General features: G+C 40.1%; 1 protein-coding gene and 1 non-coding gene across 2 annotated transcripts; one reads left to right on the top strand and one right to left on the bottom strand.

The window, feature by feature from the left end:
* Positions 1-9126: 9126 nt before the first annotated feature.
* On the top strand, positions 9127-9205 carry Trnaa-ugc (transfer RNA alanine (anticodon UGC)). Its single transcript has one exon. It is a non-coding gene; the product is annotated as a tRNA-Ala (tRNA).
* Positions 9206-17673: 8468 nt separating this feature from the next.
* Positions 17674-18309, bottom strand: Plac1 (placenta enriched 1). Its single transcript, XM_077107739.1, has one exon. The coding sequence runs from the start codon at positions 18307-18309 to the stop codon at positions 17674-17676; it is 636 nt and encodes a 211-aa protein (XP_076963854.1).
* Between the last annotated feature and the right edge of the window lie 53780 nt (positions 18310-72089).

Genomic DNA, 72089 nt, shown 5'->3' on the forward strand with positions numbered 1-72089 from the left:
TCCTTCCACATTGCTTTGTGAACTCACTGGAATCGAACACATTAATACTTTCCTCTTAACCTTCTCTCTCAGTGACTGTACAACGACTTACATCCAAAAAAAGCCACCTCGATCCCCTAGTTTATGAATTTCCCCTGAGACTGAAATTTACTTACGAAAAGAGAGTACAAAGAGGAGTCTCATCACATCAGGAGAGGGTCATTCGCTGATACAATAGACAAAGAATCGATACTTTCGAGTTGCCATAGCCCCACCCCCTTCTGAACTGCAACGTGTTTGACCAAATGATTTCAGAGCCAAAGAATACGCCTCTTCCTCTGTTCATATTTTACAACGTTCTGTCTTTTAAATTTGCAAATATCTTGTCCCCCACACCCCAAACACATGGTGCGCTTTTTCTGTGCGCATTCGGGCCAAACTTTCCCAATGTCAAGTTTCCTACAGGGAAAACTAAACAATCTTGAAAGCTGTAATTCGGGAAGGGCAATGCAAAATTATTCTCACATTTCTTCCCAAGACATATTTTACTGCTTACAAATACGAGTCACCAAAAACCCATTTACATTCCGTCAAAACAGGTCGTTTCCAACCCGGGCGAGGTTGACAGTCGGTCACTGCCCCTTACTCAGTTTTCTCTCCCAGCCCCTCCCAATGTTAACTTTTCTCAGCCCGTTTCCTGAGAATTTTCCCAGCCACGCTCACTTGATGAACACTTTAAAGGTCCATTTCACCCCCCAAGCCCAACCCTCAAACGTGTTTTCCCACCCCAAAGCGACACAAAACTTTTTTCAGAATTATCACTAGACTTGTTTCAGACTCCCATAACCAACGTTACAATTGGGGAAAAACGCCAGCCAACAAGTCCCTTTTTAAAAAATCGCATGTCACCTCTCGTTCCACTCGAAAATGGCGCCGAAATCGAAGAACTTCTTAAATTTCATTGTAAGCTTTTTGCAAAGGTTTCTGGGATTTTCCTGCGAAGCTGCTTCGCTGCGTCTGAGAGCTAGCGAAGGAACAAGCAAGCGAGAGAGGGAGGAAGGAAAAGGTGGGTGGGGAGGCGGAAAGACAGCTAAACCGACAGACAAACAGCGAGAGAGGGCGAGGGCCGGGGCACAGAACAGGGCCAGGACTTGGGAGACGGTGGGATCGCACGGCGCGAGGTGCCTGGCAAGGAGCAACAGGCACCCAGAGCCGGGGGCTGGGGTGGCGGCACCGCGGGCGCGCTCCGCTGGCTGTGGCAGAAGCTCGGAGAGAGGCGTGGTGGAGGCGGAATGGAGCGGAGCCGAGCAGAGCTGAGCAGAGCGCAGGGCAGGAGAGGTGCGCACCCAGGGAGCGAGCAGGAGCAGCCAGCAGAGAGGCTCCGGGAGCGGTCCTAGAAAAAGCCGGCTTGGGGGGCGTGGCCACGCGGTGCTCAAGCTCCCCGCCCCCCAGTTCTCCCGCTCCTCTCTGGGGCCCGGGGGCGGAAGGGGGGAGGGGAAAAGAGGGAGCGGTAGGGAAGGGGGGGGCGGTATGCAGGCGCTCAGCGCCACAGCCTTGGTTCAAAGCCGGTGAGGGCCAAGAAGGACACAGGGCGCCCACAATAACCGAATGCAGAGCAGAATAGCAGGGGTCCAGGGAGAAAAAAAAGGGAAAATAGAGAATGGCTAAGCCAAGGGCACACCCAGAGACCCACCCGACAGAAGCCACCCTACGCTCACTGGTCCTATCACAGTGTCCTTTGAGTTGCCAGCAAGGCGCTGCTGGGTGGTTGAGCGAAGCCTCTTGAGTTGTGCATCTTGGGTATGTCTGAAATGATTTGGGAGATGAAACAAGGGACTTCAGACTGCGTGAGCGTAATGCTCTCGCCACGCATTTGAGTCCCGATCTGTTGGGACTCCCCTGACCTGATCACGCTACAAAGCTCTCTTTAGAAAAGTCCCTGGAACCGGACAAGCCCCCTTAGGTCCTGATGGTCCATTTTGAGGGCACGGCCCGGAGAGAGGGAGCAATATTTTATACATGTGTGCAGTCCAAGAAGGGAAACTGAAGGGAATTGAAATTAGAAACAAGAGAGAAAGCGAGCCCTTATTCTGGGATGCTAGATACTGTTAGGGACCTACGTTATTTAATGGGTGGGAGAATGGCATTGAAGGTAGGATGATGTCCTTATCCGCAAAAGATACATACCGAAGTGTAGAGAAATGAAACGTCACGATGTCTGAAATTTTCAAATGATGCAGCTAACATCCGCTCACATTCACACACACACACACACACACACACACACGCATGGAGGAGCGGGGAGAAAAAGTTGCAGTATACTAACATTATTTGCTACCTCGTGTGTGTACGTGTGTGTGTGGGGGGTAAACAGACATTCGTTGTACTGTTCTTTCAATTTTCTTGTATATTTGCAAAATGTCACAATAAAATTTTTGAGAGAAACCCCTTATAAAATAGTGCCTGTACGCTGTCGTGGAAAATGAACGCGGCTTCTTTTTCACCCCCTGTCCCGGGTGGGACAAATCTTTAAGCCAGCAGCGCTCAAACTCAGCGGGATCTGGATGGGAAGAGCAATGGGTAGCGCTGGCCTGAAGCTGACAAGGCCCAGAGCAAGGGACGAAGGCCTGGAGTGGCCGTGGGGACCCCAGACAGGTGGGTAGCCGGGCACAATGCGCTGCGGGGGAGCAGCGGAGGAGCTGCGGGGCTTGCTTGCCTGGAGACCCAGGCTGGGGATTGCTTCTCTGGAGTCTTTCTGCTGCCCGGGGGCCCGACTCTGACCGGATAGGCTCTGTTGCGCCCGCGGACTAATAAGGGAACTCGCCGACCGCAGGAAACTGAGTGGCGCGCTTATAGCTGCGGCGGTGGCCAGGAACCCCTACGCTTCCCCAGGGAAGCCGAAGTTGTCGCAGCCGGTAGACTGTTCACCAGATAATCGAGAACCGCGTGCGGGCTGTGGGAAGAAAAATCAGGTGCCGAAAGAAAACGGCAACAGTGAAACGCGCGCGCACACGCACGCACACCAAATCAGTATTCAAAAATAAACATAAAACCACAGATTCCGCGGTGCTCGGTTCTTGTTTCTTGGGCTACTTAACTCTCGCATGCATTTTACTGCTATTTCTGTAGAACTGATGTAAAAACTTCTATTTACTTCCTTTGCAAGGGCGATCTTGAAGACTCAAGGCGAGCAATCCGCCCGCGGCCTTTTGCCGGCGTCTGTGGGTTTTTTTTTTTTTTTTTTTTTTTTGGATGCGAAGGGGCTAGAGGGCAGAAGAGTGGAATCTTCTAGGGTCTGCAAAGTTAATTTGAGAAGTTAACCAAAAAGATTTTGTAGACCAAGATTTTCTTTTCAGGAAAGGGTTTAAAACGGCTGATAACGTGTACGATTTCGGCGGGCGCTAAAAACTGATACTAAGAGCTAAAATTCCCCTATTAACATCTTCAAAATCTTTTCGTGGACATGGCTGAAAGTTTGCAGGGCTGCCAGACGTGACAGAACAAGTTTCTAAATCCTCAGATAGATCATTTATAAAGCCCCTGTGTCCTTGGGGTGAAAGGCTTTCTCTGGGCTTTTTAAGGCTCAGCTTGGTGTGAAAATTTACTTGGGTTGCTGCATGTAAGCATTCATTTCCTTACCTAAATTCAGAAGATTCTCCCGCTGTAAGATGAAAGTTGAGTTTGTGGCATGTCCTCTAAAGAAAAATGGCAACAGCTTTCTTTATTAAACTCCTTTTGCTACATCAGCAAATTAGCAAGCCAGTTGAATATTGATGAATTCTTTGAGGGTGAGTAATATGGCTACAGGCCCGAGAAAGTGAGGGAGGGCAGGCTTAAGTATTTACTCAAGTGAACAATCTTCAAATATTTTCAAATATGGTGTCTCGAGGATTTTCTTAGGACCTCCGAAGCAAACCCTGATTTTGCAAATGGCTTCTCATTTATTAGGCCCTTCTGAACTTCAGAAAATTCACAGGACATAAATTGCCCTAAAAAGTGTCCAGAAACTCATCCTGGAATTAGAAGGGGGGACACAGCTCACCAACCTGGGTGTTAAGGAGGCCTCCAACTGCTGAGGCAGGAGACTTTTTATAGAGCGCTAAGAGCTCCAAACCAACTGCACACATCATCTACTGTTTTGTTTTTGTTTTTGTTTTTGTCACTTCTGAAATACTGTTTAGAACTGAGTATTTTTCAAGAAAATAGCACATTTTTTCCATTTTCTTCCATGTAAGATTCAGAAATTACCTTGATAAGAAAAAATTATAGTAAGCCAGGGAAGGAGTTTAGCAATAGCTTTGAAGAGTCTGAAGGCACAGATGAGAAAAAATAAATTAGTTCTAGACTGGAGATATTCAATAAGGAGGTTATGAATAACAAGTAATTTGGAATAATTTTGGGAATTTTTTTTTTTGCAAAACAATTATGAATGAGTCTTTGGAAATAAATATTAAAGAATCAAGTTGAACTGAAACTTCTTGAAATTACAAAGTAAATTTCTAGAACTTAGCAGTTTTTAGTTTAAATAGAAATGCCTTTTATGATTATGTTTTCACCAAGGCCTTGAGTTAGGGAAACAAGATTTTCCTTATGTTGTAAATATCCAGAAGTCTTCAGAGAGATAAAAATCAGAATAGAGTTACAGATTTAACAGAAAAAAAAAACAACTGGAATCGTGTTATGAAGCTTCTACTGTGTTATTTATAAAGTTTTTTTTTCAGAGTTCAAGCAAAGGCTAGTAGTGACTAGTGACTATATAATAATGCCTGCCCTACTACAAGATTAAACCAAAAGATAGTGCCCTTTGGTGATTTTTATTTTATTTTATTAAATTAATCATGATAAAAAAAATAGTTATTTGCAAACCTTCAAACTTTAAGGAAATTTTTCGTATCTTCTCCCACCACCATGATCTCACCAGAAAAATGTAGAATGAATTAGTAATTTTTTCCTTTCTGCCAAAAAGGAGCTTAGTAAGTCAATGATGGCTTTTGCTTTTGATCTCAAGATCTCTTTTCCCTCCACAGAAATGCAGAATCACAGCCTTCAACTGCTGGGATTTCTACTCTAAATATGGCATGTTTTTCTTGTTGGGTGTGTACTATTACTGTCTTAATTACTTCTGGATTTTTGCCATTAAATCAAAGACTGTCTCAAATGACTGAAATGATCAGACCTTTGCACAAAAGAGGGCCACAACATAGGGGTATATATAGGATAACCTTCCTCTCTCTTAACACAGTACTGGCCCTACAGTGTGACTGTCCTAAGTGGGCATGGCTTGCTGTCCTTTGCACAGAATGTGAACTGACAGAGCAAAATGTAATGACAGGGACTTGGAGATGGAAAATCCATCTCTTGTGTACATGGTGTCTAGAACAGGACTTCAGGTGTACTTGTGGGCTAGATTTGGTTGCTTGTTTTCTCCATAAAATTATAGTGATCAGTTTCTAATTTTATACTTCTAGCACTTTCCTGGAGTCTTACCTAATTATGAAAAAGAGAAAAGAAAAGAAATTCTAGTATGTATTAATGTCAATATATCAAATGTACTCATGTTCACGGAGGCTGAAGAATATTTGGACAGTTGGTTTCTCCATTTAAATTTTAAAAATTGAAAAAAAAATACCAAGCAAACAAACAAACCCACAAGTGACCAGCCCAAGGAGGTCCTGTAAAAAGCACAGTGCTCTGCCAAGGCTGAATGACTTCACTTTCAGGATCTTGCTATGTAAAGGGAAAATGTTCCTGGGGGCAAATAATATCTTACTGGATAGAAAGAAGAAGATGGAACAGGAAATTAAGGCTGATGAGGGATGCTATGTTTGTTTAAAACCAAGGTGCAATTGTGTATATTCCAAAGCATAAACTACTTTATGGAAACATAGGAGAGAAAGTTAATGTAGATAACTGAAACATTTCCATGAAAGTTGTTAACACTGAACTACCCAGAACTTACTTCTTGTTCTTGTTCTTGTCGCCATCACAGACTGCTTGTATTAGAAGGAGTGGGGGGCTTAATTAGCAGAGTTTACAGGACTGGTGGAAAATGTCATTTCTTTTACCTCCTGTCTCTTAAAATATTCTTTTTTGCATTGCTGGGAATTGAACTCAGGGCCTAGTACATGCTAGGCAACTACTCTGAGGTACACCACCAATCCTTGTAATAAATCTTGGGTAGGATTTACAGTAGTGAACGACCGGAAAAAGCTTCATTCATTGGTATGAGAAAGGAAATGGGAATCTGGATCCACTTGTGTTTTGGGGCGGTGTGGGGGGTACTGGGGATTGAACTCAGGGGCACTCAACCACTGAGCCACATCCCCAGCCCTATTTTGTATTTTATTTAGAGACAGGGCCTCACTGAATCGCTTAGCACCTTGCTAAGTTACTGAGGCTGAACTCATGGTCCTCCTGTCTCAGTCTCTCAAACCACTGGGATTACAGGCATGTGCCACCACACCCCGGCTCTGGATCCAGTTTTTAATTTTAGCATTTGTCCTAAACCCCCAGGGCTCAACAGCTTCTTTGTTGTACAGTCCCCAGGAATGCCTAGGCCATAGGCATCATAAAAAGAGTTAGGTGGAGAGTAAGGGCCAACTCAAAAGAGAAAGAGAGAAGCTAAAAGAAAAAAAGAATACCAAATCCTTCCCCTCCATTCCAATGTTTGTCCTCAAGTTCAAACCCTCAACTTGTCACTACTAGGTCATCAGGGTGACCCTTTTATGCTGCCCCACTGATTTTTCAATGGAGTTCTGCACCTCAGTGTACTCCTGAGTTCTGCCTGGAAAACACTTTTTCTGTGGCATTTGTTGATGGAACTCAGGGCCTCACACATGCCATAGTGCTCCATCACTAAGCCTCATCCCCAGCCCCCGAAACACATTTTTGATCATATCAATCCTTTGAACAAAAATTGCACAACTGAAAAGCTTAACTCTATAATGTGGTATTCAAAGCCCTCTCCAACCTGGCTCTAATCAGCCTCCCTGGTTGCATCCCAGACATTCCAGGTGCACCTTCCTCATACTTCCTTGGCCAGGTTCAGATGGCTTCTTAGATGGCCTCACAGTTGGAGTTAACTGCCTCTGTCCTGTCTTGTCATAGAACTTCAATGAAGCTAGTTGTGTTGAGATGGTCTTACTAGTAGCCAGGAGTTCCTAGAGGTTGGGGTATGTCTATCTGAAGGTATCTTCTCAGGCCTTCAGGTGTAATAATTTTCATCAGTTGATGTTCAATACATATTTGTTAAATACATAGGAAACAGAAGGAATGAGAACAAGTTGTGGTGTTGTTGATACTAAGATAATGGCAAACATCCTCAACCATTGGCTTAGGCGAATTTCCAAACCTTTGGTACTGAACAAAGGTTGTTTAACCCCATCAAACATGTTGGCTGAAGAGAAGTCCATCTGGGACTGACATTTGGAATGTATCACTTGCAATAATATGGAATTCATGTACTTTTAAATTAGCTTCTCACTACTATATAAACCCTCTCCTAAAAAACTATCACCATCATTTTGTACTTTTAAATTTCAAGCTGTTCCTAGAAGGGAAGGTGGAATTTGGATGGAACAGGGCAAAGAACATTTTTAGGGGCCTGGTAATAAGAAAAGCTAAAGGGAGATAGACCTAGCTGGGCTGAGAATTTCTATCAGGGAATCAGTTGGGCAAATAGGGTGAGGTCAGATAATGGTGTGTGTAGGGGACTGGAAGTTGGCAGAGAATTTTTGATAAAAGACAGAGTCAGTTATGTTCCATATATTCCAATATATGTTCCATATATTCCTTCAGTTGTAGGAATATATGGAACATTTAAAGGACCTTACATAGGAGTATAGTGTAAGAAACCAGTGTTTTCAACTTTTAGCTTAAATGGTAACCCTATGAACTACAAATGATGGTATACTTCTCAATAATTGAAATGTCCCAGTGTCCATGGCACACACAAATGAATTTTGTAATTTGGGAAGAGAAATGGTGGAAAAATACTACTTACTTATGCCAACTGTGTATCAGGAATGTGCTAGACCCTCCTTCCAGCTATTCTCTCCCTCCTTCCCTCCCCTGTCCGGAGCCCTCCTCCTCTCTCTCTCACACACCTGCACATGCACAAAGGAAAAGTCTCCACTAGGATTTGATTTTAATTGACCTTTAATTTATTTCCTCTTTAGCTACTCATAAAATATGTTTTTAAATGCCAGTAAACATTAGGCAAAAAAATATTAATTTGAAAAATCCAGAAACTTACTGTCATGTGCTAATTTGATGGAACAAAGGACTGAAAGTGTATGTTTTCTGGATTGAGCCTAATTGTTTTTTTTTTTTTTTTTTTTTTTGGTGGTGGTGGCAGTGCTTCTGACTGGACAATGTTCTGTTTCATGGGCAGTTGTTTAAAAAAAATGTTATTAAATACTTTCATGAAGTTAAATCAACATTGAAAATAACTTGGGCAACTTAGATATTCCCTGAGCTTGCTGTAACCCAAATATCACCATTTATTTAGAGCTTAAGTACATTTCTCCTAACAGTGGCATTTCTCCACCTTAGTAGGATGAAAACTCAGCAGATGAAATATGAAATGAAAATGGTAATTCATTTGTAGTTTGAACCATGAAAGCACAAGATTTTTGGGGAAGATTATTTTATTTTGATTATAAACTATAAATTATTACAGGGAGTCAGTGTAGGAATGACATTGAGGCTTACTTTGGGGTCAGTTTGTTCCTAACCTGACCCACCCTTGGAAGTGGGAAGGGCCGGAATTTCTCTAACCCAAGGAAACCAGCCTCCCTATAGCTTTAAAACGTGTCTCTTTTCTCCCTGAGAGTCATTTCATGCTTTGTTGTGCAAATGTAGTTTAGAAAATAGAATAAATATTATGTGGGCATCACTTGAAAAAAACACTTTTAAGATGTCTGTGTGTGTGTGTGTTTTAAGTTGTAGACAAATCTTAAAAAATATTCTTTTATTAGAGTGTTATATTTATACACAGTAGTTGGGTTCATTTTGAGAAAATCATCCATGTCCCTGTTGCCCTCCTTCCCTACTCTTCTCCCTCCCCCTATTCTTCTTTCTCTACTGTACTGATATTTCTTAAGACAATTCTTGATAGAAATGTTGGCTGAAGAGAAGTCAACATTTGGGGCTGGGGATATAGCTCAGTTGGTAGAGTGCTTGTCTTGCATGCACAAGGCCCTGGGTTCAATCCCCAGCAGCCCCCACCCCCCCACCCCCACACACAAAGAAATATGAATTTGGCTAAAAGTCAAAATTTTTTAAATTACTTACTCAGATCAGAGAACATCTAGAAATAAATGCTGACAAAGCTCTGTAGCCCACTCAGGCTTGTCACTTCCCTTCTGGCAACTTGCTCCCTCCCCCTATCCCACCACTTGCCTATGCCAAGTTAGCCCCTCTCGGCTACTGGTGTTTAATAATTCTGTGAGTCACTCTGATTTCATGCATTATTACCCTTTAGTTAAGTCTCACTAACTTCACCAATGGCCAAACCAGATGGTTTTGAATTAGGTAAGAATAAGGCAAAATAAAAAATAAAAAAAGAAGGAGAAGTAGAGTGCAGAAGAGAGCATGGTATTAATACTCACATATAAATCAATAAGCAAAGCCCACTGACTCTGTCTTTTATCCTTAGGCACTGGAAAATATGTAAATATACATAATACATGTGCATAACCATGTATACACATACATTTCACAGTCACCCTTCAGTATCCACAAGGGATTGGTTTCAGGACCCCAGTCGGTCCTGCTATCCAAATCCCTCCATGCTCAAGTCCCTTATGTAAAATAGCATAGTATATGACTATGTACCTATGTGCATCTTTCTATATATTTTATTTTATTTATTTATTTGCTTATTTTGGTACTGAGGATTGGAGCCACATCTCCATCGTCCTTTTTAATTTTTATTTATTTTTTATTTAGAGAGAGGATCTCACTGACTTGCTTAGGGCTCTGCTAAATTGCTGAGGCTGGCTTAGAACTCCCAATCCTCTTGCCTCAGTCTCCCAAATTGCTGGGATTACAGGTGTGCACCACTGCACCTAGCTTCCCATATATTTTAAAATCATCTCTAGATTTCTTATAATTGCTGATATAATGTAAGTGCTATGTAAATAGTTGTTATATTGCATTGCTTAGGGAATGGTGACCAGAATAAATAATTCAGTACATGTTTAGTACAGATTCAAATTTTTCCAAATATTTTGATCCATTGTTGGTTGGATCCATGGACATAGAAACTACAGATTTGGAGGGCAGATTGGTTTGTAATTACATGGAGCCCTCACCTCCACCCCCCACCCCACTGTGAATTACTTTAGAGGATTGTTGGCCTGATCTTAATTCCATTTCCATTACAGGATTTATTTATGTATGTATGTATGTATGTATGTATGTAGTATGTAATGGTGGGGATTGAACATGGGGCCTCACTCCTGCTAGGCAAGTGCTGCATATCCCCTGCCCTCTACAGTAGAGGATTATTGAGTTTCTATTATTACCAATATGGTAACATTATAAATAACATTAGAGCTTCTTCCAGTATCATTATTTATAGTGTTTATTTTCACTTTGTTGTACGCTTTTTTAATTTTGGCTTTCAATAGCTACATCAATTATCCTCTTACAAAACTAAACAGGAGCCAGGTACAATGGTGCATGCCAATAATCCCAGCACCTCAGGAGGCTGAGGCAGGATGATTGCAGGTTTGAAGCCAGCTGGAGCAATTTAGTAAAGCCCTAAGCAATTAAGCAAGACCCTGTCTCAAAATAAAATATCAAAGGGCTGGGGGTGGGGCTGAGTGGTTAAGTTCCCCTGAATTCAATCCCTGGTACCAGAAAAACAAAAGAAAACAATTAAATAGGAGAGTTTTGTTTTGTTTTGTTTGTAGGGCTAAGGATGGAATGGTGGTGGTGGTGGGGCTCATATGTGCTAGACAAGTACTCTACCACTGAGCTACATCCTCAGAACTTTTGTTTTTATCTTGAGACAGGATTTCACTAAGTTGCCCAGGGTGGTCTGGAATTTGTGATCCTCCTTTCTCTTGAATCACTGGGATTACAGGTCCTGGTCTCAGTAAGAACTTTCTACGGAATGATTTTCATCAGTCAGTGAGTCCTGTAATTTGCAGCTAGTAGGACTTAATTTCCTTAAAGAAAGAAAAAGTAACTGAGGCAAAGATGCAGCAGTGACATAGCATATATTTTCCCACTCAGTCCGTGTCCTGCCATATGTATTTACATGAACAAATTGAAACAGCATTGCATTTATATAAATACTTTTCATAAAAAAACCCATAAATCATTTGAAGAATGTTGTGCTTGTGGAGTTTGCCTGTATGATCAGATTGAAGGGGCTGGAGTTGTGGCTTGGCGGTTGATCGCTCCTCTAGCATGAGCGAGGCCCTGGGTTCAATTCTCAGCACCACATAAAAATAAGATAGAGGTATTATGTCCAACTATGACTAAAATAAAATATTTTTAAAAAAATAATCAGATTGAAGATATGGTAGCAGCCTGTATGTGTGTGGTGGTCCCCAGTGACTCCCACCTCCTGGTATTCCCACCCTGGCATAATCCCTTCCCCTAGTGTGTGGACAAGGACCTAGAGATTTTTCTAGCAAATAGAATATGGCAGAAGTGATGGGATGTCATTTCTGAGATTGGGTTACAAAAACCCTGTGGATTCTGACTCAGGTCCTCTTGTCATCCCTTCCCCTTTCCTTCTCTCTCTTCATATCACGCTGTCATGAGGACACCTGAACAGCCTATGGAGAAGGCTACAAGAGAGGAACTGACATCTCCTGCCAACAGCCACTTGAGTGAGCTTGGAAGTGGATTCTCCAGCTCCAAGTGAGACTTGAGACAACTGCAGCCACCGCCCACAACTTCATTGCAGCTTACAAGAGATCCTGAGCCAGAGGCACCCAGCTAAGATGGTCAGGATTCCTGACCCACAGAACCTGGGGGACAATGAAACCTTGTTGTTTGGGGGTAATTTGTTATTCATCAATAGATAACTAATACAGGAGGTCTTGTAATTGTATAACCAATGCGAGTTTAGAAGCTGAAATCTGACCTCATTTGTTTTCTTCTTTAAAAAAATGCTGTAGAAAAATCACAGGACTCAAAAGACTCTCTCTCTTTCTTTTTTTTGGAATAAACAACTATAATTACAATTTAAACAGGATATTGTTGAGATCCATCATAGGGATTAACACTAATTAGAACTAACAGACGTTTCTGTGAAAGTCAGCCTTCTCTTTACAAAAAACACTTGTCCTTTGATAATGTATTTCTTATGAACATGGTATGTGGAGGGGGATGAGAGAGAGAACAGCACTGTGTTTAGTTTAATGTTTGACTAGGCTTTCATTATTGGTGGAGGAATAGAAAGATGGGGGCATTTTTAGTATCTTAAAAATGGCTTAGACAAGGCTGGGGTTGAAGCTCAGTGGTAGAGCACTTACCTAGCATGTGTGAAATACTGGGTTCGATCCCCAGCACCATATAAAAATAAATAAATAAAATAAAGTATTTAAAAAATGGGTTATACATTGAAGTCAAATTTAGGGATAAAAGACTTTTTTCCTTAACATTGACATATATTTTACGCATTTTTTTTAATTTGGTTTGCTATTTTTAGGCTACAAGAACACAATTTTGAACATGATTTTGAGCCTCCTTTCATGGGTGGGAAACCTCCTTAGGGCTCTAATTTTTAAATATTTGACAAGCAATTAGCGTAACAAATGGTTTTAGACAGTTTTGGCTTTCTCAGAGATTGAAAGGTGAAGATGCTCCTTTGTTTTGATGGCAAAAACATTTCTTATTATGATCGCAAATATGATGAACACTATGTGATGCATATTTATACATCATGTCACCTTAAAAATTAAATGGGGCTGGGGTTATGGCTCAGTGGTGAGGCACTTGCCTAGTGCGAGTGAGGCACTGGGTTCAATCCTCAGCACCACATAGAAATAAATAAATAAAACAAAGGTATTGTGTTTGTCTACAACAGGGAAAAAATTTTTAAAAATTAAATGAACATTACCATAATAAGGGGAGCCATTGATCTGAAGTGGTGTTTCAAAAAGCAAGTAAATTAGTCAATTAAAATTATGCAGTTTTTTAAAGCCAGTCACAGTGACACATGCTTATGTAACTTGGGAGGATGAGGCAGGAGGATTGCAAGTTCAAAGCCAGCCTCAGCAACTTAGTGAGAATCTGCCTAAAAAAAGTGCAGTTTTTTTCTTAAGATATTTTGATCCTCGCATTTTTAGAATTGTTCCCTTTTTATAGGCTCTCAGGCCCTTTCTTAGTACTAGTCAGCCATTCAGCCAACTGGATAGAGCACCTGCTATATATCTTCAGCAATTACTATGTAAGAGAAATACAAAGTGAATAAGAGCCAGGGATCAGGTACAAGAGGCACACAATTGAGTAGATCAAATATGTACCTGAAATGGTCGAAATGCACTTTTACTGAGAAAAGAGACATTGAAGAAAAAAGTGCATATATTGAATTTTGAAATTATGCTTAATTGTACTGAATGAATGTCAATTCATGAAAAATATGATTCTTTTTTTACAATATGAATGTTTTAAAATATTTTTTGGTTGTTGATGGGCCTTTGTTTTATTTATTTTTATGTGGTGCTGAGAATTGAACCCAGTGCCTCACACATGGGAGGCAAGGGCTCTACCACTGAGCCACAACCCCAGCCCTCCAATATGAATCTTGACCACAGTATTTATTTGCATGTCTGTTCTTACTATTCTCATTGCCTAGAATGCTCTTCCTCTCCATCCTCACCTGATGAAATTCGACTTTGATTTAAGGGCCAGTTCAAAGGCTCCCAATTCTATGAATCTGAGGCTTACCCCATCTTGGCTTGATTGCTGGACTGGAGACTAGAGTCCCACTCCTTAGAATTTCATGAGTGATACTTCTCCTTCCTTCTCTCTGGTATTTCTCTTCTGTCTTCTTTCATGTCTGTTCTTCTCTGACCTTTTTTGAAATTCTCTTTGGAGGATCAAATGTCTGGGAATTCTGATTCTGTGGTCTTAATTACCTGCATTGTATGATCCCCCCAAGGCCTAATCTTCTAGTAACTACCCCTTATTTGAGTTGTAGCTCCATTTCTCAAGCAGATTTCTGGACATATCCACTTGAATGTCATTATCACCTCAAACTCATCTTCACCCCTATCCTCTACTCTCACCTCAGTCTCCTTATTTAAATCCAGAGCTGGTCATGTCTTCTGAGACTTTAGGGCTCTAAATGACTTCTTTGAGTTAATCCTTTTCTTTTTACATATGTCCAGTCAGGCAGATCTGACCTTAATTTAAATCTTACGTCTTCATGAAGACGTCTCTGCTCCCTTATCTGGAGCTTTTCATGCTCCAAATTCACCTGTTCTACTCAATTTATATCAGAAGTGGAGCTGAATATGACATTTGACTGTTTCCTGTAGGCTAAAATGAATGAAGTCCTGTTCTTCATTGGAAACAGTTCTCCTTTCTTCTCTTCCTATTCTCCAACTCCTTCACCTGTCCGCTCTCTTCATCTCTCCTCACCTAGGTGAAACGAGTGCCTCCTAAGTGTCCTCCCTCAACATAGCATACTTGTGCACCCTGTCTCAATGCTTATGATCATAGAGAATGTTCTTCTCCCTCTTCTCTGCTTAGCTAAGTTATATTCATCTTCTAAGAGCGGGCTCACTGCCTACTTCTAACTAGCCAATATTCCTGGATCTTTCAGTACTCATGGAAGATTCTCTTCTGTGTGAGGGGGTGTTGAGTATAGAGGCAAAAAGTATATATATTGGATCTAAGAAAACCTGGATTTGGGTCCCAGTGATGTTTACTCACTGTACAAGCTTAATTTCCATGAGCCTCAGTTTTTTTCATTTATAAAACAGAAAAATCACTTTACCTTACTTTGTAAGGTAATTTCCATGAGCCTCAGTTTTTTCATTTATAAAACAGAAAAATCACTTTAGCTTGCAGGACTAAATAAGATCCTGCAAATAACACATCTGGCACATGGGACCAAGGTTGTCTTGTGACCAAGGTTGTCTTGAGTGTCTTGCAAGGCTGATATACTACACACAACTCCAGGGTGTTGCTGCAAAGATGGTCCTTTGTACTTGTGAAATGCTCTACTTGCACACAGTAATCTCAACTCGAACATAGTAGACCTGATGTGCTTAGTATTATTTGCCAAGTTGCATATATCTGTTTTAGTGTTTAATGATCTATAATCTGAGGAGAGGATGGGGCAGGATGTGCTACTTCTCTTCTTCATAGTTTCATCTACTATTGCTTCTCTGGCTCCATTGCTCACCACCATCATCTGTCCCTCCACCATGCCTCCATTGTATTGGACTGGGCTCTTCTTGTACTTTGATGACCTTGGCCCAGTTTCTCATGACTTTGCAGAAGCCCATTCTCTGGATTGCAATAGCCTCTATAGCCTCTAGCTCCTTAGACATCTATACCTATTTCTCCATCCTAATTAGATTTGTTTTCCATTGCATCCTTGGCATCTAACATAGTGCCTGGCACAAAAGAAAGGTGTGAGAAATACTTGTTCCATGAATTCACTGCTTTCAGGAATCATTACCTGGATCTCCTCCAGAAGGGGCAGGATTTTAAAATGAACCACTGTGTTTCTTCAACTATCCTGACTGCATTTCTAATATCTACTCATCTAATGTACTTAGCCAACATTAACATGTGCAAATGTTGTGCTAAAATGTCATCTGTTTCTTTAAAAATTTTTATTGACAAATCAAAATTATATGCACTTGTAATGTACAATATATTATGAAAGATTCTTTTTTAAAAAAATATTTTTTAGTTGCTGATAGATCTTTTTTTATTTTTTATTATTTTTTTAATATGTGGTGCTGAGAATCGAACCCAGTGCCTCACACAAACCAGGCATGTGTGCTACCACTGAGCTACAGCCCCAGCCCCGAAAGCAGATTCTTAATAGGTGCATGTTTCTTAATCACTCTGTGGCTCAGTTTCCTTATTTGTAAAATAGGTGTGATGAGAGTACTTCTCTCATAAGTTGTAGTAAGGATTCAATGAAATGCCTCTGCTATCTGGAATGTTTTCTCTTCAGATCATCAATGGACTGACTCCTTCATCACATTCAAGATTCAATTCACCTGTAATCCCAGAAACTTGGGAACCTGAGGCAGGAAGATTGCAAGTTCAAGGCCAACCTCAGCAACTTAGTGAGGCTGTCTCACAATTTTTTTTAAAGGACTGGGCATGTAGCTCTGTGGTAAAGTGCTTCTGGGTTCAACCTCTGGTAGCAAAAAAAAAGAAAAGAAAAAAAATTCAAATGATGAGTCTTCAGAGGCCTTGCCTGAACACCCTCATCTGACCACACTCTGGCCCTTTCATCAGTTTTCTTCTCTTTATTTAAAGTTTTCCATGGCATGTGTCAGTATCTGAATTTATCTTTGTTTACCTACTTGTCAATCACACAGCAGTGTGATTGACTTCAATTTCTGAGTCTTTCTCTGCTCAATGACATATTCTCAGTGTCTAGAGCCATGCCCAGTATGTAATAGCACTGAAAAAAATGAATATTTATTGAACAATTTACTTATTCTTATTCCCCCGAAGCCTGTGAGAAAGCTAATGGAATCCAAACTTTGGTGACATTTTTAAGATCATTATGTTGGGGGGCAAAAACTTTCAAAGTATTATCAGGTTGTGTCTAAAGCATAATATGTATCTCTGAACTTCAGGGACTTACCACTTAGTTAATGGAATGTGATGTGTATGATTCTTCGAACCACTGGTGAAAATCACCAGAGCAACCTATGCTGAATCGCTTTTTGTCACTGTGATCAAAATACATAAGAACAAATTAAACGAAGAAAAGTTTATTTTGGCTCATGGTTTCAGAGGTTTAGTCCATGTTTGGCCAACTCCATTGCTCTGAGCCTAAGGTGAGGTAGAGTATCATGGCCAAAGGGCTTGGCAGGGAAGTTACACCCTTCCAAGGCACATTCCCAGTGGCCCACCTCCTCTAGCCATGATCCACCTGCCTACAGTTACCACCCACTAATTAGTCCGTTCAAACTAGGATGGGCTGATGAGGTAGCAGCTTTCACAATCCAACCATTTTGCCTCTGAATATTCCTCTACTAACATAGGAACTTTGGAGGTACATCTCATATCCAAACCATAGCACATGCTTTGCATGCATGAAAAGTGATATAGCTAATGATCAAACTAAAAAGGCATGTCACTAAGTTATGTTACTGGTACACAGAATAAGAAAAATGAGTATACAGATGGAGAGACAGATGGAGAAGGCTTTCTTGGAGAAACTTAAATAAGAGAGAAGTCATCCTAGAGAGAACAGATACTAATATTTGTAAACGATGTAAATAGTGCCTGGCTTGTAATAAAAGTGTTTGTTAAATAAAAACGCTCAACTGGTATTTTCATGCTACCAGAATTTTATTTTTTTTCCTTTATAAAGGTATAAAAATACAAAATCAAGAAGTTACTATGAGTTGCCATTTCTCAAAATTGCTCCTAAGAGGATCACAGGGCATTTATTTATATGATATCAGAAAATACTACAAACTAATTCTAGAAATGGCATCTTCAGGAGAGACCCCATACTTATCACATGGGTTCAATCAGATCATCTGAGGGAAGACACCAGTCTTCACAAACACTAAGAAAGTAAGAAGACTGCACAGGATGGGTCTCCTCAGCCTCTGCTTGGTTATGTGAGGCCGGGGTACGCCGTTCATTAGAGACACAAGGTGGACAGTCACAGTTGGGCCTTTCGCTGGACTGTGACAAGCTGAACACGCTGTAGCATGCGTCACCATTCTTGGCTGCGGCTGCACTATCGCTGGCTGTTCTCAAGGGAGAGGGTAGAGTGAGCCACGGGGACCGTTGGGGGGCAGCGCATGACACAGGGATCACATACTTAGAGGAGGTACCCTTAGAAGCATAGTGCAACTCAGTGCTGTAGATAACCATATCCTGAGAGACAGCCTTGACTCTGATGCCACATTCGGTAACACGGTAGGTAAACTGGTAGAAGTGTGGCTGAACATGGTTGGCGGGGCAACCCAGGCCCAAGTGCAGCTCATAGAAGTGTACATAGACATCGTTGTTCAACATGAAGGGGTGGACCGTGACCATGAACCAATCAATGGAACACAGCACAGTCATGGGATTTTGCCCAGAGCAGGCTGAAAACAGAGAGGCAAACAAGATCATGCCCCCGACCATGTTGAAAACTTTCATCTTTGCAGCCAATCAGGTGACAATCCACAGGAAGCAGGAGGATTCCAACAAGGATTTCTAGAACACACAAAAACACAAGAGGTAACAGCTTATTTTCTATTGAACATTCAAATATGATTTTCTTCTTCTTTTTTTAAGCAAAAGGTTGTTCCTAAAACATTAAGAAGAAAAACTAGGAACACTAGCATAAACCTGTAACTCCAGCGAATCAGGAGGCTGAGACAGGAGGATTGCAAGTTCAAAACCAGCCTCAGCAACTTAGCAAGGCCCTAAGCAACTCAGTGACACCATGTCTCTAAATAAAATATTAAAAAATGTTGGACACGTGCTAAGTGGTTAAGTACCCTTGGGTTCAATCCCCAGTCACACACAAAAAAATAATAAGTGTCTAAGATATGATATCAGAAAGAGGTGAAAAGCAAAGAAGGAAGAAATAAGGAAGAAAGGACATCAAATGTCCAACTCAGTTTTCATTTTAAAAGTGGAAATGATATATCAAATTCAAAGTGCCTAAAATTTAGAAGAAAATTTCTATGCATAAGGGTAGGGCTCCACTTTTGTTCCCAGCTGCAGTAAGTAAAGAAGAGATAAGTAACCCTTGCTTAAAGGAATTCATTTTTTAGTAATATTTATTGAGTGCCTACTATGTGCAAAAAAAAAGTCTTGGGATAAAAAGCATCCCCAAACATTCTTTCTTCCTCTTTCCCCAGGTTCAAAATTGCAGCTCTTTCTCTTCATTTGCTAGTGATGGATTTGCTGCATTCTTTAAGGGAAACCATAGCACAGGGGCCATCTAGCAAAGTGCACTGGCCTGGATGAAATGCTTTGTTTATGAGGACAGCTCACTCTCGGCTCTCTCTTTAATGACTCCTCATTCTCTTGGGGGTGTTGGGGTATAAAGAGAAGCCAAAAGACTCTGCCTAGTTCTTTCCTTTCCCCTTTGTTCATTCATGACTCTCCTTGGGCAGTTTTTTTTCATTTTTCACAAAGCAAAAATAGAACAGCAGCAACACACACAAGAACCCTGTCCCCTCGCCCCCCAAAACAAAACAAATAAAATAAAACAACAAAACAAGTAAATTCTGATGGGAACTAGTCCTAGATGACTCAATAGTTAAATAAACAAACCACTTATGATGTGGGATTTTTGCTGAAGTTTCTTTGGTAAGCTAAGAAAATCACCTCTTCACTACTGCACCATTGTCTTGATCTAAAGGAGACCACTTAGTCCTAAGCATGCTTTACAGGTGGCTCTCTCTCCCTCTCCCTTTCTTTCTCACTTTTTTTTTTTTTTTTTTTTTTTGGTGTGTGGTGCATGAGGATTGAACCCAGGGCCTTGTGCATGTGAGGCAAGCACTCTACCAACTGAGCTAGAGCCCCAGTTTTCCCTTCTTCTTTCTCCTTATTTCTTTCCTAATCATCATCTCACAGCCTGGAACCTTTTGTCCTGAATGAAAACATCCTGAATAGACTAAGGAAACAATCTTTTCAACCCATTTTTGTTGTTCAAACACTCAAACTGAGACCCCAAGGTGAAGGTTGTTCTTGTCTGGGGAGTTAAACCCTAAATTTCCTCTCCCTCTTTAAGCATGTTTCCTATATTGCTCTCTTCCCTCTCCCTCTCATGGATAATTCAAATAAAGGTACAAAATGGCCAGATTCTCTGAGAAACAAGACAGTTGACGCCCAAGCAATCATTTTAGACTACCTCCCTGCTCTGAATCAGGCTGAAGGAAGGGGTTGGGTGACATCACTGAGTTTGGGGATTCATTTAGGCCAAATCTCCAAACTTGGACAGGACAGGATAGAATCTGTTTCCACTGATTTTCTTAAAGCCTGGAGTGGATTGCTATGTGATGCGAGCAAAAAACAGATGCCTGTGTGTGTGACAATATATCTTTGAGCTCAGAAAAACAACTATCAGGGCTGGAGCTATGGCTCAGTAGTAGAATGTTTGTCTAGCACATGTGAGGCACGGGGTTCCATCCTTAGCACCACATAAAAATAAACAAAACGAAAGTATTGTGTCTATCTACAACTAAAAAAAATATATTTAAAAAACTTTATGAAGAAGTCAATGGCATCCACATTTCAGGCTGTGCAACTCTGAGGTGAGATTGAAGAAGGGGAGATGGGAAGGACAGTGCAATGCACTTGCTAATGAGCTTGCTAATGTTTAGCTCAATGCTACACTTTTGAGACATTTTTGAGACTGGCTCCTGTTTGCTGAGTATAAGTCATCAAAACAGGCAGCTTCCCTTCCCCGGCTGCCTACAGTTCCCAGAGAAGGGGAGGTTGCATGTGTGTGTGTGTGTGTGTGTGTGTGTGTGTGTTTGTGTTGTGCTGTGTATCTGTGTGTTGAGGATGGTTATAAGGCTGTCACAACACTGTGTGAATTGATCAGATCAGCTGGCTTTTCTAACACCTAGCTGGGATGTGCTGGCAGAATGGGACCTGGAGGAGGAAGGGAGAGTGTGACCTCTGATTACTGGAGGCAGAGGAAAAGGAAGGCCAAGGGGCTAGAGATGGGAAGGAAAAGCCAGAAGAGAGGGCTCTGTGAGGTCACCAAACTGAAAGGTATTTTTAACCCTAGCTGGGGCTAGGCATAGCAGCCTGGGAGCTGTGGACAGAATTCTAGTTAGTCTCCAGGAATATTCAGAACTGAGGGGAAGTTGGGGACTGGGGAAGAAATAAATTCAAAGACAGGAGTGCTCACCTTGGAACTACTGTGCAGCTTCTGGTCTCAGGGCCATTAGAAAGGAGGTCTCAGATTTTTTATGATCAGAGCTCCATTTTGAGTTGATTGCAAATTTGCCCTGCATCAAGCTCAGATGATTGCAAATTTGCCCTGCATCGAGCTCAGATGCTTTTGTCTAACCATGCAGGGCTCAGACTATTGGTACATACAGTCCTGAACAGAGCTATAGAAGCTGGGCAGACCCACAGCTGCTCATAGCACCTAGATGCAGAATGTTTACTTTCCTTGCAGCAACAGAGTACAAGCAGCTTTCTGTTTTTCCAAATGTGGTTGATGCATATACATTCCCCATTAGTTGCTTTAGCAGACTTTTTCTTTCTTCCTTTTTCTCCCCTTAATAACTCCCTAATAAGCCTATTTGTTGATAAATCCTTTACATTAAAAAAATCATGAAATGCTTCACTTTGATAATATAAACTCTATTTCCATTCCCCTGCAATCAAATCTGTGTTTTAAATTAAGTTCAGAAAGGGTTGGGGTTGTGGCTTAGTGGTAGAGTGCTCACCTAGCACATGCAAGGCCCTGGGTTCAATCCTCAGCACCATATAAAAATAAAAAAATAAAGGTATTGCAACTAAAAAATAAATGTGAAAGAAATTAAGTTTAGAAAAATCCAAGTATGTATGTTGAAGAGATGCCCATATTAGTCACTGAGAATAAGCAAGCACTATATCACTGAGTTACAACCAGTCAGATTAGCAAAGTTCAAGATCTTGGATATGAGAACAAAACAGTCTGCTTTTCTTTTTTCTCCTCCTTTGTGATACCAGGGCTGCTTTATCACTGAGCTACATCCCCAGCCCTTTTGTTGTTTTTATTTTGAGACAGGGTCTCGCTGTTGCTGAAGCTGGTTTTGAACTTGTGATCCTCCTGTCTCAGCCTCCCGAGCCACTGAGATTACAGGCGTGAACCACCACATCCAGTTCTATTTTTCTTCTTACACATAGAAATGGAAGGAACTGGCACAAACAAAGTTAAGAGGAAAGAAGAGTTGCTACTTAACTATCATATATTCTTATGCTAAAAATGTTGTTTATAAAGTTGAGCACTGATTTTTTTTTTTAAATTGACAGATAGTTATCTCTCAGTACCCATGAAGGATTCTTCTCAGGAACTTCAAGGATATCAAAATCCACAGATTCTCAAGTCCTTTATATATATAGAATGGCATTTTATTTGCAAAGAACTACACGTATCCTTCAGTATACTTTATATTACCTCTAGATTTCTTATAATACCTAATACAATTTAAATGCTATGTAAGTAGTCCTGATACTGCATTGTTTAGAGAAACCCCAAATGGGTTGAAAGGGTTGTTTCCTTGGCCTTTACAGGATGTTTTCATTCAGGACAGAGAGGTCCAGGCTGTGAGATGATATTAAGGAAAGAAAAAAGGAGAAAGAAGAAGGGAAAAAGAAAGAGGGAAAAAGCCACCCCTAAAGTATTTTTTTTAGAAAAATCTCCGTATGTTTTCAGTACAGATGTAAGATTAAAAAAAAAAAAATTCCATGTTGGGTGTGGTAGCCTATAATCCTAGCAATTTGGGAGGCTGAAACAGGAGGATCGCAACTTCAAAGCCAACCAAATCAAACATAAAAAGGGCTGGTGAATGTAGTTCAATGGTAAAGTGCCTCTGGGTTCAGTCCCCAGTACTAAAAACAAAATACCAAAAATCAAAAATGATTTTTATCTTACAAAACCGACTCTACCTGTAAACAGCTCCATGTCTACTTACCCCCATACTCCAACACCATTTGTGAGGAAGGGACTTCAGACCTCACCTCACAGTTTAAACAAAATTAAATTAAAATATATCAAATATATAAATGTGAAATCTAAAATCATCAAACTTGCCTGGTGTAGTAGCTCACTGGTAAGGCTCCTCTAGGGTCAATCTCCTATATTGCCCTCCACTCACATACACAAAATTCCTTCTGTGAATGTGGAACCCATGGATACTGAGGACCCACAGTATTTGTGAGGAACAATGTGTTATTATGATACATATGTACATTGTGAAGTGATTAGATCAAACTGATTGACATATCTACACCTCACATACTTCTAAAACTTGAGCGTTAAGAATAATAGTTACCAGAGATCTGTGGTGAGAGAAGTAAATGGGAAGAGGAGACATTGGTCAAAGGGTACAAAGATTCATTTAGGATGAATAAGTTTGTAAGATCTATTGTACAGTGTGGCGACTATAATTAATAATAATGTGCTGTATATTTCAAAATTGCTAAAAAATAGATTTTTAATTTTTTTTCACTAGGAACTCTGTCTTAATGTCTTACAAGAAAGTGGTTGAATATTATGCCAGGCACAGTGGCACACATCTGTATTTCCAGTGGCTTGGGAGGCTGAGGCAGGAGGATCACAAGTTCAAAGCCAGTCTGCACAATTTAGTGAGGCCCTAAGCAACTCAGCAAAAGCCTGTCTCTAAATAAAATATAGAAAAGGGCTAGATGTGACTCAGTGGTTAAATGCCCCTAGGCTCAATCCCTGATCCAAAACAACAACAACAAAAAAGGGTTGAATATTAGCCTAAACATAGTATTTTTAATCTTGAGAAGAAAATATTTTAAAAATAGGGGCTGGGATTGTGGCTCAGCGGTAAAGCACTTGCCTAGCACATGCGAGGCCCTGGGTTCAATCCTCAGCACCACATAAATAAATAAAGATATTGTGTCCAGCAACAACTAAAAAAATAAATGAATATTTAAAAAAATTTTTAAATAGACACATACTGAAATCCAAATCAGTTTGGGGATACTAGTGAGCAGAGTGAGAAGTTGAACACAAATCTCTTTGAAAGCAGACAAGATCCTTACCTCCCCATTGCTTCTAATGCCATTCAAGACACATATAAACTCTTTGCATGGAGAATGGGGAGGGGAATTAGCTAAACATTTCCACATCTGGTTTTGTAACAGTTTGGAAAAAGAACTCACTCCATAGGCTCCTGGAAGCTTTTGGGGTCGACAGTTATTTATTTTTAAAATTCAATATACTCGTGACAGCCTAGTTATCATTTGTATATTGTTTTCCCAGAATCTTGTTGTCAAAACAAAGGGAAACAGAGGGGAAAAGGAAACTCCGAAGCAGCATGCAATTATCTTAGGGAAATATAACTGTCAGGACTTTGATTTGTAGCAGTTCGTCCATTCTTGCAGCTGATTTGAAGAAAAAATGAATCTGAGTGGGAATATTCTTTTGCAAAACAAGAACGGCAAAAAAGAATCCCAACACTTGGTAAAGTCTGTAGTTTAGAAATTCACAGAGTCACATTCTCACTTTTTCCTGCAAACTATTTCAAAGTTTGAGAGCATTTTTAAATTGAGGTCCTTTTATAGCCCAGTTTTAAAGAATTAGCATGTGCACTGTTCTCAAGGAAAGAGAGGATTGTGATTAATACTAATCATATTGAAGGTACATTAAAGTGAGTTTGAAAATGAAATAACTGCTTTTGTAGAATTCACATTCGTTCTAAAGACTCTGGGACTGGTTCAGTTTTCCATCATCATGAAGCAGTGTTAAAGTAACTGCACGTTTTTCATCATTTTGTGTGGAAGAAGAATTATGAACTGCTAATGCTTAACAATGCCCATTTTCTCAACAGGGGAAAACACCTTGACTGAATCCTAAAAAAGACTTCATTAAAATTAAACTTTTCATAGTCATTAAATTTTTTTTTCTCATTCTAGTTTCTTTTTTTGTAGGGGGGGGATTTCTAACTGTAGAAAATTTGGGAGAAATAGAAAAGAACAATTGCTCCTCAGCCCCAAAATAACTGATGTTAAATTTTTGTTTTACATCCTTCTAGTTTTTTTTTTTTTGGGGGGGGGCGGGGGAAGTATATGTACATATATATGCTTCAGTCATTTCTGGAAAAAAAAAGTCAAGGCTTTTTGAAAGCTGTTTTTAATTTTTGACATTGAATTTGAAAGCAATCAAAGCATTATTTTTGTTTGGGCCATCTGGTTTTGTTCTTATAATCTGTTAAGCTATCAAGCATAGTTTAAATGTCATGGTTCATCTCATACACAAATAAAGGTTGCGAAATAAATAGGAGTCCGAGCTCCTTGTAAGAGAGAGACATTTTCGTTGGGTCACAAATTTGGTTACTAAAAGTTGAGTAGCCCAATGTGAAGGCAAACCATAATAAGCCTACATGAAAAGGGTAAACCATGCCCTAGCTGAACATAAATATTTCTAAATAAATACAGAAAGCTGTACTTTAGGGGAAATTGCAAATTTCAGGTCATGGGAACTCCTTTCCATTTCATGTAGAGAAGCTAAGTTGGTTGAATTTTAAACTTGAACAAAGGGATGTATTCCCTAATTTCCATAAAACGTACAGAAAATCCCAAATGCATGTCCCTAATTCAGTTTATGTTTTAATTTAATCATTTATTTGAATTTGATTTTTCAGAAAACTACACCCTTTGCCACAAAGCCCCAGAGTTCCTTCTCATTTTAAAAGACAAGGCAGGTTTGTGTCTGTGCAGGGCTCTCATCTGCACAGCAACCACAGCCACATTTTTAACCCATTAGAAGTCTCTGGAAGTCTGCCCAGACCAGATAAAGACCCGTTTGCCTGAGATGATTTCAGGGTGTTACCATCAGGAGGCAGAGGATTGGATCAGATGCTCTTCCAGGACTTCACCACCTCTTTGATGCACCTGTGTCAATAAATGAGGGCTCTAGATGGCTTCCAAAAATGGTCAGGCACATTCCTCTCTCCCTTTCAAAATTGGGATTTTGGAGTTCAAGTTTGCTTAAAGAGAGGTGCACATATATGATCCCCTATGGGTGGCCTAAGTCCAAATCAAACTGCAGTTGACTTTATATGCTGTGTGGTTGATTTTTAACGGATTTGACCAGTATGCATCTTTCTCTAATCCAAAGCTACTGTGCGTATGCTCCATGCAGAGTGTGGCCACTTGGTGCATGTGTATACATCCTGACTGAGGCCACTCACCATCCTTTGGCTCCCAAGAGGCAGAAAAGGTTTAGAAAAGGTTCCTTTGATGGGAATGCTGTCAGTCGTTTTTAGTGAGCCTACAATTTGGGAGGCTTGCATCCATATTGGAGTAGGTAAAGATGGATTGCTATGTGGCTGGGATACTGTGAGACCAGTGAATAACATGCATGCACACACTGAGGGGGCGATAGATGGACAGATACAAACATGCACACTGACAAGAAGGAACCCAAATCTGTTTCCTGCTGTTGCTCTGATTCCTACTATTTCTTCCCATTCTTTAAGCTGTGGACTGTAACTTCCTTAAGGAAAAGGGTCTTGGTCTACTATGATATCTGACTTAATAAGTAATCAGTAAATATTTTCTGCTATTTCAGACCCAGATTTTAGTCTGTGGGGCTCGTTTATGCCAAGGGTTCTACATTTGCCCAACCTATTACCCTCTCTTATTGGCTCTTTGCCAGCCACACCCAATAGAGCTAATACTCCTTGTACCCTTCCCTCTGTGTCTCTTCCTTGTACTCTGGGCTGGGTTTTCTACTCTGGCAACTCGACTAAGAGATCCAGGCCAACTTCAGGTGTTATTTCCACATCTTCCATCCTGAGTTTTCCCAAAAGTGTTTTACAGTTGATCCCATCTCCACTTATGATGGATAATTTCCTTGGTAAATATCACTATCCTTTTCTCTCACCCATTCTTTTCCATTCTTTTTTTCTCTCTCTCCCTCTTTTTTTTTTTTTTTGATACTGGGAACTGGGGATTGGACACAGGGGTGATCTACCACTGAGCCACATCCTAAGTCCTTTTTTAATTTTGAGGCAAGGTTGCTGAGTCTGACCTCAAACTTGTGACTCTCCATCTTTAATAAATTAAAAAAAAATAAAGTAAAATAAAAATATATTTATGCTTCTTTGAAATGTTCTAAGCAATTACAAAATTCAGGGATTTTTAAAAAATCGTTTTTAGTTGTAAGGGGATTCAATACAATTTTTATTTATTTATTTTTATGTGGTGCTCAGGATTGAACCCAGTGTCTCACATGTGTCAGGTGAGCATTCTACCACTGAGCTACAACCCCAGCCCAAATTCAGGGATTTTTTGAAAAATTTTTATCAGTTATTGATGGACCATTATTTATTCATTTATTTGTTTATATGTGGTGCTGAGAATCACATCCAGTGCCTCACACATGCTAGGCAAGCACTCTACCACTGAGCCACAACCCCAGCCCCAATTCAGGGATTTTTAAAAAGCTTTTGTGAACATATCTGGGTTATGTATAGCATCAAATCTCAAAAATATGGCCTGTTTCTCTTAATTTGGATATCTTTCATTTGTACAGATATTCCCTTTGCCAATAGAGTATACTTCCTTCTGTTATCCCTCCTAATGCCTGCAGCTGTCTTATAAAGTCCCCAAAGGTAGGTGTCACATGTTAAAGCTGTGGAAATAGGGCCCCAGAAGGACAGAGAGTCTTGGCCAAGATCAAGGTTGGATGAGTCAATTTGGGCCTCAGGCTCTTCCATGAGTCTGCCTAGTTTCTCTCTCCCTTTAGAATGCATACTCAATTGCAAGACATTATTATGAGTTGATCATTATGAAAGGAAGGGAAAGTCCTGAAGTAGCTTGGCCTATGGATTACTGTTCAAGATGCATGGAGAAATCTGCTTCAGTGTCTGATGGCTGTGTTATTTAGGGGCAAAGCAAAGCACACTGGGGCTCTGGGAGCAATTTCCCATTGCTGGAGAAACATGAGAGAAACTGTAAGATGGCACTGAGGGGCGGGAACAAAAACTTCTATTCTAAACTAAACTTTGAAAAAGACAAGACAAAGTACAGAGTATCCTTAGCTCTCATATGAAGCCCTTATCACACACTTGGAAGGACAGACCCAGGGAGACATCAGTTTAGTGTATAGTTTGTGACTTCCCAGAAAGTGGAGCCTGATTAGGTAGAAAACAAATACTCTAGAATGGAAGACTCCATTGATGAAACTCAGGACAGCAAGGACAGATGCTCAACCCTGGGAGGATACCATTTCCAAGAAGATCAGATGATCCCCATATTCTAAGAGCTCTGTGCACCTATTTATGAACCTGCCCTGCTTCAACCAAACAGCTATTCCTCAGGCCAAATTGCCAGTGCTTAAATCCATCCCAAAACACATATCAGCATATAGAGATACAGAAGGGCCATTTAATTTCCCACATGGCCCACCTTCCACCAAGTTGGAGTGTCCTCAGCAGTGAAAGAGCAAAAGGAAGCTCAAGGTAAATAAGCCATTAGGATATTTTGAAACTTGAATATTTTGTCTTGTACAACGACATGAAGAACTTTTCCATGTGCCCTCAAAAATTTCAGCTGGCTATGGTGGTGCACGTTTATAATCTTGGTGGCTTGGAAGGCTGAGGCAGGAGGATCACAAATCTAAGGCCAGCCTCAGCAATTCATTGAGGCCCTAAGCAACTTAGCAAGACCTTGTCTCAAAACAAAATATAAAAAGGGTTGAGGATGTGGCTCAGTGGTTAAGTGCCCCTGGGTTCAATCTCTGGTACAAAAAAAAAAAAAAAAAAAAAAAAACACTTTAAAAGTTTTCTTTTTTACTTCTAAATAATGGGAACAAAGACAAAAACTGAGTCCATGCACTAGATAAGGCTGCTCCTCAGAGGCAGTTGCCTGATTGTGGAAACAGAGATTCTCACGCAGAAGGAAGGAAGGAGATAAATATTTATGGAGGCACTGTATCAAGGACTCTGTGTGCAGTATCTCACTTAATCCTCATTGTGACTTTGTGTATAGGAACTTCTATTACTAGAGGCATTTTGTGGAAGAAGAAATTGAGAACTAGAAAAGTGAGAAAACTCACTAAACACACAAAGCTAAGTAAATGGCAAAACAGGATAAAAAGCCTGTGCTATGCTCATGGAGCTTGCAGAGCTGTTTTTCTGGTATACACCAATGTGTAGAAAGTAAACACAGAGAAAATGTTCAAAAAAAAGGCAAAGAGCTGAGCACAGTGTCCCATGACTATAATACCAGAGGCTTGGAAGGCTGAGACATGAGGATCCTAAGTTCAAAGCCAGCCTCAGCAACTTAGCAAGGCCCTAAGCAACTCAGTGAGACCCTGTCTCTAAATAAAATATAAAAAGGGCTGGGGATGTGGCTCAGTGGCCAAACGCTCCTAGGTTCAATCCCCAGTACAAAAAAAAAAAAAAAAAAACAGGCAAAGGCTGTTTAAAGGAATTTGAATCTAGGGTGATGAGGGATGTGGGGAAGATAATAGCTTTTCAAGAAGGGGAGATAGAGGGAAAAAGAGGCAATAAATGAAGGACAGATATTCAGAGGTACTTAGAGAAGATAATTCTAGATCATCATTTGTATATCACTCCTTATATTTTAGACTTATGAAAGCAAACTGCCATTCCCTATTTCAATATACACATCATTTATTCCTTGAACTTTATGCATATCTAGAGTGTGATGAACCTGGGGACATCTCCCAATCTATTTTGACAAGGGAAATATGTATGGCTTCTGCACAAAGCCACTAGATTCGGCAACTCCAAACTATGAAAAATGGCCTGCCATCTCACCCAGTAAATCTTCATGATGGAAAAAAGGGTACCGCACATTCTCAAAGTCTTACACTTATTGCAGAAGTGGAGAATCACATATTCCTAATTCCACCCTGAGGACAGAGATTATGTCTCTCTGATTTCATCATTTCTTTGAAAAAAAAATGCTGGTCTTTACTTACTAAACCTGAATGTTTGTGACATTGCAGGCAGAGCCCGGATGGGAGTGGTGGAGTGGGGGTGGGGGAGTACAGATAGCCAGTGATCTATTCAGTGGGTGATTTTTTTCATTAGTGCCATGTTTTAAACAGCTGGAGCTAGGCGGCCCTTGTGCTCTGAAATTAGTTACATTTTTACAGACTTTAGTGCTCGTTTTTTTTTTTAAAAAAAGGACCCACTTAGTGAGTTTGAAGAAAACAGCAGGACTGAGGTGTTCTTTATTCCTGGTTGAAACCACTGGCTTGAGGTACTAGAGAAAGGAATTGAGCTTATTTCCCCTTGTAATACCATCTGGTAGTTTCTCAGGCTCTTTATGAAGAATCCTATATTGTTTGAGCCATGAACTTGGCTCATAATAAGAGCTGAACAACTGTGGCACCCACCTGTTAGAAATCAAGACTGGGGTATTAAAACCAGAAGCGCTGTTCCATTAGAAGGGCCTGGCTGTGTTGTGTGGAAGGCAAACATCTCCTAAATCCAGGGATTAGCATGTTCACATTGGGGCAATGACTGAAGCAGGTGCTCATTCTATGGGTTGTTCAGACTCATTTTTCTGACTGGTGAGAGGTAGAAACTGAAATAGAATAAGTCCTCAAAGAGCATGACCCCATACGAGATAGGGAAGTAAGTCAGACATTCCCTCTCCTTTACTTGCTTGGAAAATGGAAGGAGACTTTTGGCACAAAATGGCAGCTGCCCCGGCTCTTTGGTGGTTGTGCTGTGGAACTAGGTAGGGAAGAGCTGACTAAAGAAATAGGAAGGACTGAATTTGTCAGGGAACATGGAATTTTAAATATACCTTCACTAGTGATCTAAATCTAAAAACATTCTCAAAAGGATCACCTTTTTGTATATGGAAGGGTGGTGGTACAGGGGATTGAACCCAGATGTGCTTTACCACTGAGCTATAATTCCCAACCCCCCCCCCCCTTTTTTTTAAAATCTTTTTAGTTGTAGATGGATACAATATCTTTATTTTTTATTTATTTATTTTTATGTGATGCTGAGGATCGAACCCAGGGCCTAATGCATGCTAGGCAAAAGCTCTACTAAACTACAACCCCAGTCCCCTCCCACCCACCCCCCTTTTTTTGTTTTGAGACAAAGTCTCACTAAGTTGCCCAGGCTGGCCTCAAACTTGCCATCTTCCTGCCTCAGCCATGCAGGTCACTGAGTTTATAAGTGAGTACCAACATGCCCAGCTCAAAGGATCACCTTAATGTTATTTACAGAATTAAATATAAGTATTTATAATTTATTAATATTAAGTATTTTATATAACCTGATTTTTCAGGCAGGACAACTTCTCTTTAAGCCTCTTCTAGAGTTTTTTTTTTTTTTTTTTTTTGGTAGGGAGATTGTTGAACTGGGAGGTATCTTTTTAAAAACATTTTAAGTAGATTTATTATTTCTAAGTATAAGGGGTGAGAGTTTGACTTTCTCTTCTTAAGTTTCCTTGAATGTACAAGGGTGGCTGGAAACTTGGTACTAGTAGTATTCTGGTTCTGAGTGCCCCTATATGGACATGTCCTCAGGACTCCTAGATTTGGCTAACTGGATGTTGGGGATAAGAAGTGATCTTGGTGAGGAGGACAGGAAAGGAAAGTTTATGGAAGAGATAGTGACTTAGCTTACCTCATGGGACAGAAGTAGGTACAATTTAGATGAACAGAAAAATGGTGAGAAGAAATTCTAGGGGAAAAATTTTGGAAATAATGAGGTCCTGGTGGACTGATTTTATTGTGTCAAGAGAGACTGGAATGAGGGCCTGGGGCTATAGCTCAGTGGGAGAGCACTTGCCTTGCATGCATGAGGCATTGGGTTCGATCTCAGCACCACATAAAAATAAAAAAATAAAATAAAAGTATTTTTAAAAAAGAGAGAGACTAGAATGAAACTGCTGTTTTTTCACTAGCTGGGTAATCATGGGTGTTACTTTGTAAGCATTGTTTCCTTCCTTTGTAAAATGAGAATAATATTAAAACAATAATACTTCATAAATTTGTTGGGAATGAGGCGATGAGTGTGGAATTGTTTAATATAGTTCCTGATATATAAATGCTCAACCAGTGTTAGTTATGATTCAAATTGTTATTGTTGAACATAGAAATTTAGCTAAACTGCCTACAGAAACAGCATTCAGAGTACCTTTTAGAAGCTCTTAATCTATTTTCTTGCTTATTTCTATTTTTTCCTTCTATTTTTAAAATTTAAGTATTTTATATTTAAGTAGGAGTTTTTTTTTTTTTAATTGTAGTACCAGGGATTGAGTCCAGAGGTGTTCTACCACTGAGCTATATCCCCTGCACTTTTGTTTTTTTTAAATTTTGAGACAGGGTCAAAATTGCTAAGGCTGTCCTCAAACTTGCAATCCTCCTGATTCAATCTCCTGAGTCACTGGGATTACATGCATGCACAACATGTTCTTTCTTATACCTAAACCATATCTGATCATGCGTATGTATAAATATGTAATAACAACTCCCACTATTACATATAATTATAATACACTAATAAAAAATTTTTAAAAACTCACATCTGAATTCTTAAAATGTCAGGGTACTGGAGATATAAATAATAATACTTTTAATCATAACTAACAGTGATTGAGCACTTATATGTCAGGAACCCAGGGGTGCTTAACCACTGAGCCACATCCCCAGCCCTTTTTATATTTAATTTAGAGACAGGGTCTCACTGAGTTGCTTAGGGCCTTACTAAGTTGCTGAAGCTGGCTCTGAACTCTCAGTCCTCCTTCCTTAACTTCCCGAGCTATAGGCATTAAAGTAGTGTGCCACTGTGCCTGGTTTTATTGTTGCATTTAATAATCATGACAACCCTATGAAGTATTATTGTTATTATTAGTATTGCCCTCTTTTACACAAGAAGAAAACAATGCTTACAAAGTAACCCCCAAGGCCACATAGCTAATAAAAACAGTGGAGTTTCATCGGGTCTCTCTTGACACACCAAAGACTCTGAGCTACTAGACTATCCTTTCTATGCCTGGGCATTCAAAAAACTCAGATATATTAGATATATAGACCTAAACTTGAATTGGAGCTCTGTCACTTCCTAGCTGTGTGACCCTGGGCAGGTCACTTCCCCCTCCTGGTTCCAGTTTCCTCATATAAAACAGAGGACAGTTGTTAACAACAGCAACCTCATAGGATTGGGATATTGAAGAAGGTATGAGAAACTGCACGTACAGGGCCTGGCACAGAGCAAGGGTCACATAAATGGAAGCTATAGAATAGGCTCAGGCAGACAGCCTGGCTACAGAGCTCCTTCTGCCCCCACCTCCTCCACTCCCTGGTTAGTCCCAACTAGAGTGCCATCAATCTGCTACTCTCCTTGGGGGTTGTTGGAAATTCCTGGCGCAGATGTCTCCTACAGGGACAAATTTTGGATATTCTTGCATCCACCCCTGTTACCACTGAATTATGGGGAGAGAGAGCAGGAGAGAAGACCCATTGAGAGGGAGAGGAGAAAACAAACGTCTTCTGTATACTCCTGCCCTGGTTCATGCCTGAAATAGGTGTTCGGTAAATACTTGAGGAATGTATGTACAAGTGAATGAAAAAAGACGGCGGGCAGACATCCGGGAAGGGAGAGACAGAAATGACAGTGGTGGCAAACTTTTTCTGCCTCCATGACATCTGCCTTGGGGGCCTCCCTGGCTTTGGACTGTGGCCAACCCCAGCTCTCTCCTTCCTTTTGCAAAGGTCACATGTGACATCCTACAATCCCCCTTCAAGATACCTAGACAGAAGCTTTCAGGGGGCATCCCGGTTTTGGGCTCAGAACACCTGACTTTTTCAACTGGGGACAGAAAACAGAGCTTCATTCTAATGCTGGTCTCAGGAAGCACCTCAAGGGATATACAAATATAATCCCATCCTTCAATTTGAGGTTTCCTTCTTGTCCTGAGACCGAGCAGGGGTGCCAGACAATGCATACACTAGTCATCTACCATTTCTTATTCAACACTATGTAAACAATATGACTACCAGATTTTTTTTTTTGTCCTGGGGATTGAACTCAGGGACACTTGACCACTGAGCCACATCCCCAGCCCTATTTTGTATCTTATTTAGAGACAGGGTCTCACTGACTTGCTTAGTGCTTCGCTTTTGGGAAGGCTGGCTTGGAACTCATGATCCTCCTGCCTCAGCCTCCTGAGCCACTGGAATTATAGGAGTGCACCACTGGGTCTACCAGATTTTACCGTGAAAGTTTTGCAAATGAATAACAACACTTGTACACAAAGGTGAATGAACATGGACAATGAATGTGCATGCTAACCATCAAAGGATCTGGGGCTGAGGATTATGCTTTTTATGGGCAACATTTTCAAACTTTATGTGCCATGGTTTCTCAGTGCCCTTCATAAACCCAACTTCTGTTCAGACATTTGTTTCAAATAAGGTTTCCTTCCATAAAAATACCACTGGAGGACACACAAGCAGAATATGCATTTGGCTTTTCCTGGGTGTTAAATATTTCATTTGATGTGCTGATTTTTCACATTACACTGCTGGAAAATTAATATGCATCTGATTAATTGCCTGTGTGACAATCTCTCACCACAGAAGCAACAATGATTTGGATTCTTAACTCTTAATTCTTTACCTTTCATTTTTCTGTAAGCTTCTGGCCTTGATTTCACACCCAACCTCCTGTTACCCACAAATTCTGCAAATGACACACAAAATAGACAAAAACATCCCCATTCTCGCCAAATAAAAACAACAAGGAACTGGAAAAAGAGGGTGAGGATTGTATCCTTCATGCTGTAGTAAAATCATTTTAAAGGGAGCCATTAAGCCAGGGCTTTCTAACACATGTAACTTGTTGATTGGTTTCATATTCGCAGCATTTCTGACTGGATCTGGTATTGGGGTCTGACTCAGCAAACTTCTGCTTTATCTCATTCCACATGTGCTGAGAAGGAGGGAGATCTATAAATTGCCCAGCTAATGAGCCCCAGGGAGTGTATTTATAATGTCTTGAGGTAGAGACCCTGAGTGGGGGTAACTTTGGCCTAAGGTCAGCTGGTTAGGTAGCTGGTTGACAGCAGTTGGAAGGGGACTACTTCTACGGAGGGTAGCATTTAAACTTGAATTTCCTTATGGAAGTGTCCAAGTTGACCTGACCTTGCATTGAATTGTATTCCTCTGTATATGCTAGTAGCTTATGCTTTGACATCAGATGCACAAGGAGTTGAGGGGGAGAACCAGGGATGCAAAGAAAGGCCCTTTGCCTACTTACTGAGTCACACATTATTAGGGAAAAGTTGGGACCCAAAGGTGGCAATTCCATGTGACCTCCTTCCTCCCCTTCAATATGAAATGTTGATGGAACTTGGTATTGAGAATGTACTGTGAACAGGGCTCTCATTTAAAGTTTAAAGTGTCCTTTCATAACTGTTGGAAAGGAGGTTTGTATACATAGAGAGCATCTAGGATTTGCCCATTTCTGTAAAAAAAAAAAAAAAACCTTCCTGACTGTAAATCCTGTGCTCTGTAAATAATTTGTGGGTCCAAGAAGACCAACAACTCGTATTTTCCTACCCCACTGCCCGCCCTGTTTTTGAAGCCCACAGCCAGAGGAGGGGGGAAAGGGCATCTTTGAGGGAGGAGATGACAGATGGATCCAAACCTGCATATTTATTTAGTAAACAAGCTCATCATCTTCTATATTTTAAAATTCACTGTGAGCAAATAGAAGCACAGGCTTCATTTGGGGAAAAAAATGCACAGCAATACCCTTAAAGCCATTTGGTAATTGCAGTAAGGAGACAGTGACATTCCACCCAGGTGCCCAGAACAGCACACCTGTGATTTAGGAAACAAAGTCCCAGCATTAACCCTGAGGGGCCACAAAAAAGCCCTGGGATTGGGCTAGGAAAAGCCATGGCAGGAGAAAAAGGCATGGCAGGCAGGTCCCTTCTTTTCAGGGGAATCCAAGGTCATCTCGTCACTTTCTCCCTTCCCTCTTTCTCTTCACTGATGTTTGTGGAGCACAAACAATATGCCAGGCACTGTACTTAGGGGTTTCTTGGTCTCACCCAGTTTACACTTCACAAAGGTAGGCATTGTTACTACCCCAACCAGAGGGAAGGAACTGAGGTCCAGGAAGTTTAGATGACTTGCCCACATAGGTCACACCCTAGGGAGTGACTAGGACTTGAGGCCAGTCCAGTGGAGTCCAGAGTTTATTCTCTCCCCAAAGAAACATAAATTCTCTTATAAGGCCTCTCCCTGTGGACCCTGTTAATGCCCAGATACTTCAGGAAGGGTACCCCTTTATTTTATTTGTGATGCTGGGGATGGAGCCCAGGACCTCACCCATGCAAGGCAAGCTCTTTTCCACTGAGCTATGTGGATAAGCCCTTTAAATTCTCAGTTCTCCTGAACCATTTCAGGAAGAGAGGGCCCAGGCACAGCACAGAAAATAGTTAAGGGGGGAGGAAAGTTCCCACAAGATGTTTGCTAATGTCTACCAACTTTCATTCATGTGATTCTTAGGATGGCCTCCTCTGTCATGGCTCTCTGGCATCCTCAGGTTATTTATGAGATTTGCCAGGTTTCAATGAGGCAGACAGGGTGGGGAGAGGATGGGGATTAAAATAAAGGTTGTTTTTCTTTTCTTCTCCTTTCTAAGCTATAAAATGGGGGACAAGCCTCATGTAGAATAAAGCAACTGTCAACGTATTTCTTGTTTTTATGAACTGGGACAGTTTTCTTCCACACTTAGAAAAGATGTGGTTGACCATAGAAAGCCCAATGTATAATATTCTGGTACTTGAAGTCTTTCTTGGAGAACTTTCAATAAGTTTCATATACAAAAAGTGTTATAAAATGTCCTCAAATAGATTTTCTTTGGTTATGATTTGATTAGCCACCCCCAGCTCTAGCTGTTTTGCTGAAAACTACTCTTCACCTTAAAACTTGGTAAAATGGGGGAAGGGGGAGAGGGTGTGAAGGGAGGGTAATGAAGGAGGGAAGTGGATAGGATGGAAGACTGTTATTTGCATGTATAAAGAGGTCACAATGAAATCCATTATTCTGTATAATTCAAATGCACTAACAAAAATCTTGGTAATATTTGTATTTTGCACTTTAAACCTTTTTTTATCATTGATTATTTTTAAGTTGTACGTATTTATGAAGTAGAGTGTGACAATTCCACACATGTATGAATGTGTAATGGTCAAATTAGGATAATTAGCATTTCCATCTCCCTAAACAGTTATCATTATTTTTGTGTGTGCTGGCAAACTTCAGATTTTATTACATATACAATAAAATAAGTATATGTACATATAATAAAAATATTCCTGTTCTTTATAAAATATATAATAAATTATAACCTACAGTTATTAATAAGTATCAAAATACAGTTAGGTAGGAGGAATAAGTACACATCCACACTTTTTTTTTCCTCAGACCTCTTCCCTATTCTGTGTTTTCTGGAGTTTGCTCCTCTGTGCAGTGGAGACTGAGGCAATTTCTGGAATCCAATGCAAATTGTTGGTGGGTAAAGGACCAGGGTAGAGAGCAGGACCAGGACTGATGCAGGGTGAGGGCATGAGGAATAAAAGGATCAGACCAGGACATGGTGGAAAGGGGAGAAGGGAGCCCATAGATGACTTAAGGATGAAGAAAACACAAGCTAGAGGAAGTGAGAAGGAAAAACTTGGGAGAAGGGATTGATTCAATCAAGAACAGCAGAAAGCAGAAAAGCAGCTGCGGGAAAGCTGACTTATTTGGGGCCCAGGGAGAAAAGCTAATTCAAGCAACACTGGGTGTGGGAACAGGGAGGATTGAGCAACAACTTGGGTATCAGGTGGCTGTGAGGAGAGTGATTTTCATTGTCACTTGGGGATTGAGTGTGGATCTCAGCCAGAAATGACCTTGTGTCCCTTTGAGGGACTGGAGTCAGGATGTCGGGGGAGCTTTGGTGGCCTGGGGCTGAATCATGACATATTGAGAAGAAAAGGCAAAGCTGTCGTGTGAAGGGCTAAACAGGTTGGACTTGTCCCTGAAATGTACCAACTCATAATATGTGCACCCTCTCCCCATTTGTCCCACTGGAGGAATCTGTGTTGCCTAGTTCAGTGACAGGGAGGAATCCAAATATGAGTGACAGGGACAGGGAAACCTGTGGGAGTATGAGGATCAGCATTTGGGCCCCAAGATCAAAGTCTGAAGTGAAGTCTGCTTTCAACTTCTTTCTGCTCACCCAACTCAGTTTTCCATTGGGGAAAATAAATATAGGTAATCCCAGTGGCTGGGAAGGCTGAGACAGGCGAATCTTGAGTTTAAAGCCAGTCTCAGTAACTTAGTGAGTCCCTAAGCAACTCAGCTAGGCCCTGTCTCTAAATAAAATACAAAATAGGGCTGGGGATGTGGTTCAGTGGCCGAGTGCACCTGAGTTCAACCTCTGGTACTGTAAGAAAAGAAAGAAAAAAGTATAACAGAAGGGATCTAACCTACTCTTGGGATCTGGCAAAGGTTCCCCAAGGAAGAGACACTTCTGCATCAGCTGTCAGACTGTGTGTTGGGGCTGCAGATGGGGAAGGGGGTAAACTACATGCCACTGGAATGGCCAAGGCCAGAGCTATAACGCTGGAGTCTAGGTAGAAACAGTGCTCTCCCTGTATCTCTGTGGAGTTTCTTGTTGTCTTTCCCCTGCTACTCTTTCCCCTGTACTGCTATCAGCCATCACCCATCCCCTCATCACAGCACAGCTCTATGTCTTTATCTTTCATCTTAGAAAATGAGTCAAGGGGCAGGAGTCCTATTGCATGAAAATTCTGTCATCTTGGAAATGTATGTGCATGTGTGTCTTGTAGATGGGGGATGATAGTACTTAAGAGATATCACCTTAGAGATCAACACTTCTTAAACACCGCCGCAAAATTGAAATCACCTGGGGTGCTTCTTTTTGCCAAATTGTCTTTTGAATCCTAAGGAATTGAATCTAGAATGTTTGCAATGATGAGGGAGCCAGAGGCAGAGATTGTGCAAATAATTTTGTCATTCAAGAAAATACCCTTGAGGTCCATCCAAGTTGTTGTCCATTTCTTTCATTGTACCATAGTTTATTCACCTATCAAAGGAAATTTTGGTTGTTTCTAGTTTTTTTCCTATTATAAATAAAGCTGCTATAAACATTCATATATGAGATTTTATGTGGACATAGTTTTCATTTCTCTGGGATAAATGCCCAGGAATATGATTACTAGGTCCTATTGTAATTGCATGTTTAGTTTTGTAAGAAAATGCCAAACTGTTTTTCAGAGTGTTTTTGTAGCATCTCACATTCCCAGCAGCAATGTTTGAGAGATCCAGTTTCTCAACATTCTCGTCAGCATTTGGTATTGTGACTGTTTTTTATTTCAGCTACTTGAATAGGTGTGTGGTGATATTTCATTGTGATCTTAATTCACATTTCCTAATAGTTAATGACGGCAAGCATCTTTTAGTGTCTTTACCACCCATATTTCCTCTTTGGTAAAACATATCTTTATGTTCTTTGCCAATTTTCTAATTAAAACTTTGGGGGGTGGGGGGTTACTGGGGATTGAACTCAGGGGCACTTGACCACTGAGCCACATCCCCAGCTCTATTTTGTATTTTATTTAGAGACAAGGTCTCACTGACTTGCTTAGTGCCTCACTAAGTTTCTAAGGCTGGCTTTAAACTCCCAATCCTCCGGCCTCAGCCTCCCAAGCTGCTGGATTATAGGCATGCACCACTGTGCCTGGCTAATTGAACTTTTTTACTCTTGAGTTTTTAAAAAGTTCTTCATGTATTTTGGATATGACTCATTAAGCAGATTCATGGTTTGCCAATATTTTATCACATCCTGTAGCTTGTTTTTTTCACCTCTCTCTCTTTTTTAAAGGGGTGGAAATGCTCAACTATAGGATACTTCCCCCATTTTTTTAGTTGTAGATGGACACAGTACCTTTATTTTATTTGTTTATTTTTATGTGGTGCTGAGGATTGAACCCAGTGCCTCACACATGCTAGGCAAGTGCCCTGCCACTGAGCTACAGCTATAGCACTCTTTTCATCTCTTAACAGGGTCTTTCACAAAGCAAAATATTAACATTTCAAAAACTGGATCAGGTCCAGTTAATGCTAAAAGCACAAAAAGAAAAAGCAATAAAGTCTAAGTCCTTTTTTGCCCAAATCCTACATTCTGAAGGTTTTACCCCTATTTATCTAAAAAAGTTATAGTTTTTACATTTAAGTTCATGATCCATTTTCAGTTATTTTTTGTATCAAGTTATGAAACTTAAGCTGAGCTTTGTGATGGCTAATTTTATGTATCAACTTAGCCAGGTCATATTACCCAGATATTTGATGAAACATGTCTGGATACTGCTGTGAAGGTATTTTTGAGATGAGATTAGCAATATAAATTGGTAGACTTTGAGTGGAGCACATTAGCCTCCATAATGTGTGTGGGCCTCATCCAATCAGTTGAAGGCCTTAGTAAGTGGGAATTACCAAGGAAGTGGAAATTATCCCAGCAGATTACCTTTCCTCTTTATTAATGTATAATTTAGTAATATAAATTTTCCTCTAAATTCAGCTCTTGCTGTGGTATACATATTTTGAAATAATGTACTTTTAGTTTTAATTCAGTTCAACGTATTTAAAAAATTTCTCCTGAGATTTCCTCTTTGACCCAGTTCAGTTTCAGGTATTTGGATATCTTCCTGTTACCTTTGTGTTATTAATTTCTACCTTGACTTCATTATGGTCATAGAACATACAATGTACAATGTCAATTCTTCTAGGTTTATTCAATTCTTTTTTTTTTAGATTTCAAAAATGTTTTATTTTTATTTTTTTAATTTGTTTTAATTAGTTACACATGACAGTACAATGATCTTGATCAATTCTTTTTTTTTTTAATAGTTCAAGATGTAGTCTCCCTTAGGGTATGTATTATGGGTACTTGGAAAGAATGTGTCTTCTGCTGGTATTGGATGGAGTATTCTATAAATGTTGATTATATCTTGTTAGTTCATGGTATTGTTGAGTTCTATCTCTTTACTGACTTTCAGTCTAGTTGACCTATCAACTGTTGAGAAGAGTGTTGAAATCTCCAATGACAATGGAGGATTTGTCTGTTTCTGCTTTCAGTTCTCTCAGTTTTTGCTGCACATATTTTTCCTTACAAACAGCTCTTTGTTCAGTACATATACATTTAGGGTTGCTATATCTCCTTACTGGATTGACTTTTATCGTTATATAATGTCCCTCTCTGTCTCTGGTAATTTTCTTTTTATAAAGTCCATCTGACATTAATGTAGACATTCATGCTTCCTTATGATTGTTTCCATGACATATATTTTCCTATTTTTAAAAATTTTCAGTTGTAGATGGACATAATACCTTTATTTATTTATTTGTATGTGGTGCTGAGGATCAAACTCAGTGCCTCACATGTACAAGCAAGCACTCTACCACTGAGCTACAGACACAGCTCCAAATTTTACCATTCTTTTACTTTTACCTCCCTATATAATTATGTTTATGGTGAATATGTTATAGAGCGCATATCATTGAGTCATTTTTTCTTGCTCACTCTGCAATCTGTCTTCTAATTAGTATAGTTACGTCTTTTACATTTAACTTAATTATTTATATGCTAGGGTATAAGTATGCCTGTTTATTTTTTGTTTCCTGTTTTTTTGTTTTGATATTCCTGTCTTCCTATGGATACTTGAATATTTTGGGACTACTATTTTGATTAATTGGTACTGGTTTTGAGTGTGTGTCTCTCTGTATAGAATTTTAATGGTTGTTCTAGTATTATAGTGTATATATGCATAACTTATCACAATATACTGGTAGTGTTATTTTTACCAGTTTGAGTGAACGGTAGAAATCTTATCTTTATTAATGTCCCTTTATCTCCCAGTTTTGAGTCTTAAATATTTCCTTAACATACATTTGGAACCACATCAGACAGGGTTACTAGTTTCGCTTCAACCATCAAACAAAATGTTGAAGACACAAGAGGGAAAGGAAAGTCCATTGTATTCATCCATATTTTTGCCTGCTGTGTTCTTTTTCCTTTTTGATGTTTCAAGATTTATTCTTTATAATTTATTTATTTATTCTTTATAATTTCTGTTCTATTCAGAGAACTTCCTTTAGCTATATTTTAGTGTAGGTCTGATACAGATTTTCTTAATGTTCCTTCATATGAGAATGTCTTGATTTCCCTTTCACTCCTGAAGGATATATTTATGTTATATGGGTTTCAATTATTTTCTTCCAGTATTTGAAAAATGTGCCAATTCCTACTGTCATTCAAATCATTGTTTCCCTGTTAGTAGTATCTTTTTCCCTCTGTCTTCCTTTAAGATTTTTTTCTTTCTTTAGTTTTTAGAAGTTTGACTATGATGTGTCTTAGTGTGGACTTCTTTGGACTTCTAAGTTTTTTTGAATCAATAGATTTATATATTTTGCCAAATTTGGAAAAATATCAGCATTATTTCTTCAAATAATTTTCAGCTCCATTCTCTCCTTTCATTCTGGACTCCAATGACATGAATGTTACATCTTTTGTAACAGAGTCACAGCTCCCTGAATTTCTGTTAATTTTTTCAGTCTGTTTTCTCTATGTGTTACCATCTATTGCTATATGTTCAAGTTCACTGATTTTTTTCTTTGTCCTCCCCATTATTTTGCTGAATCAGTCATTCCACTGAGATTTCATTTTTGTCATTGTGTTTTTCAGTTCTAAAACTTTTTAAAAAATATTTATTTTTTTATTTGTAAGTAGACACAATAACTTTGTTTTATGTTATGTGGTGCTGAGGATTGAACCCAGTGCCTCACGCATGCTAGGTGCTCCACCTCTGAGCCACAACCCCAACCCTCTAAAACTTTTATTTGGTTCTTTAAGTGTTTTTATCTTTTTCTTTGCTGAGACTTTTCTTTGCTGAGATTTTTCTTTTGATTGGTTTCAAATGCGTGTAAATGCTCATTGAAGGATTTTTATGATAGCTGTTTCAAATTTTTTTGTCAGATAATCCTAACATCTAGTCATGTTAGTGTTAGCATATATTGTCTGTCCTTTTCATTCAGCTTGGTATCTTCCTGGTTCTTGGTATGATGAATGATTTTCAACTGAATAGTGACCATTTTGGAAATTATATTATGAGACTCTGGATTTTATTTAAATCTCCTGTTTTAGATGATTTTTTTTAACATGCTCTAGAAATAAAAAAGGAGAGGTGTTACCTTGTTACTGACTGATTTGGACACAAGTTGAGGTTCCTTAGTCAGCTGTTGCTATCATGCCTAGGGGCAGCACAGATTTTCATGTGGTGTGGTTACAATAGAGTAGTATTTGTCTAAAATTTTTCTTGTCTAGGTTGTCCCTGTCTTTGTTCTTTGTTTAGAATGAGTAAGCATTTGTTGGGCCTTTAAAAATATTCTCCTATTAATGATTTTTTAAATTCTGGTTTCCCCAGAAGTCAGTCTGGGGTATATAAATCAAAAAGAAAGCCCAAGAAACTCACTACTTTGTCATTGTTTGGGTCCTGAGATCCTTGGCTAGTCGTCTTTTTTTTTTTTTTTAAATATCAACATTTAGTAATTATATGTATCTAAGGGGGTACAGTGTGACATTTGTATAGATGCATGCAGTGTGTATTGTATTTATTTTATATATAATGTCCAGGGTTTTGAGTTGTACTTTTTAAAAAAAATTTTTTGAGTTGTACTTAATGAGAGAAATAGGGGAAAACATATCTATTCCATCTTCCTGGAAGCAGAATCTAGTTAACTTTTAGGATTTCACATTTCAGATTAGTTATTAAATCTTCTCACTTAGCCCTGAAGGTATAGTGTTAAACCCCACATTTTAATATGCTGTCTTTGTTGATTGAGTGGATCATACTCATGAAGCTTTTGAGATGTTGAGGTATAACCACAGATTAAAGTATCCCCAGAGTTCTTCAGCTGCTGAGCTGGTGACAGATTCCTTGGGTTTGTACTGCTCTTGAATAAATAAGTCTTTACTATTTCCTAGACTGGATATTTAAGAGGCTGTGAATAAAGATGTGGCCTCAACTGTCAGGGTATTTAATATCTAGTTGGGAAGACAAGAAAAATGATTTCTCCATCTCAGGGCCTGGCAAATAGTAGACACTCAGAAGATACTTGTTTGTGTGAAGGAATGCTGCTAATTGCCCCTGGATAGCAAGTGTTGAACTGAATTGTGTGATGTATGCTAGAAGTGGTATATAAAGCCAGTAAAGAGGCAACAGTATAGGCAAAGTAGTCAAGAAGTGTTTTCTTAAGGAGGTACAAGTTGAGCTGTCTTGTCAGTAGGGTAAAATCTAGAGGTATTTTTTAGAAGAAAATTGACTGGACTTGTAAAATACTTAGGGGTTAAAGTGAATAAAAAGCCAAGCAGACTCTGGTTCAGGACTGGTGATGTAACTCAGTGTTAGAGTGCTTGCCAGTCATATGCAAGGCCCTGGGTTCAATCCTCAGTACCACCAAAGGGCTGGAGGGGAATCTAACAGACTTTGGTTTAAATCCTGGATGTCAGGAAAACAAGGGGAACACCATGAGTTTGATTTTGTGCCTGATGAGCTTGAGCTATTAGGAAAACATTCAAGTACAAGGGCATAGTAAGTATTTAGAATATTCAGAGCTGAGAGAAAGATTATTCCAGAAAACACCATCTTTTCCCCTGACAGTCTCCAGAAGATATAGAACCCAGTCTTAAACTTTACAGCTGAAAAACTATGTGATTTAAAACAATTCTTAATCCCTCTTTGGGTTTAGTTTCCTCATCTATAAAATGGGGTGCATTGGTAGATTTTTTTTTTTTTTGTAACGAATTAACACTTGGATCAACATAAGTATCTGGTATTTGGAAGGAGCCCTCTACATGTTGGAATGTTTTCTTTCCTGCTATAAAAGGCCTAGGATTTTGTGATTTCTTTGAATCAGAAACAATTCTTAATATATCTGCTTTCAGTGACTGGCTTTTTACTTAGAATTTTTTTTTCCCTAATGGAGTCCATCAGTTTATACTACATGAAGTTAAGTAGGGGAGGGAAAGTTATACAAGTGTGCCTCAATCTTTCCAGACTTCCTAAGTTTTTCTCTGTTTTGAATGTGTTCAGTTTTCATGCTATACTCTACTCTGGGGAGTATGATGGGCAGGGAGCCATTAGTACACAGGAAGGGAGGGCTTTGTGGTATCTTAAAGCCACTGGAGTTTATTTATTTCCAGTTTGCTCAACATTTGTTCCACAGATCTGGACAGTTTAAAAAGGGGTGGGGGGCTGAGGTTGTAGTTTAGTGGTAGAGCACTTGCCTGGCATGTGTAAGGCCCTGGGTTTGATCCTTGGCACCACATTAAAATAAATGAATAAAATAAAGGTATTGTGTCCATCTACAACTAAAATATTTTTTAAAAAGGGTTGGGAAGGAACAGAGGGAAGGGTGAAAATGAAATTAGACATAGAGAAAAGGATGAACACGATTGTCTTTCAATACCAAACTGGAACTCAGAACACTTAAAGATGAAAAGACTTTTGGGTCTTGTCTTTCTGGAAACTGAACACTGGTATGACTGTCCACACAGCATGTGAAGAGTTGTTTTTTTTTTAAACTTTGGTTGGAGAAACAATGCTACATTTTATGAATATATGTCCTCCATCTATTAAAAGCAGTACTTATTTCTTTCAAATTAAAAATAAACTTTTTAGACTTTAAAATAAGAGAAAAATAAGAAAATGAAAATCATTCATGATCACACCCATGGAGATAACTATTGTTGTTTCTATTTATTTCCTTCCAGTCTTTTTCTTCGTACACACACGCTTGAGATCATATCTCTCATTCATTTGTATATCCTCCCTTCTTCCAGTTAATTTGAGCATTTCCTCATATCATTATATACTCTTCTAAACATGATTTTAAATAACTATGTAGAATTTTATAATATAAATGTTATTTCCTAGGATTTCATAGTATGGACAACTTAAGATGTTTCCACTTTTTTTTCTGCTTTAAATAATGCTGCAGTGAATTTTCTAGTATAGATTTAGTGCATCTAATTATTATTATTATTATTGTTATTATTAGTTTTGGGGTTTTTTGATACTGGGGATTGAACTCTCTTATTATTTTTAATTATTTATTTTTTAAATTATCATTTTAACTTTACATATACCAATGGGGTATAGTGTGATAATTTGATAATACATAAAAGGGTAATAATTAGATCAGGGTAGTTAACATTTCCTCCCCTTTAATATGAAAATGTTTTTCTTTCTTATTTTTTTTAGTTATACATGACAGTAGAATGTAGTTTGGCTTATTATACATACTGAGAAATTTTTTGATTAACACATAGTAATTGTATTTTTTAAAACAGGGTTAATTCCTTAGGGAAAGAATCACTGGGTAAAAGGATAATAACATTCTTAAGACTTTGGCATATTTTTCCAAGTTGCCCTGTGGGAGAGTTTTACCAATTTGCATTCCCATTAGTGTTTGCGAAGGCCTGACTCACTTCATTAACATGGAATACTCCATCGTGTATACATGATACTATTTTGTATAATTTTAATTAAAAGGACACTTACTGAACACCTAGTATATGTACGTTACTATGCTAGGCATTAGACTCACTCCTGCTATGATATGTAAGTGCTAGATAGTTAAAACATACACAAAAACAGTTCAAAATGCAAGCGGAATATAACTATACATAAACCTCCATGACCAGGCTGACATCATTCAGCTTTTAAACGGCTACTCATTGAGGGAAGACAGCATACTAGCTAATTAAATAAATAATTTCAATCTTACAAGCACTTCTTAAAAAGGGAATGGTTAATGTGAATCTTGCAAAAAACAGAGGGTGGGTCATGATCATTTACACTGTATTCACTAATGTAAATTGGAGCAGGAATGGATAAGAATGCACATCTTTCAAAGAGAAAAAAAAAGCAAAAGCACTCTATTTGGGTGAAAGGACAATTTCTTCTTTTGTTAGTTCCCTTTAGAAAGTTAACCTGTTGGTTATCAGAGAAGGGGACACAGAACACACAGAAAACTAACCTCCTTCTGGCAGCTGGGGATAATTTGTCAGTCTCTTGAAATGTGGCTTTGTGCTCGCTGGTGAAGGCAGCTGGAACAGAAAAAGCATGACAGACAAAAGCTGAAATCCACATGAAGAAAGGTCTTTTTCCCAAAAATTACTGCCTGAGTTAGCAACGGTCAGAACAGAAAGTACATGTATTTCTTCCCAGCTACAAGCACGTCTGGTACTAGAGAAGGTCCCCTATGCCAAAGGAGTCATTTACAATGCCTGCAGCCCTCAATAGGACTGCTGGATAGCATTTAATCAAGCCTTCTGACCCCCATGAAAAGTCACATCCCCAAATCCACCTAAAACTGAAACTAGAAAAACAACAGTGTCATGTTTTGAAATCAGTCAAAAGCATTTACTGTTTGGAAAAGGAAGACCTACTTAATATGCAGTAGATGATGGTGTAAGATACAGAGGATTAAGTATATGATTTCAAGTTAAAAGTAATCTATGGAATAACTAACAATAATACTATCAAACTGGAAACCCAAAAGTACTTCAACTGATGAATGGATAAACTGTGGTATATCCCAGCAATGGAATACTACTCAGCGACACAAAAGAATGAACTAATGATACATGAACATCAAAAGTTATGCTGGGTGAAAGAATGCACCTCAGCAAACAGTTGTTGGCTAACTTCTGCCCTCACCCCCTCTATCAGTCTCCCACTCAATCTTGCTTTCTGCCCATATTTTTTTTTTTTTTTTTGTGGTGCTAGGGATCTGCCCAGCTCTGAAGCCTGCCTTACCTACTGCCTGGTGTTTACTTCACAACAAATAGCCTGGGAATCTCAAATCTCAAAAGATTGCATACTGTATGATTCCATTTTTAGAGCATTCTGGAAAAGGCAGAATTGTGGGAACATAAAACACATCAGTGGTTTCCAGGGATTGGGCAAAAGGAGGAGTTGATTGCAAAGGGCAGCATGAGGGAATTCCTTGGGGGTGACTGAACTGTTCCATATAGTGATTGTGGTGGTAGTTATGATTTTATGCATTTGCCTAAACTTATAGAAGTGCATGCCAAAAACGCAGATTTTACTGGATTCTATTTTTAAAAGTGAATCAAAAAGTCTCATAAAAATATTATCAAACATAGGAAGGTGGAACAAAAAAGTGGTTGGGAATACTGTTAGGTAAGTGAAGTTCTTAGTTTTTATAGCATAGAGTCAACAAATATGGTCTAAAATGGATAAATCAAGAAATAGCAGTAGAAACATGCTAGAGATATAAAAGTAATCACCAGATTAATTGAAAAGAGAATCTGTTAAAAATGGTTGCCTCTGGAGGAGTGAGATTAGAGGTGTAGAGAGATGGGGCAGAAAACCATTGTTGTTGTTGTTGTTTTTTTTAAATTAGAACCTCTTCTGTATTTTTTGATTTTTAAAACTATGTTCATGTATTACTGTCATTTAAAAATAAATGTAGTGGAAAACATACTGGATTAGTAGGCAAGAAACCTGATCTCTAACCCCGATTCTGCACTAATTGAGCAAATTCCTTCTCCTTTCTAGGTCTTGGTTTCTACATCTGTATGAAAAAGGAATGAGATAATATTTATTATCCCTTTTACACCTAAAGAAAATTATAAAATTAGATTATTTGCATAACCACAATGATTCTTTTTTGAACATGAAGCTAAGAAATATATTTTTGAGTTTTAAATCTGGAAGGGACAAAATCACCAACTTCAACAATTTCCTTTTCTTCTTTTTTGGGGTACTGGGGATTGAACTCAGTGGTGTTTACCACTGAGTTACATCCCTAGTCCTTTAAAAAAATTTTTTTTAAAAAAATTTTGAGACAATCTCACTCAATGGGCCAGGCTGGCCTTGAATTTGTAGACCTGCCTTAGTCTCCTGAGTTGCTGGGATTCCAGGCATGCACCATTGCTCCCAATATAAACAGTTTCTTTTTAGCCACTGAAGAAAGCAAGACATAGATTAGTTAAAAGACTCACTTGGAATGACAGCTAATTGCTAACAGAGCTAGGACCAGAGTTCAGGGCTCCTCATGGTTGTTGCCATTGTACCACACAGCTTCTCCAGGCCTAATGGAATTATTCCCCAGCACCAGAGCTGGCAAAAATTCCCTGGGATGACAGCCGGGGTGTAATTCACATACTGACATGGCTTCCTTGGCCTGGGAGATGAGTCAGACTCTTGGAAGAGGTCCCTGACATAAACATGTATGATGTAATATCATAGGAATCCTGAAGTTGGTCAAGGCGATGCTAAAGTCCAATTTGGGGGCTCCATTCCCTAATAACTGTCCAATAATTTGTCTTTGGCGGTTTTTGCTAGCCTACTGACTTCTTTTCTGTGATAGGAATAGCCCGTTCAAAAATACCATCATCCTCATTGCAATTTAAAACAACGGCTTATCACAGTTTCTTCATCAGTCTATTATCTCTATAATCTCTAAATTCAAGACATAGTTCACTGGAATCCATCAAGGAAGCCAGAAGAAATGTTCACTTGAAAACTTTTTATCAGCCATCAATCGATTAAAGAAGTATCTCGCTGTGGTTTAGCAATCCTCCTAGGAAGAGTTGAAACAGATTCCTGACTTTGACCATTGACTTCCTGGGGGATGACCTTCCATGATGACCAGCAAGCAGGCTGAAAGCATGTGCCTGCTGCCAAACATCCCCTCCCCCTTTGTCAGGGCCTGCAGGCTCACTTGCCCCTCACCACACAAGGTCTGTGGTCTATAGAATAAGGACACCATTATTTTGGGTTATCATTCTCCCTCAGTGGAAACAACACTGCCCTTTGTAAGCTCCCCTAAGTTCAAAGGATGTGGCCATCTTTCTGGGCTCCCAGGGAAGCCTCTTCAGGAAAGTGCTCACTGTGTCTTTCTAGTTCTAGAATCTTCTTTAGATGATGGTGAATCAGAACTGGAATTTTCAGGCAGCATGCCTGTTGGAGCTTTGTCTACCTTGGAAGCAAGATTGCATGTTTTAAAATCTCCTCAGAAAACAGTTGTTGGCCAACTTTTGCACTCGGCCTCTATCAGTCTCCCACTCAATCCTGGCTTTCTGCCGAGCTCTGAAGCCTGCCTTACCTACTGCCTGGCGTTTACTTCACAACAGCTGGCCTGGGGATCTCAAGTCCTGAGCCTCAGCTGCCAGCCTAGGGAAGGAGAGGCCCCTACAGTTGAGCCTGTGACAAAGACAGCATTTGTTCCCACACTGGTATTCTCAATGTCAACAGCAGTGACAGGCTCCAAAGGGGATCATGCCCAGTCAGTGGTGAGAACTCCACAAGCCCAGAAATGTTCATACATCTGGCTTTAACTCTCAAAATGCTGTGAGGTGACTAGAAACCAGTAATAGGATTCCCATTTTGCAGTGGGAAAAGGCAAATACCAGGAGACCAGAGGATTTGCCCAGGGGAAAGATGATCATTTTGTTTCAACAAGAATTAGGATATCTGAGTCAACAAATGTTGATTTCTGTGATTTACCAATTTTGTTTGCATGAAAAGTGCTATGAGCTGGCTTGCTTGTCACCAAGTGACCATGATGGTGCCACCTAAAGTAACTGGTGATGCAGAGGAGGTTGCTATGAGGGGAGAGGTGGCTCAAAACACTGCAGGAGCATAGTAAAGAGACCGTGCCCAACACTATTTTTTCCAGGGGACTGACTAGCATTCGGTTTTTCTTTCTCAACAAATGCTGACTGTGCCAGGCACTGGAGTTAAAGATGTCTTGGGTAAGCCCTTGTCCTCAAGGTACCCACAGTGGATGAGGGTGTATCACCAGTCTTGGTGGTGTTTGGAGGCTACAACAAAGAGATCAGCCTCAGACTTGAGGAAGTTCATGTTTATCCCTGCACTGACTAATAGAAAATAATATTTGTGTGTTTTTTCCAACTGTAGTGATGGATATGCATAGAAGGACTCACTTTGATTCTCTTCCTAGAAAGTAGGATCCACTTGTCACTAATTTGGCCAGACTACTTATCATAATCCATAAAAAAATATGACTTCAAGATATAACTAAGGGTCTGGGCTGTGGCTCAGTGGTAGAGCGCTTGCCTAGCATGTGTGAGGCACTGTGTTCGAGTCTCAGCACCACATATAAGTAAATAAAGGACCATCAACAACTAATAAAATATTTTTTAAAAATATATAACTATATCCAGGTGTGGTGGCACATGCCTGTAATCCTTCTGGAGACTGAGGCAGGAGGATCATAAGTTCAAAGCCAGCTTCAGCAACATAGCAAGGCCCAGAGCAACATTGGGAGATGCTGTCTTTAAAGAAAATATAAAAAATGGCTGTAAATGTGGCTCAGAGGTTAAGCACCCCTGGGTTTAATCTCTGGTACCTAAAACAATGAGACTAAATATACACTCCTTATGCTTTGCTAGGGTGGGGTGTAGGGATCAACAGTGGCCGGGTTTTCTGGAAAGCTCACCAGCTTACTTTGTGGACATGGCTCTGCCTACAGAGGAATGAACAGGACAGTGGTAAAGCACCCTGGGTTAATTCCTCAGTACAAAAAAAAAGGCATTCAAAGAAAAAATTGTATATGAATTTCCACACACACATATTCACAATATTTAGAATGTCCACAATGACCAAATGCCCATCAACTGGTGAATGAGAAACACAATGTAGCCTATTTATACAATGAATATTATTCAGCCATCAAAGTACTGATACATGCTATAACATGAATGAACCTGGAAAACATTAGGCTAAGGGAAGGAAGCCAGACATGAAAGGACAAATACTATATCATCCTCATTATATGAAATATCTGGAATATGCATATATAGAGAGTTTAAAAATAGTGTTTAAGTAGGGCTAGGGCAAGGGAAGAACAGGGAGTGACTACTTAATGGGTACAGATTTCCTTTGGGGATGATGAAAGAGTTCTGGAACTACATGATGGTGATGACTGCATGACACTGGGAATGTAGTTTATGCTACTGAATTGTACAATTAAAATTCTCAGAACAGGAGAGTTGTGTATATTTTACCAAAATAAAATAAATGGGGTGTCATTCTTTCCATCATCATCACTCACCATCCCTGCTGGAACACACACACCCCCCCACACACACACGGCCATGTTCATAGACATTTTGCTCAGATAATTCCTACTTATCCATCATGATCTGTGTTCCTCCAGGAAGCCAAGCCATCTTACTCTCCCTCTCTAGGTCATGGTCTTGTAATATCCATTCCTAGCCCTTGCATTTCTCCTTTATTAGTACCATATAACAATTGAAATTAAATCATTATTTCCAGGATTATTTGTTCAATGCATGCCTCTCCCTCTAGACTATGGATGCAAGAAGGTAGGGATCATATCTGTCTCCGTCACTGCCTAGAGAGTACCTGATATATAATTGGCATTCAATAATTGAGGAATTTTTATTTATTTATTTATTTTGGTACTGAGGATTGAACCTGGGGCACTTAACCACTGAGCTACATCCCCAACCCTTTTCATCTTTAATTTTGACACAGGATCTCACTAAGTTTCTTAGGGTCTGGCTAAATTGCTGAGGTGGGCCTTGAATTTGCGATCCCTCAGCCGCAGCCTCCCAAATTGCTGAGATTACGGGTGTGCGCCACCGTGTCTGGTTCTTATTCCTTTATTTATGCTGTAATATGAAGTCCTCCAGGAAACTCTGCTAACATCAAGGGTCACTCTTGCCACTCTTTACCATGTACTTTGCTCAGCCCAGATACTTGCTGCTTGCTTCTTATCCACATGAATAAAAATAAGGGCATTCTGCATTGGTCAACATAGCAACCTATGCAGATCTCACAGCTCCCCCAAAGCTGATCAGGGGTGACAGGCTGGACCACCAGCAGAGTGGCAAGCTGGAATTTTTCAACTGACATGACTGCAACAGCCAGTAATCCTGGTTTCATGTAAACATAATGTTATATGAAATAATCCATGTTAAGGTACCTGACACAACTGCATTCAATAAATGTTAACTATTATCCTTTCATGTAAACTTTTTTGTGGTGCTGAGGATTGAACCCAGCACATGCTAGGCAAGTGCTCTACCACTGAACTATATCCCTAGTCCTTTTTTATTTTTTACTGTGACACAGGGTCTCACTGTTTCCTAGACTGACCTCCTGTCTGAGTCTCCTGATTATCTGGAATTAAAGTTGTGTGTCCCCATACCCATATAGACAAAGATATTTTATGTTTATGTTAAAATAATGTTATTGAATAACATTTAGGCATATAGGAAAGTTGTTAAATGAAAGGAGACTAAAAAGAATGTATATAGTTATCCCATTCTTAAAATGCAACATATGGATAAAAGATATTGTAGAGTAATTTCGAGTTCAGAATCTCAAGTTAGACTTATTTTTTAGTCTATATACTATCATTAGCTGTGTGATCTAGAGAAAGTGATTAAACCACTCTGAATCTCAGTCTCTTTATCTCTAAAATGGAATGATATATTCATGTATTTGCAACCAAATGCTTGCATATCTACAAAACCCAAGATGTGAGCTATGATTTTGTATTGGAATTAACAAGTGAGCTAGGCTCAGTGTTGCACACCTGTAACACAGTTACTCAGAGGCTGAGTGGAAGGATGGAAGGTTTGAGACCAGTCTGAGCAAACACAGTGAGACCAAAAACAAAACAAAACACCCAAGGATAACTAGAGTTCAGTACAGTGCTTAGGTGCACAGTGAATGTGCAGAAACCAAAACTTGCCTGTATAACGTAAGTACTCTTTTAAGTATGAAAAAAAAGATACCACTCACAAGACATGTGTAGGTTCAGTGCAAATGCTGGGTGTGTCCTCTGTATCAGGCTTAGATGTAGCTCCACTATGTGGATACCCAAGCTATTAGCCTCTGTCAAACTTCATACTATGGTCTCATCATCCCCCTTCCCCTCCCATTCCAGATACAATTGCTCCAAAAACATACTAATCTGCAGAAACGCCTCCCTGCCTCCCAGGTAGATGACTTGGTATAGCTTCCTCCTCATGAAACCATTTTTGCTTCTTGAAACATGTTTTCATTTCATAATGGAGCATTTGCTTTAAATTTGCAGGGACAGGAAAGTGAGGTGGGAGGATAACAAGTTCAAAGCCAGCCTCAGCAACTTAGTGAGGCCCTAAGCAACTCAGTGAGACCCTGTCTCTAAATAAAATACAAAATAGGGCTGGGGATGTGGCTCAGTGGTTGAGTGCCCCTGGTACCAAATCAAAAGAGAAAAAAAAAAACATGCAGAGAGAACATTCTAGAAGGGCCATGAATGCAGTTCTGTGGTATAGTACTTGCCTAGCATGTGCTTGGCCCTGGGTTCAATTGTCAGCATCTCCCCACACAAAATATTGAAATAAGGAAGAAAAGAGAAAACTAGAATAATTCTTCCAGGGAAGTTCTGCACAGTCATTAAGATGATGGGTTCAAATCCCAGCTCTCTGCTTCCTGGCTGCCAAGTCCCTAAACTTTCTTTCCCATCACTTTCCTTATCTGTAAAATGGGGGGCAACAATGGTAACTTACTCTTAGGGATGTTGGAAATATTAAATAAGATTATGTATGATATCAGGCACAAAGGAAGCTCTCAATGTATAGGAGTTTTCATCATAAAAATGGGAAGAAGCTGGGGTTGTAGCTCAGTGGTAGAGCACTTGCCTAGCATGTGTGAGGGACTGGGTTTGATCCTCAGCACCACATAAAAATAAATGAATAAAATAAGGGTCTATCAACAACTTAAAAATTTTTTAAATAAATAAATAAAGTTATTTAAAAAATGGGAAGAGTTTGTCCTAAACAAATGATCAAAGGTTTCATCTCTTGTAAGTTAAAAACTGCTTTGTGGCAATTAAACAGGGTTTCCCTACCCCTAGCTTCTATCCAATAAAGTATCAAAAATATCAGTGTCTTAGTTTTAGCCTGGGGCTCTCAAACACAATTACACAGACGTTTGTTGTATAAGGAAATATGTCTATATAGAAACACATGAGGAAATATGTGATCTCCACACAATCTTCTCTAAGCCCTGGAGCCACAGGGCTCTATTCATCCAGCAAAGGCAATTGACAGGCAACAAAGCATTTTTATATTCCTTCAAAGTTTGTGAAAAAATCTTCTCCTTCCAGCCAGTGCAAATGCATGGTATCTTTGCTTTGCCCTGCCCCCGAGACCAAGGAGATGAATCTAGCCTCTATGGTCAACCATGGTCAAGTGCAGTCGCCCCTCACCCCTGGCCCAGCTGCCATTCCATTTACAGTTGGATTGTATGGGGAAATGGATATTTTTTTTTCTTGGCACCAGGGATTGAACCCAGAGGTCACTTAACCACTGAATCACAACCCCAACCCTTTTCTATATTTTATTTAGAGACAGGATCTCACCAAGTTGCTTAGGGTCTCACTAAGTTTCTGAGACTGGCCTCGAACTCACAATCCTCCTGCCTCAGCCTCCTGAGACACTGGGATTATGGGCATGTGCCATCATGCCCAGGCCTTTCAGGCCCAGGAAGCAAATAGAAATAGTGCTTCAGAGGCCATGAAGAAGTCTCTACATAAAGCTATAGTACCTCACTCCTAGGGATGTTGGGAAGATTAAAGATTAATATTTCCAAGGAAAATTCTCAAATCAGAAGGAAATGCCCTGAATCACCCAGAGGACTGAGTCCCTTTCCAGACCACTTTTCCGTGACTTTCATATTCAGCAACTGCCGCAGTCTGGCTGGGCACAAAATAACTGAGCCGCCACACGGCCTTGTAGGTTCAAACAGCAACTCTTTATTCCCCAACTCTCACCCGGAACTCTACACACACTTCCCGGGAATACACTGCCTCCACCGGGCTCCTTGCGCCAATTCTCTCGGAACCCTGCGAGAACTCAAGGGGAACTCCAAAGTAGTGGGCGCCCTAGGCAGCAGGATCCGCCCTAATCCTGGAGCTGCCCTATTCCCAGCAGGATCCGCCCTAATCCCTGAGCAGGGTCACCTTTCAACCATTCCCTCTGGCAAAAATGCCAGGCATCATTCTGACTAAACTGTGGCTCTCAACATCTCCCCCTCTCTGTTTAAACAACAAGCATGTGGCTTAGGGACCGTGCCTGCCTTAGGTTGTCCAATAGTACATATAGTCCTTACCCATCATCGGAAGAGCTGACCTCAAGGCGTCAGCCTCCTGTCTTAGGTTGGTACCATAGTAATTGGATCTTACCCGTCACTGACTACCGGTCCAGTATACAGCCACACCTGTGTGGAGGTCTTCGTACCAGCGGGGGAGGGGGGTGAGGTTCTTTGCCTCACCTCTGTTGGCCCCCAAATTTTAGACCATTACAAGCAGAAAGGGAGGAGGATGCAAAATGCCATGGCACCAAGCCAAATGACGGCTCTTATTGGAAAAATTGTACCACTGATGACACCATCAGCAAAGATGCCCCAGCAATACCACAATTCATTGCACCAAAGAAATATAGCTGAAATCATAATAAAGTACATTTTCTTTTATTGACATAGGAGATATACTTAAATTTTAAATATTGGCTCTTTAAGAAAAATTTCTCTTGGTTAAATAATAAGCATAACTGTTGCCCAAACATGTATACAGCTGTTTCCCCCAAACTATTTATATACATAGTAGTCCACTTAAAACCAGCCATGTTAACCTACTAAATACAATGTGCTCCTAAATTTATAAATGGGCTACCAGTAGTATATAAAATATATAGGCATGTATGTTATACATATAAAGTAAAAAATATAATAAAAAGGAGAGATGGAAGAAATAAGAAAAAGAAAACATCCTTTCCTATAAGATCCAGACAAAAAGTCACTCTAATTAGTCAGACAATGTAAAATACTGAAGCATTTCAGTTTTGGCAAATACTTTTCAGAAAACTATCCATATGAGATACTAAATTGTCATCTTAATAATTTTAGTAGAATTTTACATTTAAACATTCAATGAAGATGTGGTTTTCTAATATATAGAAAAGAAAAGAAAACTTTTGGCAAACCAAAAAAAATCACTCTTTTTAACAGGTTAGTATTAACCCCTTAGCAGGGTCACCTTTCAACCATTCCCTTTGGCAAAAATGCCAGGCATCATTCTGACTAAACTGTGGCTCTCAACAAGCAACCAGGTTTTGACCAAACTGCGCAGGCTGAGAGAGGTGTCTTTCCACCCAAAGAGCTTCACCAGACCTGTTATATCAATTAGAATTCTGGACAAAGGCCAAGGAGGGGACTATGGAGGTTTTTTGTCACCTTAGCACAGAGCCTTCTTTGGGTGCAGAGCACTGATGCACATCTAGGTTAGGGTGGTTTCTGTTGAGGAACTCTCTGCACATCCTTTCACAAAGAACCATTTTGCAAAAGTTTTCTGTTTCTTCACTTTGCAAGTTCTTTTGCCTGGGTTTTTTTTTTTTTTTTCCCTTTTCTTTTCTTTTGTACCGAGAATTGAATCCAGGGGTACTTAACTACTGAGCCACATCCCAAGCCCTTTTCTTTGTTTCTCTTATTTATTTATTGGTACTGAGGATTGAACTCAGGGGCACTCAACCACTGAGCCACATCCCCAGCCCTGTTTTGTATTTTATTTAGAGACAGGGTCTCACTGAGTTGTTTAGTGCTTTGCTTTTTGCTGAGGCTGGCTTTGAACTCCTGATCCTCCTGTCTCAGCCTCCCGAGCCGCTGGGATTACAGGTGTGGGCTGCCACCCCTGTTTTGCTGGTTTTCTTAAAGCTGGAACAAGCTCCTGCACTGAAAGAAGCATCACTCATGCTAGTGAAATATAAAAACTAAAAATGATTTACACCTTATTGTGAGAAAAGACTTTATCTGAACTGAGGCAAAGTCTCTAGAAACCAACGAGCACTTCCCTCACTGTCCTCTCCTTGTTTCCATGACCCTGTGCTCACTCATGCTCTGACCACTGATGTCTGGATTCTTAGTCCTGGCTCCCAGCTGGCCTCTCTGACTCGATCCCCTTTTCTCCATGCTGTTGCCATACCCCACTGCTCTTTGCTGCGTACCAGATCAAGTCCAGACCGCATCAAGACATTCTATAGCCTCCTTAACCCAATCAAGGCTTTCCATAAACCTCACTAACTCCAATTCCTACTATTGCCCAAAGCAGTGCTCCTGAATGACCACTACGTAAGTCCCTCCATTCACCCAGCATGCTCACCCTACCCACTGTGCTCTTTTTCATCTTCTCACCGAACTTTCTGTTTCCCTTTGTCTCCTTCAACACCCAGGGCTCAGCTTTTCTATGAAGACTCACAGCAAATCAAAATGACAGTTTGCAAATGTGTTCTTCCAAGCCATAGCTGCCTTTTCTTTTTTCCCACCCCCAGGGACTGAACCCAGGGTAGCTTAGCCACTGAGCCACATCCCCAGCCCTTTTTAATATTTTATGTAGATACAGTGTCTTGCCAAGTTGCTGAGGGTATCACTAAGTTGCTGAGGATAGACTCCAACTTGTGATCCTCCTGCCTCAACCTCCCAAGCCACTGGGATTACAGGCATGCGGCACAGCACTCAGCTCAAATAATCTTTTTGATGTCCTGTCGTCATATAGTTCTTGATATCCTAACCTGATTATATTAGCCTTTCCATCTGACCATATCTGTGACATATTCAGTTATAGTCAATAAACCTAAAACTCAAAAACTCATAATCAGTAAACAACTGTTTTCAATCACTGTATTTTCAAAGTCCTCAAACCCTGGACTTGCTTGCATCATTACCATAGTAAGGAACTTTTCCAACACCCACTCTACTCACCTCCTCTGGCTATTTTGAGGATCAAACAGGAACAGGGTTGGGAAACCCTTTGGACACTGTTAATTGTTACTAGGCCAAAGGACCAACTGGAGGTTTTGAGCTGATTTAACTGTTCCCATTGTTCTGGCCTTCTATAAACACAGCCTAAATCCCTATGGAGAACTTCTGGGTTCAGTAGTCAAACATAGTTTCAGGGCTCCTCAGCTTTGAGAAGAGGGCATTTGTTGAGCAGGCTAAACTCCATGTTTTGATAAAGTAACAAAGGTACAACCAGTTTTGTCTCCATACTAATGAATGGTCTATAGAGCATGGCCCTTCACAGAAAGGGAGCACCCCAGACATAACTATATATCCCCAGAACAAAAGCTTTGGATCTATTCGACTGCCTTCCCTATTACTATATGAAAACACCTACATGGGGCTGGGGCTAGGACTGGGGTTCAGTGGTAGAGCACTTGCCTGGCATGTGTGAGGCACTGGGCTCAATTCTCAGCACCACATAAAATAAATAAATAAAATAAAGGTTCATCAACATCTAAAAAATATTTTAAAACAACAACAACAACAGAACATCTACATGAACCCTACCATCATGCCCACCCACAAGAATGAAGTTCTAATTAGAATAAAATATATCCTATGCTTATATAATTTTTTAAATTTGTTCTAATTAGTTATACATGACAGTAGAATGCATTTTGATATATTGTACATAAATGGAGTATAACTGATCATATAATTTTATCAAAATGCATTCTACGGTCATATATAACTAACAAAAACCAATAAAATTTAGAAAAAAAGGGTTTGAATCTTCTTAAGGACCTGGCCATCTGTCACAGATGCTCTTGGTACTGCTAAAATTGAGCATGAACTATGTGTCTAGCACATTATATCCATGATTTAATTTCTCATCACAACCACATTATTATTATTATTATCCCCCTCTGTCAGGTGAGGAAAATGAGACCCAGAGAGATTAAGTGACTTGCCTAAAGTCACAGAGCAGTCTGATTTCAAAACTCATGCTGTACAACAAAGATATCTGCCTGATAGGCTATACTCTGAAGACAAGAACTTGGAAATATTTATCAAAGACCTTATTCCAGTCTCCAACTGCCACTGAACTCGCATTAGCATGGTTACAACCCTGCAGGAACACAGAATCTCCCCTGACAGGTATGTACAGTTATTACTCTGTAAGTCAGACAGTGAAAAAGAAGAACAAAGCTTGTCCCATGGGTAAATAACTTTCATAGGCAGTAAAGGGAAGAGAATCAGACCACGCAATTGACAGAAGCAAAGTCGCTTTCTGAATAAATGGCAACTGAAGTTGATATTCTAAGATTCATAAACGCAATTACAATTCCCCCTTTTTCTAAGCCAATGCTTCTACTTTTTGAGTATGAACCCCTTTGAGATTTTGAGGAAAGCTGTAGACCTTCTCCTTGGAGGAATGTATAAATACAAACCCACAATTTTGCACATAATTTCAGAGAAATTCACTGAGCTTCTTGTATCTCATCCAAGAGCAACAGACCTCAGGTTAAAAACTCCTGCTTTAAGCAAACCTAATTCTATGTTTTAAAAAGCAATAAATTAGGGAACAATGATTCCTTTAAATAACAAGCCAACCTAAGGCACAAAAATCAGGATTAGCCCTATGAAAATTTTGTTTTCAATGCCTAATTGCCAGCAGGAGATACATTTATAAGTAACATCTCTATATTCTTCTATTTCCCTGTGTAGTCAGAAATGACGACGGCACAGATGACCACCATCAGAAATGGCCAGAAAAACAGAACTGGAAACTTCACATAGGATGGTACTATGCTTTTTGTCACTGGAGGGTAGGAAACCCCGTACCAGATAGGAGTGACTTCATTGGATGGAGATTGGACTATGACCTTAACAACCCTGACAGTGCCATGAGTCAAGAGTTGTAAGACTTATGTAAGCCTCAAGACAATTTGGACCACAACTCTGCCCCTGTTAAGCAGGTGATGGCTTCATGATGGCCCAGGGGCCTGATGGGTGCAGACTCAGTATATTTTGGCTCGCTCATCTCACAGCACAGTCAACCTTCTTATATGGTCCCCTGTTATTCCAAATAGCAACTCTGACTTCCCTGCCAACTAGAGGCCCTATTGTTCTTTTACAAAAATATTAGATAATCCCAACTCAAGTCACTTCAAGGCCATTTCCCCCTGGCCTCTTATGCTGTGAGTAGTCTTACTCGGATCTTTAATAGCATTGTAAGTTATAGCCTGATATTGCTTCTATAACCCATCTCTAATGTTCAAGTCTTCACATAAAGGATACTTAGTTGTAAGGAATAGATCTAATGCAATAGTCTGTAGCACTTTTCTTTTCAATTTTATTTTTAATTTGGAAGGAAGAGGTATTTTAAAATTATTATTATTATTATTAGTAGTAGTAGTAGTAGTAGCAGTAGTAGTAGTAATACTGGGGATTGAACTCAGGGGCACTTGACCACTGAGCCACATCCCCGGCCATTTTAAAATATATTTTATTTAGAGACAGGGTCTCACTGAGTTGCTTAGAGCCTTGATAAGTTGCTGAGACTGGCTTTGAACTCGTGATTCTCCTGCCTCAGCCTCCCGAGCTGCTGAGATTACAGGCATGAGTCACTATGCCCAGCAAAAAGAAGAGGTTGTATGGTGTGTTTAAAGGAGTTCTGGTTCCAGAGTCCTAGTTCAGGTCTATCTTATTGCCCTCCCTTCTCTGAGCCTCATTTCTCTGTATCAGACAGCTAATGATTCTCACCCTGCTTGTGTGTCAGGCAGGTACCTTGTAAGATTCAAATAAGATAGTGAACATACTGATAATTGATTAACCATAAAATTGTTGAAAACATGCAAACTCATAATGATTATTTCAATTCAGCTTCAAACCAACTCCATGAACCAAACAGATCCTTAATTGTTCCACCATGGATTCATTCACTCTCTTGCTTTCTTCCTCTCTCATTCTCAGTTATTCAGAAAAAAATATGTATTGGGACCATTTTATTACCAGGCACTGCATATAGCTTAAGTAAATTTTTTACAGAATTGGAAACAGGCTAAGAAAACAAAAACACTTCTAAGCTCACACTGCTAAATGGCAAGGAATTGGGGTGTTCCCTCTCTCCTCCCATCTCCCCTAAACTAGTTTATTTTCCATGACTCCATTGTTTATTCCACAGCATTTCCCCCATTGGAATAAGAAATTGTTACTCACTTATGAAAAATGAGTCCTTGATTTTCTTTGAGACCTCTGAGGCTGTTAGTCCTGTTTTCTCCTTAGGAACACGAGGTAGAGACTGGGAAGGATGGGGAAAAGTTGAAGCTGGTCCCTTTGACTTGAATCCTCAATGTCTGAGCTATTCAAGTTGTATATGGCTGAGTACGCTCACTCTCTTTTCCCCACCCCCTTTTCTAATTCGCAAGTTGTAAAGAAAATGAGTCGCTCCCAAATGCACCAGGTGTCTCCAACTTTGTAATTGAGCAAGGCCGACTCCTTCCCAGCCAAGAGTCTTGAAATATTTATCCAAATTTTGGTTTCATTGGATTATTGCCTCAAACTTGGTGAGCAATCCAACTGAAGGTCAATGTTCGTTTCCTAAAGTTGTCCAGTGTCTGTGTGGTATTCAGACCTGAACATGATAACTTGACTCCAGATTGCAAACTCCCTAGAGAGCACCCTGGAGATGGAAACCAGCCCACATTGTTTTATGATTGGTCAGCATAAATGATCCTCTCATTCGAGTTCAAGGTGGGCTCAGAATTGAAATTGCCTTGAGATAAAACAGATCAGCCCCAATTCACCCCTGGGAGAAGGCCTCTGATCAGGGGAATGTGAAAGGCCCCTCCAGTCAGGGGAGACAACCGCTCCCCTCGGCTTTGGGCTGTACCACTTGGCAGATCAAATTCTGTTCAAATGCTAGCCAGACCAAAATGGTGCTGCTGAGACAGCCACAATGTTGTTCAGAAAAAGAAAAAAAGAAAAAAAGGAAACATCTGCAAATCCTGCCTTGGTGCTGAGGGGGACAGCCTGCTGCTTTGCCTCATGGGCCCACTGTGGGCTAGCTCCTGACTGATCAGAAAGGTTCCCTGAAACAAATGCATTTGAAAGATATTCTCCATCCCCCCACAGGAAATTCTTGTGTTTAGTCATCCTTACTACATGGGCTGAGTCAGCAAGCTCTGCTTAACCACAGCTGCTTTCAAATGGTAAGTTAAGAAGACCAGTTAGTTGAATGAGGAGACTTGGCCGAAGCACTTTGACAGCCAGAGCTCCAGAATCGGATGGATAAACTAGAGGAATTGCAATTTGGGCACTGCTCAGTACCTTTGAGTCCTTCTGGGTGGGCCTCAATTTGTTTTAGTATGTTGGTACTATGGAACATTCCAGAATCAGTAAAAAGAGCAATTCGGTTACCTTTTAAGAGACACTATGGTACAGTAGTGTGATCTTTGACCTAGGATTTGAAGCCCAGTTATGTCAATAATTTGTTATATGCCTATAGGGCTATCATCCCTTCTCTCTGCATCTTACCATTTCATCCTTAAAATAAATAAGACAACCTCTAAGGGCTCTTCCTGCTCGGATGATCTATGAAACAATCTAGAAGAGATGGTTAGTCACTCTTTTCCCAATTTACCAGGGAAAGATGTTACAGAACCTGTTTGGGGAATCTGGCCCAGCGTTTTTTCCATCTGTGGTCAAATGTCTTCCCTGGGTCTAACCACAATCTGTTTTCTCTTGTTTGGACCTCTGTAGACATGGAGAACCCCCAGGGAACATTCTTTTCTAAAGAGTCTTTGTCAACTCCAAAAGCCTTCAAGTCTAAGTTCTGTCCAATCCCTTTGTAAATGTGAGAGACAGTTGCTTATTTGTGAAGTTTAAATGCTCACACTTTTCCCCTCATCAGATACTTTCCCATTCTTTTGATCAATTATCACTGACTTGTGCACCTAGGGAGATGAAGCCTGGGGTAGGTCCTCCATTGGATCTAAAAGTTAGCCCTGCAGGAAGAATAAAGTTACTTATTCCAGAGTAAGCAAAGGTTGTCCTGGACCACAGATACAGAGTCTTGGACACAAGAGAGACAGGATGGCCCTGTGCAAGGCAACCCTTTCCACTCCTGGGTTCACAGGAGGCCAAGGTTCTCTGAAACAAATGCATCTGAAAGATATCTTCATAAGGATATCTTGATGAAAATAGCTGACATTGGCCAAACATTTAATAAGTGCATGCTAGACATTGTTCTAAGCAGTTTACATGCTCATCTGAGCTCAGCTAATCCTCAAAACTTTACTCTGCAGTGTAGGATTATTTATTCATAGCTTAGGAAACTGAGGCACATAGAGGTAATTGCTCAAGGTTAAATAGCAAGTAAGCAGGGGAGCTAGTATTTGACCCAGGACAGCTAGCTTGGGGATCTCTGCTGTGAACCATCATGTTTCTGAGTAGGGTCAATTTCCTGGGAGGAACAAAAGTGACACTGACAATACTGGCTTCTCTAGGGACCGACAGCTCCACCTTGCTTCCTGTGCCTGCATGTCTGGTCAGGTCTAAGTACCTTTCCTGGTTTTCATGACATTCTGTGTCCCTTATACAGAGAAAAAAGCTTCCCCATGTAGACCTGCAAAGTGGTGACTTCATGGCACTGAAAATGGGCCATGTTTTCTTTTTAAAAGTGGAAACATAAAAGAAAGAAGATGACACAAAATGGGTTTCCCCAAGCTAAAGAAAGTGTTGGAAAATAGCCACATTCTTCTCTGCTGGCAAATCTATTAGGTTTGTCAAATGTCATCATTTATCTAGTGGCTACCCCGACCCTTTGCATAACAGGGATTCTAAAAGCATAGTCTTTAAATGCAGGGACACTGTGCAACTGCCATTTTTGGATGATCAAGGTTAGTGACTAACAGTGATGTTCTTATACCCTTTCTTAACACCAGATCTGCTTACCTAATGAATCAGAAACCTACCACTCACAAATGAGTTTGGGGAAAACCACCTCTGTTGAAAAAATTGAATGAAGCCATCTTACTTTCCAGTTTTGAGCGTGCAGACATTGTTTGAATATTTTTGAGCCAAAGGCTTGTAAAGCATTACTTTAAAATATATTTTATGGTAGTATAAATTTTCACTGATTCCAACACAGGAGTCATTATGGAAAAACTCAAAGAAGGACCTAGGGCTTTGTATGTGGTAAAAGCCTCTCAGGAATTGGCCCAAGGGAACAGTATCTTAACGGCTATTTTCAAAGAAATACTAGTAGATTTTCTGCATTCCCCAGTATCAATCCACAATGTATTTTCTAGTCTCTTCCTGCTAAACTCAGAAAAATAAGTACCAAAGTTGAAACAGAAAAGGCACAAATTGGAGATCTTGCCTGATTTGCCTATTAACTCAGCTGATACATGTAGTAAAACCTTATTAAGTGTCACATCTTCTAAGTGCAACTATAGTAAGATTTAAACGGACTGTTAAAAAAAGACCCACATGGTGTTTGGGGGCAGAACCTATTACTGCCTACCAACTTTCCCATGTGGAAAGTCGGCCACACACCATCTTATAAGAACCAAACGAACTCCCCTTTTCTTTATAGGAGGGCTGAAGCCTGATTACCTTTCACAATGAGCCAACCTCTTAATTCATCCCAGGTTGCAGCTGGTCTCCAGGAACTTGGAGGAAGAGGCTTGGTTTGGGAGGGAAGGCGAAAGGTACGAGAGATAGGGGTGTGTGAGTATGTGTGCATGGCACACAGGATCACTTTTGAAGATTTTTATAGGTAGTTCATACTTTTCAGCTCGAAAAAAAATGTACCTTTGTAGTGTTAGGGGATGACATTTCATTGCAAAAATAAATGATTTGGTCATTACCATTTCATGGTTGCTGGCAACCAACCTCCTCTGCTTTCTAACAATTTCCATTTTAGGCACTGACGAGCCCTTCAAAGTGATTCAGCCAAATATCCACCCAAAGTTGCGTATTTGGCAGTTTCATACTGAGAAGTCTGGGGCCTCTGGGCAAAAATGTCAGAAAGGGCTCCCTCCTTCTTTGTCAATTGCGAAACAAACAGATCACCATAAACAGTCAGCGGGGGCTCCTCGAGCAGCCATGCTGGAGGAAAGGGAAAGAGCAGAACTTGCTGGCAGGAGCTGCTTCTTGGCTCCAGCTCCTGCTCTCATTGCTGCCTGCCCTTTTCCTGAAGCCCAGCACTGCCTCAGACATTAACCCTAACCAACTCAGGCTTACCTCTTCACAAGCAAACAAAAATGCAAGTCACTGGGGGATGAGTTTAGAGCTGTCAGCTCTAGGAACACTTGGGAAGCTCACCTTATCCAACTGGTTGAAACCACAAGCAGGCTGTATCACCCCACAGCCTCACTGGGCAATGTCTCATTGGCATCTGGAACGTGCATGGATCTGGATCCTAAGCAACCACAAAGCCTAGGATACTTTGGTCTGCCAGGGAGGAGTGGAAGGTAGAAGGATTCTTAGAAGGCCTCTTTCCTGACCAGCACCTTCAAGAGCCTGATCCCTAAAGTGCTTTCACATACATATTCCCCTCAGCCTTGAGGGCCCTTCTCCTGTCTCTTATTGAAGTGACTGTCCCCCTTCTCTTCATTCAGGACTCACTCTATCCTGATCCCTCGGCCCAGGCCCCACCTATATTTTATCTTTTGCAGAATTTTTTTTGTCCTGCTCATAGTACTCATTACCATTTTTAATTAAAGCCAGTCCTCCATATCCATGGGTTTTGCATCCATGGATTCACAAAATACAGATTTGAAAGATTTTTTTAAGAATTTGTGTCAGGCTGGGGTTGAGGCTCAGTGATAGGGCACTTGCCTACCACACATGAGGCACTGGGTTCAATTCTCAGCACCATATAAAAATAAATAAATAAAATAAAGGTCTATTGACAACTAAAAGTTTAAAAAGAAAATTTGTGTGCATACCAAACATGTATAGACTTATTTCTTGTTGTTGTTCCCTAAACAAATAGTATAATAACTATTTACATAGCTTTTACATCAAATTAGGTATTATATGTAATCTAGAGATTTTTCTGAACTATATTGAGAGGATGTGCATAGGTTCTGTGCAAATTCTACACCATTATATATAAGGAACTTGAACATATTTTTGGTATCCATTCTATGGCGATGTGTTCTAAAATCAGTCTCCAAGAGTTGACTGTACATGTTCATTGTGTATTTGCTTATTTAGCACTCATCTCTCCTATGATAAGTAAGCTTCATGAGGTCCTGAGGACAGGGGATGTTTTGTTTAATATTGTACTCTCGATGCCTATCATAATGCCTGGCACATAGTTGATGCTCAATAAATATTTGTTGAGTGAATGGATAAAATGGTGGAATTCTGTACCAATCCATTCTGTAGAAATTTAAAAAGGAGGCCTATTGTTTCCACAGGTCTCTTCCTAGAAACTTCCTACAGTTGACTCTGTTGCAACTTGTCTGTCTGGCCTATTCCCAACTATTTTCATTTCTTATTCACCCCCTTCTTTTTATTTGGTCCATGATATCTAGTATCTGGGTACCAGGGCCAGGCAGGTTCTGGCCAGAGGCAGTTAGTCCTGGGGATTTGCCAAACAGAACTGGCTCTACTACTAGTGTGTTGAAGTATCATCCCTTGGGGGGACAAATCATTATTCTTAATACACAAATTTACTTTCCCTTTCCTTTAAGAGCTATTTTTAAGAGAGTATTTGATTCCCTACCTGAAAACAATAGCCAATCTTCTCAACTACAAGTTGCTATAATGTCTGAAAATTTCCCTCTTTTTCCCTTCCCAGAGCCTCTCAAAAGGCTGTCTGCTGTATGAAATGACAGCTGCTGCCATCCAGCTGCTCCAGCACTCCAACCCAACTCATGTACTCATGTACTCAGTGGTAGAGGTCTTGCCTAGCATGTGTGAGGCACTGGGTTTGATCTTCAACACCACATAAAAATAAATAAATAAAAGATAAAGATTAAAAAAAATTTAAAATAAATAAATTTTTAAAAATAAAAAGGGCTGAGAATGTAGCTCAGTGATAGAGCATTTGCCTAGCATGTGTGAGACTATGGGTTCCATTCCCAATAGCACAAAAGGGTGGGGGGAGTAAGATGCATTATCATGGGAAGTTTTGCATGGTGTCCTAAATGAAAAAAAAGTATAGTCAGGCCCAGCAGGGTCCCATATGTCTTTCCTGGCTGTCATTTCCTGGTTCTGGCTATTTCACAGAGCCTTCTCTGTGTCTGGGAATTAAGGGAGATGTGGCTTTGAGGGCAAATTCCACTACTGACTAGTTGTTTCACTTCATGAAAGTGACTTAACCTCTCTGAGCTTCAGTTTCCTCATAAGTACCTATGTTACTACCGTAGGATTAAATAAGGAAGAAAGGAGAACAGAAGAAAACCATGTAAAGAGCTCACTCAGCATGGTGTCTAGAACATAGTGCTCAAGAAATGGTAGCTGTTATTGATACTGGAATTATAAGGATTAAACCAGGAATCAGTTTATTGGAAGCTCTTTGAGAAATTCTTTGTGACTTTATAAATCCTTCCAGAATAACAACATTTGCACATTGCCTTTATATTTACTTGATATCTTGTACCCACTGTGTGCGGTAATATTGCCCTTTTTGTCTCTTTTTCTTGAAATGTACTGAAAATGGCTCTCTCTCGGGGGCTGGGGTTGTGGCTCAGTGGTAGAGCACCCAACTTGCACTTGTGAGGCACTGGGTTCGATCCTCAGCACCACATATAAATAAATAAAATATTGTGTACAACTACAACTAAAAAATTTTTTTTTAAAAAAGATGGCTCTTTCTCTCTTGGAGTCCAAAATCTGACTGACAATCTAAGTCCCCATGACCTTTAAGGAGTTTCTCTACAGACTTTGATCATATGGCATCTCTTCGATGCCTTCATCTTCCCCAACTAGTTTGCTTTAATCTTTCCTGTCTGGCCTTGCTAGGCAGCCTCCCCATGCCCTTGACCCTTTTCTGACTTCATTAAGACTTTTTTTTTCTTTGTGGCTGCCTGTTTTGTGTTTCTCTTTTGGATCAGGTGACTACTTTACTCCACGAATTCTTTAAAGCAGAAAGAACTGTTAGCTATTTGCTGTGAAAGGGCATGCCAGGTTTTTATTTTTTTAATAGTTCTAATTTTATACCTGTATTGCAAAAGAGGAATAATGTTTTCTACATTCCATTCTGATCTCTGCCTCTTTCATTTAGTGGGCTTCCAGAGTGGAATAATAATAATAATAATAATAATAATAATAGGGGGATGCTGGGAATTTTGAACTCAGGGGCTCTGGACCACTGAGCCACATCCCCAGCCCTATTTTGTATTTTATTTAGAGACAGGGTCTCACTGAGTTGCTTAGCACCTTGCTTTTGCTGAGGCTGGCTTTGAACTCATGATCCTCCTGCCTCAGCCTCCCAAATCACCCCCAGCTGTAATAATAATACTAATTTTTTTAAAGGTACAGCTTGCAGGTCCACTGAGGGATGAATTCCCTGTATGACCTTGGGCACATCTAATCAACTCCTGTGTCTGATTCCTCATTATCACAGTGAGAGCATGGGACTGTGTTTCCCCGTGTGTCTTTCAGCTCTGATGCTAGTTGGTTTATGGTGTGGACTGGGTCCTGAAGGCACATTATGGCTAAAGTTTTCTCAATGTACTCATCCCAGTACCAGGGTGGGATACTTCAAATTGTAACTAAATATTCTGTGGGACAGTTTAATATATTTGTAAGAGCTCATCTTTTTCCTTTTTTGGTACTGGGGATTGAACCCAAGGGCACTTAACTAGTGAGCTACATCCCCAACTCTTTTTACTTTTATTTTTGAGACAAAGTCTCACTAATTTGCTGAGGCTGGCCTCAATCATGTAACCCTCCTGCCTCAGTGTCTCAAGTCATTCAAATTACAGGTATGCACCACTATGCTCAGCTCCAAGAGCTCATCTTTTGAAAATTCTTGTAATGTATATTAAACATCAAAAGAATTGAGTTTTCCTTTTTTTTTTTTTTTTTGCCAGCTCACCTCAGCTGCAAGTTCCAAATCCCTCTTATGCTTAGAAAAACTCTCCATGTTGAGCTCCATGGAGAGTTTTGATGGCAAAAATCATTTCTGTCCATTACCACCCTCACTCTTAGTAATTTCCATCCTTACCCATTCTCATCCCTTGATGTCTTACAGGCAAATGTTGACTGATTGATTATTTGCACTGATGATTATAGCATGCCCTTGCATGGATTTTGCCTCCAGAGTCTTTTTATTGAGAGTTTTTGTATTAAACATACACTAAGTCCCAAGCTTGATTTTTAACTGATCCCACATGAAGGAATGATTTTCAACTCATAACACATGAGGAACACATGTTCTGCTTATTTGAATTCAGGTGATATCATTCTTCTTCTTCTAGAAGCTGACTGTTGAGTATCAATATCTGTCACTTTCAGTTCCATTCAACTTTCCCAAATGCCACTCTCATTCATGGGTCTTTTAAACATAGATCCCTTTTCTCAAGTTTTGCCACAGAACTTGAGTCAGGACCTTGGTAACTCTTGCATACACAGTTGGGACATGAGAGTCCCTATCAGATGCAGCCAGAGTTACTGTTCAAAAGTCTAGACGTGAGGTGCACAGCTTTTAAGGCTGTCTCATGAAGGCCACTCCAGACCTTCAATCCTGGGGCAAGGGGGAGCTTGACAAAGCTGGGCATTCACCTGCACACTGGAACCAACTGGGCAGAGTTAGACACCTCTAAAGTTTCACATGTGCTTGGATCAGAGGTTCTTATCTTTAATATCAACTAGTGTCTGAGAAATCAGTTATTGTTTTCAATAGCCACATATAAAGCTAGCAAATGATTTACTTTGAAAAGTAAATCTGTGCGGATTCAAGGATTTCTCTATAAATATCATATCTCCCACTAATGTTCCCATATGCTCTGATGAGTGGGAGAGAAAGGGGATGCAGTTACATTTCCAGGAACAAAGGAAAATTCTGGATGTGCCCAATGACATTGAACACTAAGGGGCACTCATGCCAGACTCCTACTCCTGGCAACACATGGGTATTTTCCCAAGAGCCTGATGAGGTCATTCCCTTGCCTATTGGGTCTGTCACAGTAGGGATTTAAGGGGGCTCAGATGTGGCAAGCAGCACATTTCATGAAGGCAGTATGTGGCATCTAAGTAAGCAGATTGGCTCTAAGTAGGGCTAAATACATGATGCATAATGGAAGGACTTAAGCTGGAATCTTAACTGCTAGGGCAACCTTGGCCTAGTTACTCAATTTCTCTGAGCCTTAGCCACTCATCTTTGAAATAAAGACATTACTATTACTTCAGAGAACTGCAAGGATTCAACAGGATGGTGCAAAGAAATCAATCAGCATGTACCTTGAGGGAGTGAAGAACTCCAAATATTACAGCAGCTGTTACTAGCTTAGGTGCTGTTGAGGCTGAACCTTCATGCCTACCTCAATGACTAGCACACAGTAGATATTATTAACAATCAGATTCGATGATAAAGACCATATAGTGTATGATTCTACTTCTAAGAAACATTCAAAATAGGCAAATCCAGAGTCGGAGAATAGAGTAGTGGTTTCTGGGACTGGTGGTAGATGGGGAATGACTGCTTAAAGGATATGGAGGTCTTTTTTGGGGCAATGAATATGTTGTAGAAGTAGTTAGAAATCACAGTAACACAACAGTGGGAAAATACTAAATGCTACTGAGTTTTCAGTACACTTGAAAACAGTTAAAATGGTAAATTTTATGTGATTTGCATATTACCACCAGCACAACAAAAATCACTGGCTTGGTGTAAGCACTTTTCTCTCTTCCATGTTTCTCTAATTCACAGATAGCTCCTATATACAGGGCTGAGCTTGGGGTACCTCTTATACCCCAAGGCTTGCTGAAAGGTGCAATGGGGTGCTCACACTCTAGGCAAGCATCCAGCAAATTCCCTAGGCCCTCAGCCCTCATCTCATTTTACCTGGTGGTATCTCGGCTCTGTTGTTCTTGCTCTTGACCTGAGCCCATGTAGGAGAAGTGAGAACAGTAAGAATGGAAAGGTGCCAGCAAGAATCAGAAGATTAGGCTTAGGCCCAGAAGAACTAGTGATGTCCAACTCAAAGCCAGTTGTTTTTCAGGTCACTCCAACTTGACCAGAAGAAGCCCTGGACACCCTTGCTCTTAGAAAGGGCCAGTCTGTACATTACTGCAAACAACCTAAGGAGGCCCATGTTATTAAGTCCCCACTGTAC

This window comes from Callospermophilus lateralis, chromosome X, assembly GCF_048772815.1.
Source record: "Callospermophilus lateralis isolate mCalLat2 chromosome X, mCalLat2.hap1, whole genome shotgun sequence".
NCBI lineage: Eukaryota > Metazoa > Chordata > Mammalia > Rodentia > Sciuridae > Callospermophilus > Callospermophilus lateralis.

Bases quoted from the DNA above. Each gene is read 5' to 3' on its own strand.
- Plac1 (XM_077107739.1), bottom strand. From the start codon at position 18,309: ATGAAAGTTTTCAACATGGTCGGGGGCATGATCTTGTTTGCCTCTCTG.